Raw genomic sequence first — 72089 nt, 5'->3', positions numbered from 1 at the left:
ATAATACATAAATATATATCATATCATAACTTACATACCTTACATAAATGCATATCATAACATAACTTACAAAGCTTACTTAACTTACGTAATACATAAATATACACTTGAAAATCCCCCTGCCTGAATTAGTTTACACCTATTAGATAATTTATACTTGATATATATTATCTATTTTAGTAAACGCAATTTATTGTTAACTTTAGATTTCAAGAACTACGAAATAGATAGGAGTTGGATGAAATTGTCAAGGGTAAGCAATGCCTATCGAAATGGAGTACAAACTTTTCTAAATTTTGCATTTCAAAATGCAAGCCAAGAGAATATGATTCTTTGCCCGTGTAAGAAGTGTGGCAACATCAATTGGCATTTTCGTGAAGTTGTCTACAAACATCTAATTGTTGACGGCTTTATTCGGGGGTATAAAAAATAGATTTTCCATGGAGAGTGTACATCTAGTGGAACTTCTTCAACGATTAATCCGACTTATTCTGATACTACTTACCATCAGTATGTTAGACAAGATGACATGGAAGGTATGTTGCGGAATGCATTTAATATGCATAGTCATGGTGAACAATCGTTTCCACCTGACTTTATTGCATCTGATGATTGTAATATTGGTGGAAATATTTTTTGCGAAACAGGAACAAGTGCACCTAATGAGGAGTCAAATGAAGAAGCGGCGAAGTTTTAAAATTTACTTAATGAAATGAACGAAGAACTTTACGAGGGATCAAAATATTCGAAATTGTCCTTCTGCATTCGTCTATTTCACTTAAAATGTTTGGGAGGGTGGACCGGAAACTCTTTTACAATGTTGCTAGAGTTTCTGAGAGAGATGTTTCCGTTTGCAAAAATCCCCTAGTCTTGTCAAGATATGAAGAGACTAATAAAAGATTTGGGCCTTGGGTATGATTAAATTCATAGTTACCCAAATGATTGCATGTTGTACTGGGGTGATCAGAAAAACCAACAGTCCTGTCATGTTTGCGGTAAATCTCGTTGGATGGATAGAAATACAGAAGATGTGAATGCGGATGAAGGTGGGGCAGAGTTAAGAAAGAAGCCAGTCAAGGTTTTGCGATATTTTCCCCTAATACCAAGACTTCAAAGGCTTTTCATGTCGTCAAAGACAGCCGATTCTATGAGGTGGCATAATGATGAACGAACCGATGACGGATTATTAAGGCATCCTACTGATTCTTCAGCTTGGAAATCGTTTGACAGTAAATTTCCAAGCTTTGCAAGCGATCCTCAGAATGTGAGGCTTGGGCTAGCAGCTGACGGCTTTAATCCTTTTAAAATCATGAGTACTTCCTACAGTACTTGGCCTGTAGTGCTTGTTTCTTACAATTTGCCTCCATGGATTTGTATGAAACAAGTTTCTTTTATATTATCTATGATTATCCCTAGAGAAAAAGGTCCCGGAAATGATATTGACATCTATTTACAGCCACTTATTAAAGAGTTAAAACAGTTATGGTCGGGTGTTGAGACATATGATGTATTGAGAAAGGAGAACTTTAATTTACGTGTAGCTTTATTGTGGATAATTAATGATTTCCCTGCTTTTGCTAATTTATCGGGTTGGAGTACTAAAGGACGTTATGCTTGTCCTTGTTGTGCTGCGCAAACTTGTTCGAAATGGTTGTATAATGGAAAGAAGTTCTCTTACATGGGCCATCGTCGGTGGTTAGATGGAAATCATAAATTTAGATTTTAGAGGACTCTATTTGACGGTACTGAAGAGTACAGAGGAGCTCCTGAGCAGACCATTGGATCTGAAATCTTGTTTATGTTAAAAGATATCAATTTTAGTTATGGGAAAATGAATCAACCACCTAACACGCAAACAAAGAGAAGATCGAGGGATGAATATGATGAAGAGGATGATCCTAATGAGGCGAACTTGTGGAAAAAAATGAGTATTTTTTTAGTTGCCTTATTGGGAGCATAACATTTTACGCCACAATCTTGATGTCATGCATATTGAGAAGAATGTCCGCAAGAACATAATTGGGACAATTTTGAATGTCGATGGAAAATCAAAAGACAATCTTCAGAATCGACTTGATTTAGTTGACATGAGAATTCGGCATGATCTTCATCCTCAAGTACTTCTGAATGGGAAATATCAGTTGCCGCCTTCTATTTTTTCAATGTCAAAGGAAGAGAAAGAAGTGTTCTGTATGGTGTTGAAGAATATAAAGGTCTCAGATGCGTATGCGTCAAATATATCTCGATCTGTGAGTCTTAAAGATCGAAGATTATATTCATTAAAATCACATGATTACCACATCTTAATGCAAGATTTACTCCCAATTGCTTTACAATGTTGTATGTCAAAAAATGTAACGTCCTGTATAATTGAACTATCCAATATAATGAAAGCTATTTGTGACAAAGTTTTGGATGTTGAAGAACTTGAGAAAGTACAGGATCGAGCCGCTTTGACTTTATGCAATTTGGAGAAGATCTTTCCACCTTCCTTCTTCACTGTTATAGTGTACTTGGTAATCCATCTCCCTCACGAAGCAATACTTGGTGGACCGATTTTTTATCGATGGATGTATCCTATAAAAAGGTGCTAATTTATTTCTCAAGTATTCATTCATTCACCTCTATACATTTAGTTACAACTTTTGATAAATATTGTATATCGTGTTTAGGTTCTTAAGCAAATTGAAGTCGTATTGTCGCAATAAGCGTTATCCAGAAGGATCAATTGCTGAAGGCTACTTGGTAGAGGAGTGCATGACCTTCTGTTCTAGATATTTAGAAGATGTTGAAACACAATTGAATAGACCAAGTAGAAATGCTGGGCTCAGTGATCATAACTTTGCCGAAACTTATTTATTCCAAAGTTATGGAGAACCAATCGACAAAGTTGAAATTGCAGAATTAGATGATATATCGTGGATACAAGCACATCGATATGTACTTTTTCACCACGATTCAATTGAACCGTTACGCAAGTAAGTTCTAAAATTTCCTCACATATTCGTTGTTTTGATTTGTTTATCTTCTAACCAATTAAACTTGTTTTTAACATAGTGAGTACAAACAAATTTTGAGATCCCGTGCACGCTCTCGAAGATTACAACATCGAGAGGTTAATAATTTATTCACAGAATCTTTTCATAAATGGTTAAGCCAAACGGTATGTAACTGAAGTTAATAAGTTACATATAATCGTGAAATTTAGTTAATCAAATAAGAATGTTTTTACATAATACATTTATAATTACTCAATTTACTTTCGATTCAATTGGTTTGGAGTGGGAAGGACATCAATGACGAAGTTAAATGGCTTTTCTAAGGTCTGAACAAAATAATAAATAAAAAGATATAGTGCCTTCCTCATCAATAGATACAGATTTCATACAAAATATTGCGAGAGAATGAGGAGAACTCAAAATTATGGAATTGTTGTTAATTCTTCAATTACAAGTTATGCTAATGCTAGGGACAGTAATCCGGTTGAGGGTAATGTGGAGTATTACGGACTTATTACCGACATTATTGAGTTGGATTACTATGGCAGATGGAAAGTTGTCTTATTTCGGTGTGATTGGGTTGATATTAGTACTGCTCGCGGAATTAAAAAAGATCAATTTGGTTTTACAATGGTTAATTTCTCTCGCTTGATCCACACTGGACAACAATTGATGGACGAGCCATATGTATTTTCCTCTCAAGTGAAACAAGTTTTTTATTCGAAAGATCCAACTGATGAGGATTGATATGTTGTACTCCGGAACACCCCTAGAGACTTGTTTGACATGGGTAATGGAAGTAGAGATGACATCGTCGAAAGATCAGAAACATTACCTTTTCCAGAACAAAACATAGATGAAAATATCCCTAGTACTAGTACACAACATCAATGGGTTCGACATGATGTGGATGAAAATATTTACGAATAATGATGTAGTAAGATTTTACGATTTTTTAATTATATGTAATATTATAATTTTGATCTTGGTCATGTTATATAATTTAACTATTTTATATGTACTATTATTGTTGTAATTTGTTACTAAAACTTCAACTATTTTATGTGTATTGCAGGAAAAATGCGTAGAAGAAGATTACGAGATTTAAGTATTGTCCAGAATACTCTAAATTTGAAAGAAGCAAATATTGAACAGCAGGCAGTTGTTGGATCTTCGAATGTGCCGGAGACACTTGACGAGCCTGGAGAATTTCAAAGTAATGTTAAGTTCATTTTACATGTGTTGAATTTTATTATTGATTTATTTGTCAATTTTAATATAATAATAATATATCATTTTTCAGTTGAAAGTGGTGAGACGTGCTGAGGTCGAGGACGTACGCTGCTTAAATATTTATACGACTTAAATCCTGTCGAGCGTGTCAAAGTAAGTAGAAACAGTCATGGTCAGCCTGTTGGATCTGAAGCTCGACTTTTAGCAGGCTATTTTGGCATTTTAGCACGAAATGCCAATATGTTGCCCATCAACTATGAATCATGGCATCACATGCCTGATAGCAACAAAAATCAGGCTCTCGATAATATTAAGGTAACAAAACGTGAATGTAATTTATAATACTTTGGTTTAAGTTTCATTTATATTTACATTCTAAACTTGTGTTTTTTTAGGAGAGATTTGCTTTAGAGGTCTCCGATGACTATATCAAGAAGGCATTGGGTAAAAAATGGAGAGACCATAAAAGCACTTTGAAAAAATAATATTTTAAGAAAGACATAAGCCTCGAGGAAAAATTGTGAAATGTCCCGCCGGGAATGCTGAGGTACCAATGGGAAAATGCGGTTAGATTCTAGAATTCAAAGAAATGAGAGGTATTACGTTCTTTCAAACTCTTATATATAGTGTTTACTATATACGTAATAACAATTTCATTATGTAGGACCATAAGCGAGTTAAAACAAGCAGCAGGTAAAAACAAAAATTCACTCACACGGCAGGGTCGAGAAGTTTTGCTTCTGTAGCTGAGGCCAAAGTATTATAAATTTATTAATTCTGTCAAATATTAATGACTTTCTATTATTAAATAATATTTTTACTACTATATTGTAGGAAGTCTCGTCTGGTCAAAAAGTTGGATGCCTTCAGCTTTTTGAGATTACGGATAAGAAAAAATATGGATCTCCTATAACATCCGAAGCTGGAGAAATTATGGTATATTTACTTAATAAAATTTCATTTATTATAAATATTTATAATGTTTAATTATAATGGTTTAATTCGTCGTTAGTAGTTTTAAATAATGTTAAGTTATGTTGCATTCTTTTTTATTATATATTTCGTTTCTCACTCTTTGATTGATTTATTAGGAGAAACTAAAGGGGAAGAAGGTGGAGTATGAAGCAATTGCTTCGACTGATAGTTCTGTTCACCTTGAGAACATTGATAACAGAATTATCACTGAATTTTTGGGTCCTGAAAGGTATGGTCGTGTTCGATTTCAAGGATCTGGTGTTACCCCGACCCAAGATTTTGGATCCGGCTCCTAGCAATACATGCCTTCCGAGAGTCAAACTCAAGCTGAAGTTCAAAGGTTAAGAGACTAGATTGCTTAGATGCAAGCGAACATGGTTGAGCAAATTACCGAGGTTCAAAGAAAATATGAAAAACTCCAGCAAAAACTTAGAGCGGAGGCAGCAGCGAGGGAGGCAGAGGCAGCAGCGATGGCAACAGAGCAGAGCAGAGCAGAACAAAAAGTACGATGAACTCTAGCTGCAGCTTCAGCATATGATGCAGATGTTTCAGCAGTCGCAAAAGCCAACATCTTAGACATTAGTTTTCTCGTTGTAATAATATTTTTAACATTGTCACATTTAACATTATTGTAAGAATATTATGAGTATTACTTTATTTATTAATTATATATATCTTTCGTTAAATTTGAATTATCATTTAGATTTAATGTTTTTGGTTGTATTTTTTATGCTAAATTTACTGTTTTTGGTTACATTTCATGCTATATTTGTTGTTTTTGGTTGGATTTAATGCAGGAAGGATTGAATATTGGTGAAAAATATGCATTTCAAATCTGTCAAAATTAGCAACGTTTGTGAAAAAAACGCCGCTAAAAGCCATGAATTTTAGCGGCGCTTTCCTCACAAACGCCGCTAAAAGCCATGACCTTTAGCGGTGCTTTTCCAACAAACGCTGCTAAAAGTCATGCTTTATCGGCCCTTTTCTCACAATGCCGCAAATTTTTGCGGCGTTCCCTATAGCGGCATTTTTTGCGGCACTTGTAAAATCGCCTCAAATAAACGCCACTAAAGGCTAAAAAAAGCGTCGCTAAAAGTCTATTTTCTTGTAGTGTTTACTATATAGTGATTCATAAAAAGTTGTAATAATATCCATTAAACTCAAGTTAAATCGTTTATGAATTGTCAATTTAATAATATATCTAAAGGTTATTGCATCCACCACAAAAGAATATTATATCTTTTCATAATCAATGCCAAGACTTAGTGAAAAAAATTCATATTTTTATTCCGCTTTTGCAAACTACTTTAATTGCACCTTTACTGGCTTTATACCTTTAGATATTTGGACTACTGGTCCAAAAACTCCACAAATTTAATTGTACTTGACTTGTGTCTTTCTATTTTGATCAATTTATTCTATATCTATATTTCTCAATAGATTTATTCAGGATCTTCCTTTTATTTCGTTATAATAATACTGCATGCAAAATCATTGTCAACCACTTTTATTATTCGATTCCACATTTTCTCGAATTGACATAACTTATCGAGATCTCTTAAGTTAATTATTTTAAAATTCAGTTTCAAGTACGTGAATCTCTTCTGAAGTTTTACTTATTAGTTATGTCTTGGGTCTTTTTTGGAGCACCCGCCTCCACTATATGACCATCTAGAAAAATTTTCATCTTTGGAATCGATCAATCTATTATTTATTCTAACTGATTGTCCTACTAAGACTTTGATTCAAATTAAAATATTAGATGGTATATAACACTTGGTTATTCTCATTAAGGTTGTAAATACATCTAACAGTTAACTTGTAATAAGTTATTCTTATTGAACTTCTGGTTCAATTACTCTTCCCCCTAACTCATTACAAGTTATTGTTTCTCTCCCCCTAATGTTGGGAAAATTAACAACTCATGTCACAATTAAATCTCGAATTAATTGCTTAAAAATATTATAAGGAAACTCATATAAATATACACTCTCAATCGCTTATGACCTGTGCGTTGTGGTGGAGCAGTTGAAATATATATCGCACATACAAAAATTGTAAGATGGGAAATATTTGGCTCTTGACCAAAAATCAATTGTAATGGGGAGTATTTATAATTTATTGGCTTGATGCGTACAACATGTTAATCAATACAAGCATGAATCTCATGCTGAAATAGAAAGTTTTGTTCTCAAAAGTAATAGTTTAGCTATTAGTTGGAGGCATTTGATAAACAATTCAGCTAAATCATTTTGTCTGTGAACATGAGCTACAAGATGTTCAACTTTTATTCCAATTAACATGCAATAATCATTAAAAAGTTGGGATGTAAACTCACCAACATTGGCAAGATGAATTGTTTTAATCGCATGATTTGAAATTAATCATTTAAACAAGCAATCTCGCAAATGACAGGTTGCGAGTTGATAATGCATGTGATTATTTTGTAGATCCATCTACAAAAATCATATAATATCAAAACCATCCACATGGTGGATGAATGGACCCATATTCATTTTAGAAATGCAAAACATTAAATCTCAACTTTAGCTAGTGAGTTTCTAATAATCAATTTTCATTGAGAACAAACAACAAATGAGAATTCTTTAAATTAAAGAATCTTCTAGTTCTTTAATTGAATGTCCATATGAATTCTCAATTAATTTTCGCATCATTTATGATCCAGGATGGTCTAACTGGCCACGCCAAGCAGTAAACGCATTTGTATTAGTAAACTTCTAGCATGTGTTTCAATTGTACTAAATTGTAACAAATTGATAATTTTATTATCATTCATTTTAATTTGTATCCACATATAAGTACTATTGTGACATTTACTACTGGAAGTGTCTAAATCAATGTGAAGTCTATAATGTCACCAAGTCAATAAATATAATTTCCAAATAATTATATGCAATATTCGCTTCAGGGAATATGCCAAAATCTTCAAATGCCCAAAACTCTATTAATAGCAAACTTTGAGAGTGAATCTTATTTTCCATGTGTATAACAGGTACATAACCAATGACTTTTCATACATAAGTTTTCTCTGTTGCAAGTTCTCACCAGTAATATTTTACCACGTAATTTTAATTGAAAACTTATTCTGAATATTGTAGAGTTATATTCGCAGTTTTTAAAAAATACTTGCAACTTTAGATACATCCAACCATAATAAGCTTTAGATAGAATAATCATATTCTATTACTCATGAGTATATCTTTCACAATCAAATATTTTGTTTTCAACCCTTTAATAGGGATGATGACAAAAGAATATCATAAAGATTATAAATTAATAACTCAATCCCCTTTTTTATTCATATGAAATATAATATTTTCCTCATTCACAATCTCAATATGAGATCTATTATAAATAACTTTTAAAAGTAATGCACTAACCATCACAAATTTTGTACTTTTTAGATAGTGATATATTAGCTCTTCTGGAGCTTTCAACTAATTTTATACTATCAAATATTTGAATAATATTTGTTTGTTTCAATACCAAATAAGATAAATATTTTCTATCTATAATGATAGAATTCATTCCTACATTTTCATATTCTTCCTCAAAGAATATTAACAGAAACAAAATATTTGGGCATACGCTACATATGTGGCCAATAATATTTCATATCACATATTGATAACATAAGTTATCTTTACCCTTTAAAGAGTTATCTTGAGAATTCTCGTTATTCTCTTATTTATTACTATGTTCCTACTTTTAGTGCTCCATTAGTATATCTTTTATTTTCTTTATGTTTACATTCACTTCGGAGAATGCAACAAATCTAGTAGGACGAACTTATAAACATCCCAATAGATTCTTTATTTCATAATCACCATCACAAACATGCGTGGATTTTAAATCATAATCTATCTATTCATGTTGTCATGATTAGTCTCAAATTATAATAAATAATAAATAAAACATAGTAAAATATACCTGAAGATCTTTAACATTATCGTCATCACTAGAAGGTATGAGATAGTTCGAAAAAATTCTTAATTTCATATAGATAATGGTATCAAATCTTTCACCATCCTTAAGAGCAAAAAGTAAAATAAGTTAATCAAAACAATAATAACATATAATGAAAGAATAATAATGAAAAATAATAATCAGATATGACACATTAAATAAAAGAAACTTCTTGTAAAAACTTTGCATCTTGCCATCAAAGAAATTGAAAATCATGGAGGATAAATTTGATCGTTGATAAAAAAGAACTATCACTTTAAGCAAGATCGTGCTGATAACGTGTTATAAAATAAAGAGAGATAGGGAGAATAAAGAACAAAGAAAAATATGAGAGCAACAGAGAATGAACTTTATTGATCAAAAGGGATAATTACAATGCTTCATCAGAGTCTCTATTTATAGGTATAAGAAGTATAAAACAAGTAGAGATCTAATTCCAATAACTATTAGAATTTAAAGAACTTTATCTTGATCATGATAGACATCCACTTAATAACATATTCATAACACATATTAAATATTTGCATTAATAATTACTGGAAATCGCGTGTTTATTTTCTTGATATGGTTTGTTAAGAATAACATAAAATAAATGATCTGTTAAGAATAACATAAAATAAATGATCTTGAAATTAATTAATCATACTCTATTAACAGCTAGGTGCTGGCAGAAAAAGTAAAATTATATTTTGGTCCCTTAAAATTTTAAAAGTTATAAAAACGTAAAATTGTATTTTTACGTGTTCAATTTCGCCCAGTCTATTAACAATCACTATTGAATATGACAACATCAGCACTTAAACTAATTAATCATTATTAATATTAAATGTTTTTATTATTTTTCATGATGATATTGTAAGAAAATATTTTATGTTAATTTTAGTTTTTTTATTTAAAAATTATATGGAAAGACAAAAAAATATAACTAGTTATTTAATAAAAATATGTTAATTATTTTCTGGTATATTTTTTATGATTAATTATTTTAACAATTTATTCGTTGTATTAATATTAAAGAAATCATTAAAAAATAAATAATAATTTAAAAATAGAAGTGGAGGGTGGATAACATTTTCTTTTTTCTTTTTTTTTTTTTTTGTTTTCTGCGTGAAAAAGAAAGTAAACAGGCTTACATATCGCAGCGCTTCTCCAATATAGTACTTAGATGTTGGGTGATACACTCAACCTCGACCAGCAAAGGCATAACCGAAGCTGGAGGCTCACCAAACATACTTATCTCATTAAGACCTGCAGAACCATTTCTAGACAGTAATCAGCAACTTTGTTGTGCTCTCCCAATCATCTGTATTAGCAGTGAATTTAATTATTAAATTAATTTCTAATTGATTATGGGTTTGATTAAAAATTAGGGTTAATGTATAAAAATTAAATATATAATGGTTATAATCTCTAAATTATACATATGTAATTTTTCTAGTGTCCTATCTTTAGAAAAAATAGAGTTATTTTCTTTGAATTACTTGTGTGTTAATTTGAAATATTAAAATTATAGAATCTAAAAATTTCAAGAAATCAATGGATTGAGGTATGCTTCTGCATTTAATCTTATCTTCAATTTATTATTGATGATTTGACATGACAGATCTTGGTTTATAATTTATTAAGTTTTATATAATATATTATCTTACATTAGAGTTTGGTTATGTTAAAATGTGTATTGTAATATATTAAATTACACATAATTATTGATACTATATTTTTCATTATAGCCTATAATATAATAATAGTTATATATGTACTAATAATTTTAGTCATAATTATATTCTATATTATTAGAGTATCATCTATTATAGTTAATTATTAAAATCAACTAAACCGACCGACCAATTTTAGCCAATCCGAACAAATTGATTGGTAAATTCATTTTTTATTTTTGACGAGTTAATAATTATATCTATGCATTAATAATTTTAAAATATATTATTATATTATGTAATACTATATCACATACTATAATTATTTACAAATTATAAATAGAGATAAGAGAAATTTCAAACTATTAATCAATCAAATAATAATACATAATATATTAATTATTATATTAATATTTATTATTATATTGATTGAAATATGCTCTAGTCCCTATACTTTTTTGTACATTTGAAAGTTAGTTTTACTACTATATTATATAATGCTATATCATATTGCATAACATATAATATATTAATAGTTTACATATATGCATTAATGATTAAACATCATAATATTATGTAATATTATATCTTTTATTATAATATATAATGTAATAATAGTTATATATGTATTAAAGTTTTAGTAATAGTTACATACTGTATTATGTAATAGTATAGCATCTATTATAGTTACCAATTAAAACTAACCTAACCGATCAAATCGAGCCAATTCAAGCAAATCGGTTTATAATTTTGATTTTGAACCAATTAATAGTTTTAAAAAATTAAGAATTCATCAAAAATTTCATCCAAACCTAAATTTCGATGACAAAATCCAAATTCGAATGAGTTTATTTTTTATTTTAAAACTTAGATTTCAATTTCTTTCTCACCTCAATTCAAACCCTTATATTATTTTTAAAAATATATATATTCCCGTTCTTTCTAGATATTTTACATAAAATAAATAATGTTAGTGAACCTCTAAAAAAAATGTAAATAAGCCATGAAACTAAAATACTAGGAAGAAACTAAGTAGAAAAAAGACTATTAAAATAAAAGTTATCTAATAATTAAAAAGTGCATTAAAAGATAAGAAAGCATCATGATGGAAGTGAGAGAGTGTATTTTTTTTAACTTTAAATTTAATTCTATTCTTTTAATTTAAAAGTGTCATGTGCCATAAAATGATTAGTTATGACATTCTTTTTACGGTTGGGGTAATTTAGGTAACAAAGTATAATTTAAGTATCACTTGTGACAAAAAACTTTTTGATATTGTTGATGCATGTGATCAACAAGGAGGAGATACAAGGAGGGAATGGTGGAGCTGATGAAGGTCGGTTCACCCTATTTGGGCGAAGAGTCGAAAAATACTGAGAGTGAAGGCGACAGTGGTGAGGACAGACTGAGAGCAAGGTAGTAGAGTGTAGATTAGAATGTTAGAGAGTCAATCCCTTCTTCATCGTCTTGAGAGCTATTTACATGCGAGGTCCATGTTAGATAGCATTAACATGGCAGGTTCACTATCAGGCCATCATCATGGGTCACATAAAGAGGATATTTGCAATGAGATGCGTTCTGCCATTTCTTCTGAATCATGGTATGGAGTGATTGGACCCACATGGGGTTTGGTGGTCAAAAGAATCACGTTCTCAACAACAAATCAAATGCCTGGAGGAACAAGAAGTGGCATCCTTTTGAGGAATGGGTGGCTAGCTTCTTTGAACAACTACTCCCTAATTGGACAGATGACCAAATCGAGAGGTAGAGCTTTTGACAACTACTTGGTATGTATTCTGTAACAAGTGAAAGAAGTTTCTTAGACAGTATATTATGTTGCCAGGTGCCTTAAGTTGGTGGGGTATAATAGATACCAAATTTTTAAAAAAAAATAGACATAATTTAAGTCCTATTTGTAATTTAAGCCATAAATTTTAAGTATTTTTATTTCTTTTAATAATATAAATCTTTTTATTATTTTCAAGAATAATGGAACTATATTTTTAAAATCAAAATAAATAATATTTCATATCCATCAATTCATCTGAAAATTAAAAATTTAATTCATCTTCTGAAAAGTCAAAGTCAAATCATATGTCCTGGAAAGAACGATAACAACAGAAAAGGCCCATGTGCTTTGTCGTATCCCATCTATATGACCTCAAAACGAAGCAACACATGATCTTCAGCCCCATGGCCTTATACTTTCAATCCTACATTTATAACTTCATTTCTCACTAATGGGATCAACTTAACAATTGAATTTGATTTTAAACTTTTAAGCCCACTAATCCCTTATTTTTGTTGAATTTTGACAAATATTCAAAGATTTATTATTCTCTATCTTCAATATTTTATTTAAATCTACTTACATGAATGAAAAAAAAAATCGTATATACTATTTTAACTTATATAAAGTAAAGATTAAATTTTTTAACAAACACTCGTTTAATAAAGATTATAATTTTCATCCCTATACTGTTTTATAAATTTTTTGCTATAATTTTTTAAAAGAAAAATATAGAAAAGAGTTTGCAAGCCATTATTCATAAGATTTGAGCAAGTAATGAGAGTACTCTTATTATATTCAATTTAATGGTATACTTATAATAGTTATTTAAATATATCATATATGTATAATTATAAATAATTAAACTCAAATTCAATTATCGAATGGGTTTTCAAATATACCATAACAGTTTTCTTTAAACATTTATGTTTGTTTATTGATGTTTTTGAGCATTTTTTATTTTAATTTTATATAAAAGTATTCACTAAAAATTATAGTTTTAAGGTCCAATTATGGGTTAGCAGAATTATTTTAGGTAATATTAATAACAAAATATGTTTTGTGTTATGGATTAAGCTGGAACGAGGATAAAATGAGAATTTGGGAAGTGTCGTATTTTGTGCTTCGAGATGCTCTTAAGTACAAAAATCAATAAATGATGTATTGCCATGATGAAAGTAAAAACCCTAAGTTAATAGAGAAAGAAGAGGTGAAGATAAAGGAGAGAGCGCCTAAATGGGAAGTACTTTTGTGTTTTTATGGAGTTTTTTTTTTTAAATAATAAAAAAGTTAATTGCAAAAATGCTATAGGTTATATTAAAAAATATTATTTTAATGAAAATTAATAAATTAATAAATATTTTAATGTAAAAAGGGGTGAAATCAACTTGTTAGGGCGATGCACATTTTTTCTCTCCCAGATTTTTAGTTTTTTTTTTGAGGGGGTTGTGGTATAATTTTGAATTTCATACCTGTATCATACCACAACCCCTCAAATTAAAAAAAAACTAAAAATAAAAAGGAGAAAAAGGATGTCGACAATTTGACATCATCCCTTTTTATATTAAAATATTATTATTTTTAAATTTATTGATTTTTATTAAAATATTATTTTTTATAGTTGGCACCGCTCGACACATTGGCGGTACCCAATTTTATTATAGAAAACATACTGTTCTCGTAATTAACCTTTTTTTTGTATTATTTAGATAAAAAAAACTCGCATTTATGCTTTATGCTTGTTCTAAGACTATAAGGAGGATTGTCTAACTATTTATTATTGGTATTTGTCATTCTAAAGAGGAAAATAGTATATAGTTCAAGGGCCAATTAAATAAGCCATAAAACCAACCCAATAAATGTAATATAATATATTTAAATATTTTTTTACTTAGATATTGTGATTTTTTATATTATTTATTATAATATGTATTTTGAAAATTTAATTTCAAAATATGGTTTTTAGGGCTACCTCAACACATATAGAAGTCGAGTTCAAGGAGGTTTATTGTGCCATAGTTTCTTGTGCATAGTTGGAATCATGATAATTATTTTAAAATGATTACAACACACTAACACTCTTTGGTGTATAGTTATTGTAAAACTATTTAAAATTCTAAAATTGTAACCATGTAATTTAATTATCTAATGGATAAAGATGATATTTAAACAAAACTCAACATTGTTATATGTGTATCTTGTATATGATTTATAAGCATGGAATAGTAATATGTTTCAATTGTGAAGGAACTAACCTTGTGAGATTTTTTATTTGCATAGGCTATCAACGAACACATATTCTTGATTGTATAATTGTATGGTCAATATTTAAGTTACATTAAACTCGATAAGTTAATTTTCGAATGAACTTACTAAGCAAACTTACTAAGCACCGTGTTGCTTATGTTCATTTTGTTTGGTTTCTTGTAGATTATCAGAAGTTGTTGTTAGTTGGAAGTCAAGTCGGAGCTCACACTATCCATTCAATGAATTGGTAGATTTTTTTATCATTTTGTGATAGGTTATAAGTGGCATGCAAATAAGTATTTTGGTTACAAGTGTGTAAGTATAAGTTTGTATTTGAAATGGCATGTAATGTTAAGCTCTAGTTGTGTTATGTTTTGAGATGAATTGGAAACTATATTTAGATCATGTGGTGAACTTTGCTTATTGATGTTTTGGTATTTGATGGTGATTATATGGAAATGTTTATAGTATGAGAATGGTGATATGAATGGTGATGAATGTTAGCTTGCAAATGTTTGAATTGAGGTGTCAATTGTGGCATATTGGTTAGGCACTTAGGATGAATGAGATAAGTTTCGTTTTAAGTATGTTTTGATGATTTTTGAACAAGTTTGAGTGATGGCACTATGTTTCTTGTGATTTAAGTGAGCCTAGGGCACTTTACTTGTTTGATAAGGTTCTTTTAGGTGCACACGAGCTGATACACAGCTTGACACATAGTTGTGTACCATACATAGTGATAGGTTGAGGCCATATGGAGTTATGGGACATGGTTGTGTTGTTCAACTGTGTGCAAGGGCTAAAACTGTATAGGTGGAGTCACACGATCGTGTCTTCAGATCGTGTAATAGACTGTGGTCGTGTGGGGACTAAATTGTAAAACTATGCAAATTTTCACATGACCGTGTGGTTGGGCCATGTAACTCACTGATGTTGGGTATATCTATTGACACCTAATCACACAGACCACACCCTTATTTTGTATTTTTGCTTTCTTTTACTGAAGTGTTTCAAATGAGTCCCTATTTCGTTTTAAATTATTTTAAAGCTTTTGTAAGTTTGATTTAACCCCGATAATATATGAATAACATGTTTTTGATTATAAGTTTGATGAATACTGATCGTTTTGAGGAATTTTACATTAATATAGCATGGTTCTGTTCGATTATGTGTGGTAGCATCCTGTAACCCTAATCCGACAATAGAGACGGGTAAAGAGTGTTACAATTGTTACCCAAATAAAAAAAAAATCACCTAACTTCTTTGTTTACACTTAGTTGATCCTGTCGTCCCCAAAATAGTAGAAACTGATGCTTTTAAGATAAGGTATGGTGAGATTTTGAAACTAATCAATGGAAGAAATGAACAAATATTCCAGTTTAAATCTAGACATTGGAATCCAACTCAGTAAAATTATAGTACAATCAAAAAAGAAATTTTACCAATTAGAAAATTTTAAAGTGATTTATTAAGTAAAAAATTTCTTTTACGAGCTGATTGCAAATCATCAAAAGAAGTTTTACAAAAAGATGTTATTGCTTCAAAATAAATTTTTGCAAGATGGAAAGAAATTTTAAGTATATTTGATTTTGAAATTGAATATATCAAAGGAGAAACTAATTCTTTACCTGATTTCCTCACCAGAGAATTCCTTAAAAAAAATTGCCCCCCAAACTCAGAGACAAAGGAAAAGGAAAAATAGAAGAACCTTTTTTTTTACAAAAGAAGTAGCATCTTCATGGACTGCTACACAAAATCCTCACAATATTTTTTAAACAAATATTTTGAAAAAAAATTTGTGATGGAGGAATAATTTTATGAAAAAACTCATCATATTGTTATCAAAGAACTTTTTCAAAGGATGACATTTGAAGCCATTAGATTCCCAAAAACCCCAACAATATTATGAAAACATACTGGTTCAAACTGGATCATTATCGTTCAAACATTACATAGACCCAAGGATCTATATATGGAAATCCCATAGTTAATTCGAAATTTCAAAACGAAATGGTGGGAAAAATTTAATGATGAAAAATATGATTCTAAGTATGTGGATGATTTCTTCAACAAAAACTCAAGATTATGCAAGTTTGCTGCCTTAGATCAAATTGTTGCAAAATTCTTTCAAGCCAAATCAAATGCCAACGTATTGTTGGCTCTAACAGTCCTAAAGTTCATACTATGTGTTTTAGGATTTGTTTCTTCTTCTAAATTTAACTTTCTAAAGGTTGTATCGGTACTTCCTATTTTAAAGGAAGGTCGTGGGGTCATTCTGGGTGGCCTATTAAATATTAATTCAACTAAGCCATCTTGATGTCGAGAAATTTCACTTAAAGAAGTGTTTCTAATTGGGGTTAGTGCAATAGGGGCTAAGCACCTTCTAGTTTTCATTTGGTAAGGAGATTGATTTCATGTCATTGCATTGTTCTTGGGATGTCATGTTTTGGGTGGCCTATTGAATAATAATTCAATTGAGCCATCTTGGTGTGGAGAAATTTCACTTAAAAAAGTGTTTTTTATTGAGGTTAGTGTAACAGGGTCTATAGCACCTCTAGTTTTCATTTGGTAGGGAGATTGATTTCATGTCATTGTATTGCTCTTGGGATTATGGTATGAGATCTTGAGGTGTCTGTTTCTATTAAAAGAGTTTCTCCTTATGGGCTTTGGAGTAAAGCCTTGATGTTGACTATGGAATACATAGCTTTGAGATGAAGTCAATAGATTAAAGTTAGTACTTCGGATCCAAGGTGCATTTTGTAATTATAAGTATGTATTTGAAGGGTTAATGATTTTAAAATGTTTTTATCAGTTAATGAAACTATAAAATTTAGGCAACAATTAAAATGTATTAGGCCAATATATAGGCTTGTTTCTATTGTTCTTAGTGAAGAGTCATTAAACGTAATGTGTCTTTGGTTTTTTAAGATAATTAAAATTGAGGTAATTTTGGTGGCTTAAACATTAAGTGGTTTGACACTGACTTGAAGTAATGCAAAATGGATCTATTTATAATTTTGTTCTTTAAGCTTATTAATGACGACTCTATTAATAATTGGATAGTTTCATATTCTTTTTGGATAGTTTCATATTCTTTTTGGATAGTTGAACTTTTTTCTTTTGTTTTTATAACATAACTACAAAAGACATTTAAAGTTTCAAAAGTTTTTTTCTTATAAATTTGGTTTGTTGGAACTCTTGGAAGAGTTCAATTATCAAATCTTTAGGAAACATTTTCATAATGTTCTTCGTGTTCATTAACAGTATTATTTGAGGTTTGGTCAAACTCTTGAGATTGGTTGGAAGTAAAACTTGCAAAAGAATTGGTTCTTCTAAATAAAGGAAACATCTCTTTGTTTTTGTATTTCCTACGGGAGTTCTACTAATAGAATTTCTGGATTACTAAAATTGCTTACAGTGACATTTTTTCCTTAACATGCCTAATCCATGGCTAACCGGATTGTGTATCAATACTAAAAAAATAATAATATATTAATAAAGACAATTAAACCAGAATTCGGAAATAATGGAAACAAATTTAAAAATTTTCAAAGCTTAGATTTACTTGTCCCTCCTTAGTTCCGATACTAGACGAGTCTTGAGGATATGAGGATAGGATGGCAGTGTATGGAAATAATAATTTGAAAATTAAATTTTTGATTGACCACCAGCAAATGATTTATTCTTCAATATTGAGGCCAAAAAAATATAATAAGATGATGGAAAAAAGTTGAAGAAAACCTTGAAATTAAGCCTAAAATGGAGGAAACTCTTGAATTAATATTGATGCTCAATCCCTAGCATGGAGATCGCCTGAACATAATGATCATAAGCAGGATCAATATCCATATATATATAATTTATGGTTCTTTGACCTCCAGCAAATGATTTATTCTTCAACATTGAGGCGAAAAACAATCTAATAAGAAGATGGAAAAAAGTTGAAGAAAACCTTAAAATTAAGCCTAGAATGGAGGAAACTCATGAGATTATCATTGATGCTCAACCTCCAGCATGGAGACCGCCTGAATATTATGATCATAAGCGGGATCGGTACACACTGTTTATGCCTTCATACAAAGATAGCCAATGTTATGGGTTGCCTATGGGATAGCTCGTGGAGCTAAGGCCTAGAACCAACCCTAAGTACTTCAGAAAAGTTGATCTGGTTGTCTCCTTGAATTTTATAATTTTTATTTTTATTTTTTTACAAATTTATTTTTTATAATTTTTAGTAATTTTTAATAATTTTTACAAATTGTTAAACTTTTGTACTCATCTTGAATGAATATGGACAACAATTTGTCCAGATTCAAACTAGGTTCATTATATGTATATATTTTTATTAATTTTAAAATATTTTTTATGATTTAAATTTTTTTTTTTAAATGCTGACATGACATGGTCAATGCACTTAACGATCAAATAAGTTAACTAACAGTTTCCGTTAACGAAATGACATAATTAATTGTTTTTCTCATCATTGAGGGCTCAATAGGATGAAATTTTAAGGGCTTAATTGATTTTTTATTTTTTATTAATGACTATTTTTACTATTAAGCCTTAGATAAATTAATAACTTAACTCCCTACAAATAACTAAATTTAATTTAATTTAAAAATAAATACTAATAATATTATTAAAAAAAGTTAAGTATTTTCAATTTTGATATTCTTTTGCAATCACCTGATTAATCAAAATTGATTCTTGTTTGTTAATTTCTATCATTTTTGTTTTATTTTTTATATAATCACATAGCAATTAGTAATATACTAATAAATTATTTTTAATGCTAATTTAGTAATATAATATGTAATAAAGAGGTTTTTTTTTTCAATTAAATTTTTTTTCGAAATTTGTATATTAAATTATAGATTAATGAAACCATACACATTTGAAATGTATTTACTAAATGACAGAATTTGATCTCTCGAGTAAATTAGACATCCATTCGACCAATGAAATTACAATAAATCACAATCATAAAACAATATATATTATTATAAGCACATTTATATCTTTTGTTAAAATTATTTCTTTAAAAAATTTCCACCTTTATTCATTATAAAAATTAAATTTATAATAATTTTATAAATAAATAAAATTTCAAATTAACATCAATAAATTTTATTTTTTTGAATTGAATTCAGATTGGGCTTTATTAAAATAAATCAATAATACATAACTTAAAACATAATCTAAATAGGAAAGCAAATGTGAAAGGGCCCAGAGATAAATTTTTGACCCATGAAACAAAAATAAAAAGACGGGTGCATAACCCAACAGCTATTTTCAATCAAAGGAAAAGAGGCCCGAAAATTCAAAAACAAGATAAAGAAAAATCAAAAGTCTCTGGAGCCATATTAATGGTACCTTTATTTTGCCCAATCAGAAAGAGATCTGGTCACCATCCTGTCTATACTCGTCTACTTTTTCTTCTGCTGGACGTTTCCAGATTCCCAATGGAGGCATATTCACCTAACCCTTTGGATTTTCACATTTCAGCCTCTTCCTTCTTTCGCATCTTTCATTTTGTTTTTAGTCTGGTTCTCTCTCTTTTTCCCTTTCATTCAGATGCTCAGCATACTCAGGGACATTTTCAATCAGGTAAATCTCATCCTTTTTCTTCAGTGTTTCCGTTGCAAGAATATGTGCTAGGCTATTCGCTGTTCGTGGAATATGTTCAAACCAACATATTTTAGTTTTAGCCAGTAACTGTTGAATATCGTGAATATATGCCCTGACCATTGATTTGTCTTTACTTCTTACCTTGCATTTATTTATTATTGATAATGCGTCACCTTCAATAATGAGTTTTGGCCATTGCATGTCGATGCCAATTTGGGTTGCTGTCCTACAAGCGATTGCTTCTGCAGCAAAAGCTGATACGACTTGTTGGTGGATCTCTGAATATGATAAGAGAACTGTACCTTCACTATCTTTGGCTACGATCCACACTGCCGATTGACAAAGATTTCCATCATATGCTGCGTTGAAGTTTATCTTCTCGAACTGACCAGGTGGATGTTTCCATCTTTTAACTTCCGCAAGAATTTTTGGTATTTTCTCTTCAATCCCATTTAGTTCTAAAATATAATTGTTAATGAAATTTGCTATCTCTTTTCCAGATCTGCTCGCCTTCTCATGTATTCTCTTGTTTCTTTCTCCCCAAATTGCCCATAGAGCACAACAAAAAATCCTACACTGGGATGGAGTAGTCTGTTCGAAAACCCAGGTGAGCCACTGTAGAAACTCCATATGTGATACTTTAAGGAAGTCCGAAAATGATAATTCTTCCCATACTGATTTTGAAACAGGACACTCACGGAATAGGTGGTTCATGGTTTCTGCTTCTTTTCCACATCGAGGGCAGATTGTATTGTTAGATAGCTTTCTATAATGTATATTAACCCGTATAAGTAGATAATTCCACGATATTTTCCAAGCTGTAATTTTGATCTTAGAAGGTAGACTAAATAGCCAAAGTTTTTTGTAAAATTTCCTATAGTCGGATTGTAAAGCATAAGCTCTAGGATCTATTTCAATGCCCTGTAATAGTTTTTAGGCACTATGTACTGTGAATTCTCCCGAGGACTCCTCACTCCAGGCCAGAATATCGTCATGGGGTTCTTTTGCTAGCAGAATGCACAGAATCTTCGCAGCTACATCCTCCGAAAAGATAGAAACTATCAACTCTTTTTTCCATTTTCTGCTACTATCATCAATTAATTCGGCAACTTTAAAATCACTCAAATTATTAATGTAAGATAATAATATGGGATTATTCAAATCTGGTATCCAAACGTCATTCAAAACTGAAATTTCTGAACCTCTATCTACTTTCCAGCAAACACAATTTGCTAAAATGCCTTTAGTTGCCCATATTCTTTTCCATGTAAATGAACTATTATTTCCCAGATGCGAATTTAAAAAATTCTCATTCGGAAAATATTTTGCTTTTAATGCGCAGCAATTAACGAGTTGGGATTGTTTAGGATTCTCCAACCTTGTTTAGCTAATAAAGACATGTTAAATTTAGCCATACTCCTAAAGCCCATTCCTCCCTCATCTTTAGGTAAACATATATGTTGCTACTGACACCAATGAATTCCTTTCTTTCCAGATGCTTTTTGCCACCAGAAATTAGCATGATCCTTTCAAGTTCTCCACAAAGGGAATTAGGTAGGAGAAAATAGGACATAGCGTAGGTAGGTACTGCCTGAAGTACTGATTTAATGAATGCTTCTTTGCCGTCTTGTGATAATAATCTAGTACTCCAGCCACTGATTCTGAGGTGAACCTTTTCTTTAAGATTTTGAAAAGACTCTTTTTTACGTCTGCCAACCACATTAGGAAGACTTAAGTACTTTTCCATATCTGTTGAATGCCTTACCCTAAGATTGCTGATATTTCACCTTTGCTTTCATTAAAATTAACACATTGGCCAGAACATTCTTCGTATTCCTTTACAATTCTTTTTAGCAGCCTCGCTTCCTTGTTTGTTGCTTTCCCGAACAGTGAACAGTATACAATCATCTGCAAAGAGTAAATGTGAAATCGTTGGTCCTCTCTTGCTTGCCTTTACTTCATTTATCAGGCCCTCTTTCATAGCCAATCTCATTAATGTCGAAAGTCCCTCATTACATAATAGGAAAAGAAAAGGGCTAAGAGGACCACCCGATCTCAAACCTTTAGTAGCTTGAAAAGTTCTTCCTCTTTTTCCATTGATGTTAACTGCATAGGGCGTTGTGGTAATACATTTCAAAATTAATTCCACCCATTTTTTTGCAAAACCCATCTGCATATACTTCCTTAAGAAAACCCCACTCAACCTTATCGTAGGCTATGGTCATGTCAAGTTTGACTGCTATATATCCTTTTTTCCTGTATGCTTTTGTCGAAACGTGTGTAGAATTTCATAAGCTAGTAAAACATTATCAGAAATTAGCCTTCCCAAGACAAAAGCACTTTGAGCCATATCAATACATCTCCCAATTACTGCTTGAAATTTATTGGCAATTGTCTTTGCCACAATTTTGTAGAGAATCGTACACAAGCTAATAGGTCTGAAGTTGGCTAAATTGGTAGGGTTTTGAGTTTTTGGAATCAGTACAATATCTGTTAAATTTAGAGAGCCAAAATTTTTATCATTGTTTAGAATTCCCAGACAGAAAGTAATGACTTCTTTACCTACAATGTGCCAATATCGTTGAAAAAATAATGCTAGAAATCAATCAGGTCCTGGTGCTTTAGTTGGCCCCATTCCTTTTAAAGCTGAAAACACTTCTTCTTCTGTATAAATTGATAATAATACAGCATTGATGTCTGGCGAAATGCTCTCCTTAATGCCTGATAAGAGATGAGATAGATCCCCAACTCCATTTGACATAAATAACTTCTGAAAATATAAAGTAGCAGTTTCATTGATCTTACTTGCTTCAGTAGCCTCTCCTCCTTCGTCTAGCTCTAACCTAGATATTATATTTATTTTTCTGCGAAACGAGGCGTACTTATGAAAAAAGGTTGAATTCTTATCCCTTACTTTAAGCCAGTTCGCCCTTGCCCTCTGTTCCTAGTAAATTTCACCTCTGTCAATTTCCATGTTCAGATAGACCTTAGTGTCAATAATCTTCGCTATCGTATCATCGTCTCTTTCTTTTGCCATCAACATATCAAGTCCTTAGTCAACTTTTTCTTTAACCCTTCACTCCCTTTTTTAATTGACCCTACCCATTCCTTTAGGTTTGCCTGTAGCTTTTCCAGTTTTTTCCAAAATTGTGCCTATATTTGATTCCCAAGATGTCTTAATTTCTTTCTCAAGAGATTCCTCCGTGGTCCACCACACCTCGAAATTAAATTGTGGGTTTCCAGCATAGATGTTTCCACTTTTTGTATTTAGAAGAAGTGGACAATGGTCGGACATCGAATGGGTTAAATGATGAATGTTTCCTGTTGGAAAAAGAATCTTTCATTTCTCATTTGCAACTCCTCTGTCAAGTCTTTTCTTAATATTTGTTTCTGCAAAGTTTCCTCTTTTCCATGTAAACCAAACCCCCGAATATCCTATATCTTCTAATTGACATTCTTCTAGAGTCTCATGGAAGGCCTTCATTTTTCTTTCTTCTCTTGGTATCCCTTCACTTTTCTCAAAAGAATATATTATTTCATTGAAATCCCCACTTACTAACCATGGATGGCTTTGGTCTTCTCCCAATTTCTGTAGCAGATTCCAAGAATCATTGTAATTATTAACATAAGGTGAACCATGAAAGCCTGTAAATCTCCATTCTTCATTAGTATTATTCTCTTTAACCATTACATCAATGTGGTTCTTAGAGAAACTTCTTAAAGTAACTATGATATCTTCTTTCCATGCTAAACATAAACCTCTACACGAGTCTTTTGCTTCAAAATCAATCCTATTTAGAAAACCACAACACCTTCTAGACTTTTCCATGCATTGCTTATCAATTTTTGTCTCTATTAAGAATACCATATGGGGATTATGCTGCTTTAAGAAATACCGCAGCCTTCTAATCGCCCGTGGACTCCCAAACCCACGGACATTCCAACTTATGTTTTTTATTGCGTCCGGTCAGCTTGCCTTTTGGTAGCCGCGGATCCCATAAATTGTAGAACATCACTTTGCTCCATAGTTTCAATCACTGCTTCTAGTAAAGATTCACCACAAACCTTTTTTCCTTCTTTTTCAGCCTTTTTGTACCATTTTCATATGCTTCTTCTTTACAACAATTCTCAATTTCGTCTTCCAGGGATTTCCTCTTTCTTGTACTACAATTATCCTTTCTTTTCATCATCGTTTGTACTGGAGCTATTCTTTTCCAACTTGCCTTCTTAACTAAATTTGGATTATGAACCTGTTTGTTTTTGCTGTCATTCATTTGTACATCTTCCATAAGTGTAGATACTTCCTCCTTTTTCTTCATCTTTTCCTCCACGTCATTCAATTCTAGTTTTTTTAGCAGCATCCTGTTCGTACTGTTTCCCTCTTCAGTTATTTTTCCTTTAAGTGCCAGTACCTCTGAACCTCTTATATAAGAGCATTAAGCCCTCCCCTTTTTTTAGAAAGCATTAAATTTTTTACTCTCCTTCCCAATTAAATTTGATTTTGCTTTTAAAGCCAACGTGTATGGTGGATCGTCTCTGATTTTATTTTTTTCTACAGGATTTAGCTTAAGGCAGTCTGTAAGACAGTGCCCCATTCTTCCACATCCAAAGCAAAACATCGATAACTTTTCATACTTAAAAGAAAGCCACGATTTATTCATATTATCAATTGAGACAAAAATACCTCATCTGAGGGGTTTTTGCACATCAAGATTTATTCTAAGACGACATAAGTCTCCATTAATTTCAGATTTGAGCACCCCCCAAAAGTAACACCAATGGCATGCAGTAGATCTTTTTTATCGAATTCTGGTAAACACAAACCTATCTTTATCCAATACGATGAAGACTTAAGCCGAATTTGGGCTGTTTATGTCGGCTGAGATATTCTGCTAAATAAAATTAGGCTTTTTCGAAACAGCCATGGCCTCCCCTCCATAATCATCTCTAGATCTTCTTCTAAATCAAACACGATCAAAAATAAATTCTGCCCTGCCATCTGAATCTCAAACTTCTTCTTTGTCTTCCATATGCTTTTCATTTGAGCCCTAAAACTTTCTGGGTTGTAAAGCTTCTCTGTCCAAATTGTACAAATTGGAGTTGGTTTCTCACTTGGAACAACCATTGACCATTTGACAGATAATTGTACGAGTTCCCTGCTAGGAGGGAAATCTCATCCCTCTCTTCTCGACCGTTACCACCGCTTTCTGCCATCCCAAGCCGCAGCAGTTACTACTTTCTCTAAGACTCTAAGCAAAGCATTCTTGGCACCATTACAATTAAAAATATTATGTAGACTTTAACGTCAGTAATTTTAAATGCATCTATTAAATAATAAAATTAAAAATTAAAAAGAATTTATATAGTACTAAATTTACTTGTGATTAATCTACAAATAAACTCCGTTAATTAATTGAATGCATCATTTGAAAAATTAAAAATAAAAATATGCACAACATTTTAAAATTGAACCATTATAATAAGCATGTTTTGAATTAAGACACCATATAAATATAACACAAAAGGAAACATTTTAAAAGAAATTAAATTATGATATTAAATAATAGAAATTAGTACATCACATAAACACAAAAAAATAATTAAAAAATGAAAAACACTACAAACATGAAAAGGATAAATTTTATATGAATTCTTTTTAAAGTTTAACTTGATGTAAATATATGAAAATTTCAAAGTATATCATAATAATAAATTTTTAATATCCCAATGAAATTAAAAAAAAAAACAAATCAATTTCATTTTTTTCTCTTTCCTTCTATTTCCATTTATTTCCCTCTCTTTTTTCCAGTCTTTTTCCTTTCCCTTTCCCTTTCCCTTCTTTCTCTTCCATCCATTTTCCATCCATCCCCACCAAAGTTGTTTGAATAAGATCGAAATAACCAGTTAAATATAGAATCAGTTAGATATTGATTTGGATAAGAACATTGAATTAGTTAATTCAGACAAAAAATTAGTTGAATTAATTTTTTTTAATAATGTTCTTATTTTTATAAATTTTTAATTATATATTTAATCGAAACAATTAGACCCATTAAAATTATCAAACCAGTTAAATCAACAAACCGATAACTTAATCGGTTCGATATCAATCTAATTCTGAAAATCTTGATTTCCACACAACAACATTGAAAAGCAAATAAATAAAAAGCAAAAGCACATGTTCTTAAAAGAGCCAATAACATCTACATAATTTGAGTGTATTCCCTTTATATATGTTTAACAACCAATAATTTTTAAAATCTACGTGTATTATTATAGTTTTTAAAATTTTCGTATTATCATATATTTATATAAGATTGTATGAAACTATAATCTATAATTCCACGTTATCTCTACTCCTTTTCGATAGGAGAATGACAAATCATATTTTTCTTCTTGAATTTTAGCATTTTTAGTTGAATTTGAATTTAAAAATTAAGAAAAAAAATCTAATTTATTATTCTCCTATAGGGAAGGAATAAGGATAGAGATGACTAGAATCATAGTTTCATTCATACAATTCCTTATCTATTTATATTGAAGTGAAAAAGTTAAAAAAAATTATAAATAATTTCGTATTTTATATGGGTGGAATATTTTTTTTTGACAATATCTTCATTCATGAATGACTTTGTAGAAAAAGAAGATAAAAGAAGATTGAAGAAAAGAAAAAGAAAATTTAAGTTGGGATGGAATATATATGGAAAAGAAATTAAAGTTAGCAAGTAAATATATAAATATACATACACATTCAACTTTGCAATTATATTATTTTCTTTCCCTCAAAGAAAATCATCACATCACCATTCCTCTCAAAGTTTCTATTCCCTGTCATGGGAGGCCTTGGCCTATAAATTAGGGGCCTTCCCATTTATTTTAAGCAACCCAAGTTTGAAGGTCTCATTAAAAAGACAGAATCAAATCAAACTGATTTTCATTGATTAGATTTCCTTCCAAAAATCCTGTTATTGTCTCTATATATAATCAACCTTTGTTTTCTCTCTTACTACGCAAAAACAGCACCCTTTTCGTTCATTATCAATGGCTCCAAGCTTAAGCAAAGTTAGTGTTTCAGGCCTTGGTGATGGCCATAACCAGTATCTCCTTTCCCTTGAAGGCTCAAACTTCATTGCCAATGGTCATGTTTTTCTCTCAGATGTCCCTCAAAACATCATAGTAACTCCTTCCCCTTATGGTTCATCCACTGACAAAACAATACCAAGTAGTGTTGGATCCTTTGTCGGATTTGAAGCTGTTGAATCCAACAGCCGCCATGTTGTCCCCATTGGAAAGCTCAATAACATCAAGTTCATGAGCATTTTCAGGTTCAAAGTTTGGTGGACGACTTATTGGGTTGGTTCCAATGGAAAAGACCTTGAAAACGAAACTCAAATGGTTATTCTTGAGAAATCAGCTTCTGGAAGGCCTTATATTCTTCTCCTTCCCCTCCTCGAAGGCCCTTTCAGGGCCTCCCTTCAGCCTGGAACCAACGACAACATCGATATTTGTGTCGAAAGCGGGTCGACGAAGGTCACCTCGGCCAGATTCCAGAGCGTTCTTTATGTTCATGTAGGTGAAGATCCATTCAACTTGGTCAAGGAAGCCATGGAAGTGATGAGGGTTCACCTTGGAACCTTCCAGCTGTTAGATGAAAAGACCCCACCAGGGATCTTGGACAAATTTGGATGGTGCACTTGGGATGCATTTTACCTTACTGTGCACCCTCAAGGTGTTTGGGAAGGTGTCAAGGGCCTAGCCGAAGGAGGATGCCCACCGGGGATGGTGTTGATCGATGATGGATGGCAATCCATCAGCCATGATGAGGATCCTATCACTAAAGAAGGCATGAATTGTACTGTTGCCGGTGAGCAAATGCCATGCAGATTATTGAAGTTTCAAGAGAATTACAAGTTTAGAGACTATGAAAGTCCTAAAACTTTAGCCACTGGTGAACCAAATAAGGGCATGAGTGCCTTCATTAAAGATCTTAAGGATGGATTCAACACTGTGGAGTTTGTTTATGTATGGCATGCTTTATGTGGATATTGGGGTGGTTTAAGGCCTAATGTACCCGGATTACCGGAATCCGAGATTATCAAGCCAGAACTGTCGCCTGGATTGAAGAACACGATGGAAGATCTCGCTGTTGATAAGATTGTTAACACCGGCATCGGATTGGTACCGCCGGAAAAGGCTGATCAACTTTATGAAGGAATTCATTCGCACTTGAAAAATGTTGGTATTGATGGAGTCAAGGTGGATGTTATCCATGTAAGCTATTAATCCCTATGCTTTTTTTTTTCGAGTTTTAGGATATAAACATGAATGCTCATTGGGTTCTTTTTGGTAATAGTTTCTGGAAATGTTGTGTGAAAACTATGGTGGAAGAGTTGATCTTGCCAAAGCTTATTACAGAGCACTAACAGATTCAATAAGGAAGCATTTCAATGGCAATGGTGTTATTGCTAGCATGGAACACTGCAATGATTTCATGTTTCTTGGAACAGAAGCCATTTGCCTTGGCCGTGTTGGTATGCTATTTTATCTATTAAAAGTTTCTATATATATATATGATGATGATGATGTGAAATATATTTTCAATTATGGTTTTGGTCCTGTCTGACAGGTGATGATTTTTGGTGTACTGATCCATCTGGTGACCCTAATGGCACATTTTGGCTCCAAGGCTGTCACATGGTTCATTGTGCCTACAACAGTTTGTGGATGGGCAACTTTATCCACCCTGATTGGGACATGTTCCAATCAACTCACCCTTGTGCCGAGTTCCATGCCGCTTCTCGGGCAATCTCTGGTGGTCCGATTTACATCAGTGATACTGTTGGAAACCACAACTTCCCTTTGCTCAAACGACTTGTATTGCCCGACGGTTCGATCCTCCGATGCCAATACTATGCACTTCCAACCAAGGATTGCCTCTTTGAAGATCCTCTCCATGATGGCAAGACCATGCTCAAAATCTGGAACTTAAACAAGGTTAGTCATTGTACAAGGTTCATTTTATAATGCTTTTTCCAATTATTCCCGAAATATCTAACATTTTCGACTACGGATTTAAACAGTTTAATGGTGTGATTGGGGCATTCAAATGCCAAGGTGGTGGATGGTGCCCTGAAACCAGAAGAAACCATTGTGCATCTCAGTTTTCTCACATGGTGACAGCTAAAACCAACCCCAAAGACATTGAATGGAACAATGGCAAAAACCCATTCTGTATTGAACATGTTCAAGTTTTTGCACTCTACTTGTCTCAATCCAAGAAACTGGTCCTCAAAAAACCAGATGAAAACATTGAAATCTCATTGCGACCATTCGATTTCGAGCTTGTGATCGTCTCACCAGTGACTGTCTTGGCTGGAAAACCAGTTCATTTTGCTCCTATTGGACTAGTGAACATGTTGAATGCTGGTGGTGCAATACTTACATTAACATATGCTGAATTAAAGAGGTCAGCGAAGATGGAAGTGAAAGGAAGTGGTGAAATGAGAGTGTTTGCCTCAGAGGAACCAAAAGCTTGCAATATTAATGGAAATGATGTTGGGTTTTTGTATGAAGAACAAATGGTCAGTGTTCAAGTTCCTTGGGTTGGTCCTTCAGGTTTATCTACAATAGAATATCTGTTTTAAGTAGCTTCATTGTTCATGGATTATGGTAGGAAATTTTGAGTTTTAAGTTATAAGAATATAATTGTTGAAATGTAAGTTTTCATGATTCAAGAGTTGGAGCTAGAGTCGAATATATATTTAAGGAATGATAAAATCATAGTCATGCAAATCAGAATACAAGACTCAAACAAAACTGCTTCAGACATTTTGAGATGAGAAAGCACAGTGATTAAGAACCGAAAGCTAATTTACTTGAACCATAATAATCCAGAGATGTTTCTTTCATAATCATATATAGCTACAGCAAAGATTGATCAACTTGCTCTTCATTTCTGGGTTTTAGAATAAAGGTCCCAAAGAAACAAAATTATTTCAATTACTGCGAGAAGCCGTTTGAAGAAAGATTTGAAACGTGTACCCAACATTTTAGCTCTAAGCCTGAGCCGTTCGAGGAAATGGTACAATTGATCCTTTTTTTTCGCATGCAGCCCAGAATTTTTGTCGTATGAAATCAGGCCATAGAGATGGTACAGCCTATTGATGAACAGGTTCAGGCAAAGCCACATCGTGATCAGGCGTTTAGAATTCACGAACTAACCATCGCACACAACTGTGCACGACAACAGGTAGATGACACGAAAGGAAAAGGCAAGCAGATTGTATCCCAATCCAATTTTGATTCATGTTCTTCTAACTCAAAGAGGAAACGTGTAACACAAGATGATATTGATGAGCGAGCCACCGGTGCAGCGATTCATGCTTGCATCCCAAACTTAAGTGTCAAAATAGAATGCCGAAAAGAGGTAAAAAATAGAACACAGATTTTTACATGAAAACATTCTTAGGAAAAAAATTAAGGATAGAGAAGAAAAAAGGTTGAAATACCTTATTTAAATCAATATCAAACAAAGAAAGTAAACTTCTATATGAGATTCTTCTTGTACAGTCTATATCGTATTGCTGAGGCCTCGACCCCCGCACCTCCGATTGCGACCCCAGTCCAATATATTGTTTATTGGGAATTCATGATGAGTAACTTTTATCCTTGTGGATCCTTTATCTTGTCACTTGTATTTCATTTTAATAAGAATTTGGGTCACAATTGTAACACTAAGCATGCATGATCCTGATGTACCCTCTTTGTCTAATTTCCAGTAGAACATCCAGCTAACAACAATGACATACACTATATATTGTGAGCTTTATACCAACAATAACGACGATCAACCACCATCCACCTCCGCTCAAGAGCTCGGGCAGGCTGGCCCACAACAACCTGTCAAGGATGAATGAAAGCACTTTGTTGGAATATCCACGACATGAGTCAGGCTCGGATATTCTCCGAATGTATGAAGCTGACCCGAATCTATAGCTTAGATCTATGCTTTTTGTTGGAAAACCAGACTAGTTTTGAAAAATCAAGGCTTTTGCCAGTAAACTATGTTTTGACAATTGTGATTATGTAGATAGTATTAGGAAAGGAGGGGGCTTAGCAGTAATTTGGGGCTTTCTGTAAACCTTCATATCGAAATAAAACAGAAGCATCAGATCTTTGCTTATATCGTTGACTCTAATAATAATTTCTGGCTATCACTACTCTACGGGAATCTGTCATTATCATTGAGGGCAAAAGTAAGGGAGTCGATTTTCCGTTGTACTTGAGGTATTGGATGCATGGATACTGTTGGGAGACTTCAATCAGGTACTATACCTGGCTGACAAGATTTCCTTTCGGAACCAGGACATACCCAGCGCCACAACTGTCCAACATAACCTTGATGGAGGTGGTTTAATTGAAATCTCACATAAATGGAAACAATTAACGTGGACTAGTAACCGTGATGGCAATGAAGCTGCTTCGGAATGACATGGTTGGGGCTTCGCTAATCATGAAGCTATACGTCGTCTAGAAAATTTAGCCTTGTTAAACTTGCTTATCACAATCTCTGACCACGGCCCAATGATATTCTTGTCTAAATTTAAGTTGTCGTTTGGTCGACGGCCATACCGATTCGAAATTACGTGGAACACTCATTCCCAATGTTGAACCGTTATTCAGCAAGCGTGGAACTCCCGAATCAATGGCTCCCGGCCTTCGCAATGCAAAAATTAAACTTACGCAATCTCAAATATGACGATTGAACAAATCAGTTTTTGGCAATCTACGTACTAAACGAGCTCAGCTGGAAATGGAACTACATCAATTACACGACAACCCCAACACATTGCACCAGCTCCAGCGGCACAAACAAATCAGATCAGAGCTTCTGCGGCTTGATGAATAACACATTAACTGGGCACAGAAAGCGAGAACTGACTGGATCCTATCTGGAGACCGCAATACAAAGTTCTTCCATGCAATGCAATGACAACAAAGCGTCGATCCATCAACCATATCCTGAGGCTATTCAAAGAACATCGACAGTGGATTGAGGACCAAAATTAATCACGGTGCTTGGCATTCAGATACTTGTTTAACATCTACGACCAACCACTTCTCTCTTCACCTGATGAACTTTGTCACTTCCTTCAGTCTCTATCTCTACCCTCCATTCCATCTACACTGCAAGCACTTAGCAAAAGACGAAATTACGAAAGCTGTATTTCAGATTCACCCATCTAAAGCTCTTGGAGTTGATGGAAAATCCAGATTTTTCTACCAACAGTACTGAGATTGTAGCCCCTTACTATCCAAGCAACTCGGGATTCTTACTCAGAGAATTCAATAAAACCCTCATAGCTCTCGTACCTAAACGTCAACAACAACGATGCTTCAATGACTATCGGTCTATCAGCCTCTGCAATGTCATATACAAGATATGTTCCAAAGTATTAGTTAATCGCTTTACCAAAATGCTTTCATTTAGGACCGGAATTATAATTAAAAAATTATAAATTTTCATATTTTTATTAGATTTTCTTATATTTTATGTTTTTTTACTTTTTTAAAATTATTGTTAAACAAAAATCTAAAAAGACGAAAATATTTTAGCTGTAATCCAGAGACAAATTAATTATTAATCGTTCCGTTAATGTGCTCCATCATTATTTGGTTAAGGGTAACCCATGATTAAAATGTAATCATTCAATAATCTGAATAATCATAATCAAACTTGAGTGACCAAAATATATCTTTAATCTTATTTTAATAATCATTTGTGTGATTTAACCATCATAAAAAAATATAAATACAACATAAACTTATTAAATACATCAAAATTTTAAATAATAAATACAAAACATGTATTTATTAAAAAAAATACAATACACATGTTAACGGCTATGCTTTCAGAAAAACATGAGTGAGCCAAACTTGATTTAATTTAAAAAAAAATTAAAAAAGAAATCAAATTTAGAGTTAACCGAATCAAGTTATTTGAGTTATTCGATTTTTTTCGAGTCAAAATAATTCGAATAATAGATTGATATAAATACCCATTTAATTCTATTAATTTTGTAAATAAGTAAATTGGTATCTCCCAACAAAAATTACAAAAAATTTTAACATTTCAAAATATTTATATAAACCCCAAAATTTATATATTTTAAAAAAATTAAATAATTCTAAATAATATACAAAGAAAGATAAAAATTTTCTAAAAAAATAATTTTGAGATTTAAGTTTATCATACTAAAGTATTTTTTTTCTTATTTTGCTTTGAAATTTTTTTCAAATATATATAATTTCAAAGTTACGTGCTCTAACATAAAATGAGCTATACTGTAACAAGATTTTGACATATATAATTTTTTAATTTAACTCGAACAATTTACTCGATTCGATTCGATTTGATTTAAATTTCATTTCATTTCACTCTAAATTCAAATCGAGATGTAATGATAAAATATGACTATTTAACTGAATTAACTAAATTTTTTTTACTTGATTCAACTTGATTCGATCAAATGCAAACCCCTACTGAAAAATAAAATAAATGGGGCTAAGTGCAAAAATACATAAAACTATGGGGGCATAAAACGAGAATACCCTTTTCTTAACTTCGTCCTCAAATAAGTTTTCTCCCATATCTTCTTCCTCATAATCTCCCTTCCTCGGGACAACCTCCGAATTAAAATTACCCCCTCGATTATAACTTTATTACGATCATGCCCTTCCCTGCCTTCATTTCTCTCCGGCTTAGTATTTTTTCTTTCTTCCCGAAATAACCCTCCATCGTATTCTAATTTACCTTCTCTCATTTGCAAGTCGGGTCGGATTGAATCCAGAATTAAATGATAGCTCCGAACGCATTGGTCCTTCCATCCTTCTAGAATATTCTGTAAGTTCTTTTATATATATATATTTGCCTGCAAAACCTAGATGATTAATTTTTTTTCTTTAATTATGTGAATTTTGTTTAGCTGATTGGATTTACACGGGATTTCTTTAATTCGAGCTCAATTTTTAATATATTTGTAATACTTTTCGGATTAGGGTTTTTTCCTCTATTTTTTCCTTGGTTTTCGACTAAAATTGTTATAAGGTTTTCGTCTTTTTCAGCTTTAATGTAGTTTAAGTGAAAAAAAAATTGTTGTTATGAACTTGTTTTCGGTAGTTTAATAACGAGAAATCAGAATTTATGGTCAAACAACAAAGAATGAGTTATCTAAAAATTTTGCGTAAATTCGATAAGTTTGAAGCATTTTGGAGTGAAAAAAGTTCCGTTGAGGTATTCAATTATTTCCTGTAACCTTTAGTTATGATATGAGTTTTAAGGATCATGAAAACCATATGAACGTCCTATAGTGTTTTTATCATAGGCATTTGGTTTAGCCTGTATATTCTTTGGTATTTATGTTAGTATGGGTTTTATGCCTTTCAATGAAGGTTTTATTGAGCATATGGTCTTCGTTTTAGATGTACTGATTTTAATTATAGTGACAAAGCTGTGTATCTGTTCGATTTGTGTCTAATTTTTGTAGATGGATTAGAATTGGAGACATCTAATGTTGGATATGAGCCTATGGATAAAGCTACAGAGATATAGTTTTTCTTGCTTTGAACGTAATATTACTTAATGGTCTCTTGGGGTACAAAATATTGTAGAAATATCAAGGGCGCAAAGGCGCACTTTATCTGCTAAAAGTAGATTAGTCTGCTTAAGGAACAAATGCAATATCAAGCAAAGCAATAGATTAATAAGTTGATGGAGTTTTGTTTATGGATATAATATCTGTACCTGTCTGTCTTCATATTGAACCTGCATTTGGTGCAATGCATGTTTGATTGCATACATAGTCTCTTTAGCTTTACCACATAATCTCTTGCTATGGATATCTATGGTTCTAATAGTTGTATTATACTTAATGTTCTGTTGTCTGTGATGCTATGGATCACTACATTTTATTTGTCTTGAATGTTATTTTTTACCACTGGCATTCTGTTGACATAAATGTCCTTAAAATATGCAACTTAATTTGCTTTTTCCGTAGAGTGTTTTCTTCTATACTGTTTATTGTTGCCAGTACCATAGTATGTACTCTAATGCTTTCCCTTGTTTTTAGGTTTTACTTCAAATTTCTTGTCAAGGTGTTTGACTTTGCATGCTGTAAAAATACACAGATTTATCATTTATTTCAAGACGATCCATGGAGCTGAAAGTCTTATCGCCTAAGCCCGGTGGTACTTCTGCTCCTGATTGCATAAGTGATCCGGAGGAGAAAGAAGTCAGTGATGAGGAAGATGATGATCGCAACCATAAGCATCGTAGGAGGGATACATGTTCTCAATCATTAGAGAGAGATTCTACAGATCCTGTATTTACAAGGCCATACAGAAAGCGCAATAAACCTTTAGAAAATGGGCATAATGAATCTCAAGCAGCTGAAACCTGCAAAAATTCTAACAGTTTGCTTCTAGAAAAAGACTTGAAATCTAAGTTTGACAGAAGATACCCTGGATTAGCATCACTTCCTCGAGGACATTTGGATCTGAACCAGAGAATTAGGTCTAACCAAACATTCAGTGGAGATTCTGGTCCTGGTCGGGGAAGAGGAAGGGATAACTCTTCTTGGAATCACCGTGATTCAAGGTTCAACTCTGTTGATATTGCTTATCAATTGGTTCAGCCAGGATCTGTTGCTCCAAGTCTCTTTGCCGGAAGGGGATTGCCTAATCTTTCAAACACACAAGCCCCATCACGGAGTGCCTTTGGCATTATGCCAGGAATACCAAATGGCAGCCTTGATACACTCCACTCTATTGGTTTACAAGGGGTGCTTAGGCCACCAATGAATTCTTCATTAAATATGGTCATTCCTCGCCAACGCTGTAGAGACTTTGAGGAGCGGGGATTTTGTCTAAGAGGAGACATGTGTCCAATGGAGCATGGTGTCAATCGTATTGTTGTTGAAGATGTTCAGGTTTGCATCTTGCTAATGTCTACTTTGATTTTGAGTTGTGGTGTCTTATGCAGTCCTCCACGAGCCTTTACAAAATTTATATAATTTTTTTTATAAAAAAATGTGATGTGGAAATGTAATTTCACTAAGGACCAGCCAGGGACTATGTGTTAAGCATGTCCTTTATGTTAAATGATTCCTTTTTTAACCCCTTTTAAATGCTTGTTGGCAATGTCTTTGCATTAACTGCTGCATTACCACCAGAGGCAGCGCCGTAACCTGAGCCTTGCTGTTACGGTTTAATCTATATATTCTAATTCTGCAAAATATTGTCATGTTTACACTGTTCTGAAATCTAAATTACCTTGGTAGTAAAGTTCCTTCCTCAGCCTTAATTATTTATTTTCACCTTGAAGTATTTAGCAGTCTGTGTATTTGAGTCAACGCTAATTTCTTTTCTGATTTGCAGAGTCTGTCACAGTTTAACCTTCCTGTTTCAGTTCCAAGTGCACAAATATTGGCAACATCAGCTGGACCTGGGCCGCTACCTTCTGTTTTTCCTCCTTCAACCACATTGGTGAACGGCAAGGGTATACATAGCAAAAGTAGCAAGTCTGGAATGACTGAGGATGCTACAGGTTTGAATTGTGCATATACTGCTACTACTAGTGCAGGTGGAGATTTGTATGATCCTGATCAACCCTTGTGGAATAATAACGGCCCAGAAGCATCGGCAGCACTCACAGGACAGTGTTCACCCAAGATTAATGAAATGGAACCATTGCGAAATGATGATATCTCTGATCTTCATCATGGCATGTTATGTGAGAGTGCTGATAATGAATTGCCAATTAGAAGCAGCAGGTCACAGGGCATGAATTTATCAGTTTGGGGTAGAATCGGTAGCTCCAGAAGTAGAATAGAAGCAAAAGATAAAATTGATCATTTACCCTCAGACCATCTTGAGAATGAAACCAAGAAGGAACAAGAACCATTTCCTAGCTCACAGGACACTTCCTGTCAAGTTAAGCGGATCTGCAGTGAGGACGATGGCTCCAAAGTTATGGATTTGTCATTGAAGTCACAGATTTATTCGCATAGTCGCAGAAAACCTACTCAAAAGGCACTCCGTACACTGTTTGTCAATGGGATTCCCCAGAAATGCAACAAAAGAGAGGCTCTTCTGTCTCATTTTCGTAAATTTGGAGAGGTTGTTGACATTTATATTCCACAAAATAGCGAACGGGCATTCATCCAGTTTTCAAGGAGGGAAGAGGCAGAAGCTGCTCTTAAGGCACCTGATGCTGTAATGGGTAACCGCTTTATTAAGCTCTGGTGGGCTAATAGGGATAGCATACCTGATGATGGCGTGAACAGTGGCATGCCAGTTACTCCAAGTGGTCTAACAGCTTCTGGTGTTCCACCTCAACCTGTTGCTAATAAAGGAAAGGATAATCTTCAATGTATTGCTCAGAAGAGTAGTGTTGTCCATGGCACTGATGTGCCTTCTTTGAAATCCCCTAAATCTGTTAGTACGAATGGTCCCCAGGCTCCACCTCTGTTGCAGAAAAAGTTAGAGTCTCTGGAGCAAATGAAAGAGGAACTACGCAAGAAGCAGGAAATGCTGGAGCAGAAGCGGAATGACTTCCGGCGCCAGTTGAACAAACTTGAGAAACAAGTACTGTGAACTTTCTTTACTTTCCTAAATATGCACTTGTGTAATTTTACATGTCAAAAAGACTGTTATTTGTAGCAATCAGGTTTGGAAGTTGCATGTTTTCATGATATTTTTGAATGAGATAGTATGTGATGTGAAAACCTCATTGTTGGCTCTTTGCCTATTGCACATTTTCAAACATGCATGCCTTTTGTTTTCCAATGGTTTGATTACCTGCACATGCTGATGAGTTGAGAGAATGATGAAACAGAAAATGAGGGTTTTAAAGTGTGAACGTTGTTATTATCCCTATATTTTAGGCAGGTTTAACATTTGATTCTATTTCAACCTTTTGCAGTCAAGTATTGTCAAGGGTGATCCACTGTCTGAGCCAGCGGCTAAGAGGCACAAGGTAGGAAGTGCACCTGATCCTGCAAAAGCTTTGATTCCTAGTTCCTCTGAACCCAGTGCTTCTGCAGCAAAAACATGCACTAAAGAGATGACAGATAAAAACAAATCAATGGAAAATGTTGTTTCTCGAAGTCCAAAATCAAGTACCACCATGGCATTGCAGGAATCTATGGGCTCAAAGCAGCAGTACTGTAAGCCTCGTCAGTCTGCACCCATGAGGCATCCATTCCTGATGAATAAATACAGATTGGACAACCGACCTACTGCTTTTAGAGTTATTCCGCCATTGCCTTCTGGTTTTGCAGATGTAAGTCTTCCTCTCTCCTTTTCCTCATCTGAGAAAAATTGTATTTAATTCATCGTTTATGGGGAAAGAAGCACATTTCACAAACAACTGGCCTTTGATAATGAATAGAGAGCTTTATGTTCTTGCACAACACAATATGAGTATAATCTTTGTGTGCTGTTTGAAGAAATCTCTTAATATTTTGTTGCCTTGGGCATATTGTAGCCATCTTGCTTCAGTTTTTCATTTTTCTTGAAATATCTGTCAGACACATTCAAATATGGGTATAGGAATAAATCCTATCAATAATACCTATGTCAGACTCATATCTGTATCTCAGCTTTTATGCTTTTTGTTGTTGGCAATGAGAGGTAGCTGATCTGATTGTCAATCAGGTTGATGTTTTGAAGGAGCACTTCTTACAATATGGAGATCTTTTCTCTGTGGAGCTACAAGATGTGGAAAATGAAGATAATGATGATATCGGATCTGAGGCATTGAAGAAATGCTCAGCTCTTATAACATACAGCACACGCCAATTGGCAGAAAGGGCTTATGTAAATGGTAAATGCTGGCAAGGCAACAATTTGCAGTTTAAATGGTTGATATATAACACTAACCCTAGTAGCAAAGAAACTTCATCTTCCGCACCAAAGCAGACTTTAGAAGCCGATGTCACAAAAGAAGAAAAAACATCACACGGCGTTGCCCAAGAAGTTGTTGGTTCAGGCAATGGGGAATCCGAGAATTCGGATAGAGAGAGTTTCGTTGAGCATATGGAATTGGCTGAAGTTTCAGAGCAGAGTCCATCCCCAACATCTAGCATGAAAGAGTCACCAAAAGGCGACACGAGTTGAGGATGGGGGCTTGTTTTACGGATTTGTACAGTGAGGTAAATAAATTCTTCCAATTTGAAACTCTAATTTTCATGAGTCCTTTATTCTCAATAACTGAAATTTCTATTTTTTTTTTATTTAAAATTTTTGCTGTTTTATCTTTGTTTCATGGTTGGGATATATGTAAAAAATGGAAATTTCTAAATCATTCATTTGCCATGGTAAGGTTTAACAGTTACTTGGGATGGCAAATTGTATGGTCTTTTTAGATTAGTTAAATGTAGGACGAAATGCCCTTTATATTTAACTTAAAATTTGAATGAAAAATCATTCCCATTTCTGTTTTACATTGGCTTGCACTTCTACTCTATTTTTCCTTTTCTTTACCCTGCATTCTTTGCGGATTTAAGCTATGGTCGGATTTTATTTTAGAAATTTATTAATATTATATAAATATTTTTTAATTGACAAATAGTAATTCAAGTCAAAACTTTGGATCTGCGTAGTTATGATGAGATTAAGATTAATGATAAAAATGTGTTTAAGTTCAAATGCAAAAGAATGAACATTAAAGATAGTAAATAAGAAAATATAAATTAATTATAATTAAAAGATAACATTATATTTATATTTCATATGATGATACATTAATTATTAAAATGGAGGGGTAATGAAGAGAATTGCATTATGAGTGGGAGGTCAAGCAGTAGTTGGAAAGAGATGGTCTAGTGTGGTGGAAAAGGTTTTCCAAATAGCCTTCTCACTGGGAGTTACTAAGATCTTCTTATGGGCTCCTGCTAATATTTAACGGCAAAAGAAAAAAAGTGATAGGATAATTTACTAGTATTTACTAAATTATTTAACAATTTATCAAAATTTCTAAAATAAATTTATGTCTACAGTCCATCAACTCAACATTTTTATATATCAAAATTTTTAGGAATTTACTAATATTTCTAAACATTTACTATGAATTTATCAAAATTTGTAAGGTAAACTTTTTGGTAGGCCAAAGTGTTGTGTTGATCAAGCCTGGGCACCAAGGGAAATCTTTAGAAACATTGTTAAATCCTTTAGAAATTTTGGTAAAGCCTTAGGAATATTGGCAAAAATCTTAGAAATATTGATAAATCCTTACAAGTATTAAAATTTTGGTTAAGGCCTAGAAATCTTGATAAATACCAATATGCCAAAATGTTGAGTTGATTGAATTTGGGACATTAAGAAAATCTTTAGAATTTTTGGAAAAAAACACACTTAGAGTGAGTTTGAGTAAAGAATTTTAAAATTTTTGAGTTTTTAAAAATGCTCATATTTTAAATACTAGGATCTGTAATAGATTTGTTTGGATAAATAATCGAACCACCTATTTAGGTGGAATTTGAAAAATGAATTTGAGCTATTAAAATTCCTTCTTGAATTTACTAACAAATTTAAAATTCTCCAATATGTTTTGCCAAACAAGTAAATTCATTTTTAGAATTTTGAAAATCTTAGATACAAATGAAATCTCTCTTACAAATTCCTCACCCAAACACACCTTTAGAATTTTTGGTAAAACCTTGAAAATTTTGATATATCCTTAAGAAATTCTGTAAATATTTAGATGTGTTGGTACTTAAAATTTTTAATAAATAGATGATACTTAAACTTTTTTTTTTTGGACTTAATTAGTATTTGAACTTAATTTTTTGTTACACTTTGATATCTCTGTTGTAACTCTATAAGAAAGTGATGTTGCGACACTATCACTCAAGAATACGACATATAACACTCATATCATGACACATGATAAATGGTTATTTAGATTCAATCGAACTTAGATGATAATTTGTCCAAAATCATTCAACACATGTCTTTTAGTAATTTTATATATATATTTTTATTTTTATGTAATATCAGGTTTTATATTATTATTAGTTTGAAATTAAAAATATAAAAAAACTATAACCACATAAAAAAATTATAAAAAATTATTTCATGTTGAAAATGCACCTGAACAATCGATTGTCCAGATTTAGATGACTTGGATGACAGTTTGTAAAGATCATTCCGGATGTGTGTGTGTTTTTTACTACTTTTATATATTTTTAATTTTTTATAAATTTATGTTATTATTAGTTTGGAATTAAAATAAAAAATATAAAAAAATTATAAATTTATACATTTATAAAAGGAATTATAAAAATTATTTCTCGTTCACAAAGAACACGGACAAGTAAAGTCCTAAATTTAGATGATTCTGAATATTATTTTATTTAAAATTCCATTTCGAATGTGCTTTTTAGTAATTTTATAATTTTTCACTTGTGATTATTTATATATTATTATGTCATGATTTTTTAAGTATTTGATTTTATATATTTTAATATTTGTACAATCAATTTTTTTTATATAAAAAATAAATGATATATAAACTTACTAAAAAGAAGACACATTCGAAATGAACACGATCAAATTATTGTTTAGATTCATTTTGGACATGAAATAATTTTTATAATATATTTTTTTAGGAAAAACTATATTTTATTTATTTTTAATATAAAAATATGATATTTTATAAAAAATTAAAAAATGTATAAAATTACTTAATAGTACATTTAAAAAGTTGGAAGTTGTCGTCCAGGTTCCTTTGAATCTGGACAATCATTTGTCCACATTCAATCTTAATATTAAATAATTCTATAATTTCTTTTTGTAATGCTTGACGCATGCTATTGTAAAGTGTACGACAAAATCCAAGTTCAAGCATGGTTAAATAAAAAAATTTAAATAAAATTTATAAATTTAAGGTTAGAATATGTATTAATTTTATTTTTTTATCTAAATTTAATTCAAGCAAAATGAACCTGTCAGATATAAATTTCATTGACCGATAGAACTCAATATTTTACATTGAGTGGTTATAGTTCACAAATTTGATCCACCGGAATAAGGTTGAATTATTGTCCATAAAAAATTCCAAGGTGGGAATAGATATGGCATGGTTGCTTTGAAAGAGATGTTATCGAATATCTAATTGGGTGTTTTTGGTTTTTTACAGTAATGTATTGGAGTTTCAAAAGAGAACTATATGGTGGAGGGGTCGGCTCAACTCAATTGTGGAAATTATTGGGATGAAGATTCGAATACTTTTAGTGCGTTATTTTGGATTTCTAGTGGAAAAGATAAACGCAACTTCTTAATGCTTATCCTATGCTGGGAGACTCCATCTATTTTGTTTAGTATGCACAACTTTTGGTGTCTCCCTCTAAAGTTACTAAAAATGTGAACAAACTGTGTAATTCCTTTTTATTGGAAAGGGCATGGTGTCAAAGTTATGCTATCCTAAGGCGGAAGGTGATTTCCATCTAAAGAACCTTCCAGTCTAGAACAGATGTTTGTGGCTTATCCTAAGCAAGCTTGGTTCTCTTTGGGTGGCTTGGTCTGAACTATATGTTTTCATTTGGCAAGTGGAAGAAGCTTTTAAAGTTTAGGGATGTTAAGTTGAATGTAGAGAATCTAGGAAGGAACTAGATGGAAGCTCGACAAAACTTCAGGGCATTGGCATTGAGTGGTCTGAGAAGTCCTACAATTTTCAAAACATGCATTCATCATACAAGATAGGTTGTCTACAAAAATCAATTTCTTGAATTAGGGTGGACAAATTGATATTTTATGTTGTTTGTGTGACATTGAGGATGAGTCTGGGGAACATTCATTTGCTTCTTTGTTTTCTAATTAGTAATGTAAGGCGTAAGGTCCAACGGCGTACCTATTATAGCTAACTCCGTCGATTTATTTATTTTTTATAATTAATTGAAATGATCGTTTATCCAAAAAAAATTAAATTAAATATTACCATCGAATTTTAAATTAATTAAATTATTAGTTAGATATTTGTTAAATATGTAAATTTTGTGTACTGAATATATTTGGATATGTTAACTATAGAAATTGTTTTTACATAAATAACCTGCTGTCATCCTACGAATACATACTGGATTTCGGCTACGTGAAAGATTAACAAAATTAATTAAAAATAATGAAAAAAGATGAGAGTAAAGTTATACAGGAAATCAAATTAAGCTTTGATCTGAAATTGATTTTATGGGTGTTTGCTTAATATCCTCAGCCTCCAATTTTACCTTACATAATGAACAACCATGTTTGCAAGTCTAAGTTGCTTCTCCAAAGGCAGATAATGTTTCAGACAAACACATGCATGATGCATAACAAGCAATAGAATCTGAGCCATTCCCTTTTCACTCTCATCGATACCTTCTGAACTTGGTGATCTATTATCACCACTCTTTGATGATAATTTCGTAGCCCAACTGTAAATCCTTTCTGTTGACGACAAAAGATAAGAAGTACAGCTTTCTGCAACCACTTCCCAGTTTGGATCCGACAATAGAGATGTAAGGGTAACTGGTATATCGTTCAGAACATATGACCGATCCGCAATGAGGAGGGGCATATATTTGCAGCAAGAACCAGATAGAAGACCAATAAACTGCATTGCCTGTGGATCCATGGATGCAGACTTGAATTAGTTCAATTATGAAGAAGGCAGCATAATGATAAATTTAACTCTCAACGTTTATATTTTCTATCAATTAGTTCAATAGGTGATATCAAAATTTCAGCTCCTCCTTTCTACCCATTAGCCTAAAAATTAATGTTTTAAACACCATTTTCGTTAAAAAAAGCGATATGACTCTTTTTTGAAAGGTTAAGGGCCAAATGTAGCTCCAAAAAAAAAAAAGTAAAGGCCAAATTGATAGAAAATGTAAACGATGAGGACTACATTTATCATTATGCCAAAATAAAATATACATAGAAACACTAAAGAGCTGAATTAACACAGGTCTTAAGTTGGGTAACTAGTAAGAGCCAATAAGAGAAGAAATGCTATAGTGCTTACTTGCAAACTACTAAAGGTACGATCATTGATCTCCCAGGTTTGACAAAGCAAGCGAGTAGCTGTTGCGTACAACACTCTGAATATGAAATAAGCATATACTGGAACAAGTTAAAAGAAGATTCTTCATAGGTCATAGCAGCAGAACATTATGACTCATCAAAAAACAGCTATGAAGCACAAAATTAGAGTTCAATTCTTCAGGAAGCAATCAAATGAGTGTTTGAAAGTCCTTGATTAAAATTTGGATCTTATCCTTCCCAGGATACAACTTCTCAAGCATACAAACAAATACCTCTTAAGGACAACTAATAACAATAAAAAAAAGTTGGAAAGAGGATGCAGTTTCCATGCAATTAATAATATCATGTAACAATGTGTTCTAAACATGGCGTACTAATATGACCCTCAAGTCATTGCAAAAAAAACTTATAATGTAATCTTAGGACTTTAAATATTCAAATAAAGTTATTATTTTTTATCCTAGTTTTGAATTGTTTTAAATTATTGTTTTATCTTATTTCTGTTTTAAATGTAACTGTCCATCTTTAACTCTATAAATAGATGTTTCAATCAATAAATCAACTGGAGCTATTTCATAAGCCTCCTTTACTTCAATATGGTATCCGAGCGTTTCGTCCAACTACATGGTTTTCGATCTTTAGCCTATATGCCTTTTTTTAACCTTTTGCTCAAACAAGCATATTCTTGGATCTTGATATGGCTCCAATTATTTACCTTTTTAGCTGAAACAAAGCCAACTCTTAAAAACCATAGCCAACCAATCGATTTTCTTTACTGCTAGCCAATTATCGGCTTCTATCTATCCGTTCAAAGTGGCAAGATTCGTGCCTGATTATTTCAGTAGTCGGTTGAGGGGCCTTGTTTAATGGATGTCAAACCGCAACTTGGATTCAGTTCTACGCTACTGTAACTCACAACAAGAGTTCGTCATTACAACGTCCTCAATTGGAAACACCAACTTTTGTTATCATCAACTGTTCGCGCTTTTTTCATCATCATCAATCCAAGATTGTTGCTCTACTGACCATCAATCTTGTGAGAGCATAATAACGTAATCTTAGGATTTTTTGTCACCATCAATTCAAGAGTGCTGCTTTCATGACTGTCATTCTTGCGGGGCATAATAATGTAATCTTAGGATTTGAAATATTCAAATAAAGTTCTTATTATCTTTTATCCTAGTTTAGAATTGTTTTAAATTATTGTTTTATCTTATTTCTATTTTAAATGTGATTGTCTATCTTTACCTCTATAAATAGAGGTTACTATCAATAAATCAAGTGAAGCCATTTCATAAGCCTCCCTTTACTTCAATAAAAACAACACAAGATAGATGAAAGAGTGAGAAAAAAGTTATCTAAGGAGTACCTACGGTTTTGCATCCTTGTGCAGCATTGGCAGGATAGTTTGAACTACAAGCGGAATCATCCCAGTCTGTGATGCAAGTGATGGAAGCATTCCCAAAAGCTTAGGCTGCAAAATTTTATTATGAAAAAGAGAAACAAATGGAAGGAATCATAGATGAAGAGGCTTAATAGCACAAAACAAGAGTTGAGACAATGTTTAGGGAAGTGATAGGAACTCTCACCAACATACTCTGGTAGACAACATCTTTTCTGGTGAATATGTTATTATAAAAAAGAATGCTTAGCAACAAAGAAACACCTAGTTTTGGATCCATATTGCCAATGGAAGCTAAAGCATCTATAGCAGTACTTCCAAGTGATGGATGCATCACCAAAACTGCAGCAATTGCTCCAAATAGCAAGGGCATTTCTACAAGGAAAAATGATACAAAGATGAGGTAAAGATTTTATCCTCTAAAACAAATACATTGGGTACTTCATACTTTCATTGGTACAAACCAAAGACAATGACTATTTATTAGCATTTTACCTGTTAGAAGAATTTCTTGAGATCGTGGGACAGGAAGACCTGATTTTCTTCTCTCAACAATCCATAGAGCAAGCTCTTTTAGTTGATAAGCCCAAGATCTTGGTCTGCCATGCATTTCTTGGACATCAGTTCCACAAACAGAAGAGAAACTTAGAAAGAAAGAACTGGACAATGAATTTCGATCCTGTAAAACAGAACATAAACAGTGTGATTCTTCGATCACCACTTTTTGCTTTAAATACAAACAACATTATTTTGATAAAGTATCTTCCTTCTCAAAATAATCGTAAAAGCAAATAAATAAGTGATTTCAGTAATTGGTGATTATGATCTTCAACACTGTGACAAATATTAATATTTAATTGAGAAAATAGACCCCAAACAAAAACAGTAGTTCTTATATCCAACATGATCGCCAAAAAAGAAAAATACAGAACCTTAAACTTTAGACAGCAAGAACACACCTCAAACCATAGATGCTGCAAAAGCCTGTAAGCTATCAGTTCAGGTCTGCTAATAGATGGATAGCCGACCTTCTTGGCTAGGTTAATCTTTGGCATTGTCAATAATTTTACTAAAAGCCTTTCTAAAAGGACAAGCAAATCATTTGCAGCTCCTTTAACTGATTTAGAGGGGGACGATATGAGGCTGATGACGGGAAAAATAACTAAAAGCTCTTCACTAAGGAAATATTCAGCTCCATTAACAGCATACTCTACAAAAGTGACCGCAAGAGAATATTGTAAGAAATATAGGGTCTTGGAATTCAACCCAAACAAAATAATGATAAAGGATCATCAATCATCATTCATCCACTCCAGAAATATTCACACTGTCCACATGCACAAATTAGAGAGAGGGCCTACATGTTGATTTACAGCAGCACAAACCAGAAAACTAAACCAATGGTCAGTATCAACAAAAAACAGCAAACTATTATAAACCAATGGTCTAAATTAAATAGAGACTTCCAAGATGGTTTAGAAAACTAAACATTTACATATAAAAGTATTAATATTTTACACACTTCTTTGACAAGGATTCATAAAAAATAAAATTAAGTCAGAAACTTAGAAATCAAGGTTAGACTACAATAAAAATTCAGTATACAGCAAAAAAATTCTGAAGATACAATTTAAAGGGCATCAAGAGAATAGAATATACATAGAAATGCTGAAAATACCGATTTTGCTTTTCCACTTCAAAAGAAATTGAAGGAATTTTAATATTGAGAGCTGTTGATGTTCAAGATCGGATTCGATGAGCAAAACAGATAAGGATAATATTACTGATGCTAGTTCCGGCATATAATGCAGTGCAAGATCTTTCTGGGCTACCAACATGTGTTTTAATAGCTCAACTATAGGCTCAATCTCATCAGACTGCTTGCAAGGAGACATATAGAGTGAAAGCACATTCTCTATTAGTTCCACCCCACATAGTTGAGCTTCTGTAATCAACTGTTAACATGGACCAAGAACAAACAATATGGAATGATAAGAAGGCAACAAAGGCATGAATGAAAATCATAAGAAAGTCCAGACTATGAAAAATTTTAAGTCAAAACAAAATGGTCTAAGTGAAAACTGAAGTTTCTAGAACGTACCACTCCTTTTCCAACCAATTGCTTCAAAACCACAGTAAACGAGTCAACCAAACATTCAACCACATAGCAAAAATTCCTGGTTACCTGAAAGTTCACAAGATTATAGAACCTAAATACCTAATAAAACTGCACCTTCAAAGATACCACAAGTTCCAAACAAAAAAGAACAATAAGTTAAGAAATTAGAAGAAGCTTACCTCCAAGCTTTTGAGAGGGAAATATTTCAGGCAATGTATAAGTGCTCTGAAAATTGGCAATGCCTGGTTAGGAATTGAACAGCAAAACGATGCCATTGACGTAATCAACTGTCTAGCAAACAAAAACAATGAAGAATCCGAGGCATTCATTCTTAAAATCGAAAAAATCAGAAAATGTCTCAAGAACTCGCAGACTTCCGCCATTCCCAATCCCTTGTTTTTTGCCATAAATAACAAAACTTGATTCACAAGCTCCCGTTCAACCTCTCTCCGACTGGAAAGAATCTAAAATTTTTCAAATGAATGAATAATTAAAAATTATAACGCAATGATGATTGCTATGAAGATAACTCAATTTTAACTTAATTCAAACCTTGACAAACGGGTGATCTTCATGGGACTCGGGTTTCCAAGACCCGTTACTACGTTCGTACCCGACACAAACGAGAAACCCCAAAGATTTCACGAAGAGAGGAACGAATTTGGGATCGGATCCTTCCAATGCTGATTGGAGCTCCAACAAGGCCCGAGAGAGGTCCATGTTGGAGTTCAAAACGAGGCGGCAAACCTCGCGAACTGATTGGTCGACCACGGCGGGAGAAGAGGACTGGAGGCATTGAGAGATAGCTTGTGCTCCGGGCTCCGAATCGGGCCCGAGGCGAACCGGAGCGGTTTGGAGCTTGGAGAAGATGGAGATTACTGCGAATTTTTGGAGGGAAGGTTGAGGGAGGCGGGTTTTCTCGAGTAATGAAGTGTAAGAGTCCATTTTTTCGTTTGCTGCAGAGATAAAAACTCGTTGCCGGCTTTAATATTGGAACATGAGATAGTCCTCCTTAGTTTTATAAAGGCTTAATAAGCAAATCAGTCCTTAAATTATACCTTTATTTTCATTTTGGTATCTAAGCTTTCTATTAAAAATTAAAAATTAAAAATTTGTCTCATTTTACTTCTCAAGGGTATGGTCCAACATCCTACTTGTTATGTTCTTATTAGTCAATATTGACTTTTTGAAATAAAGTGAGATAAGTTAATAGCTAATTGTCTATTTGTTTGGTGTAAAAATATTTAGGAAAAATATATTAATTTTTTGAAAAAAATTGATATTTTCTAATATTTGTATGAATCTGTCTGAAATACTTCTTATTATTTGGTAAATTTTTCTGAAATTATTTTATAAAAGTTGTTTTCAATAAAACAAATACAATATTAACAAGAATTTTTTTTTCATGATTGATTTGTTAAAGTAGGTTTAGCATAATCATACATAATGCGTAGAGCAGGATTCTGATTTACTGGATCAGCAGCAATCGCAGGAGGTAGCGAATTTTCCTGATTTTCAGCCATCTCCTCGATTGTGGTGTGACTGTCGTCCTCTTGCTCTTCCTCTATGTATCTTAGGCTTCACCTTATTTCTCTTCGGTTTCTGCGAGCTGTGCGATCGATCTCACTATCAAAAAGTAATGGTCCTGACAGGTTTTTATAGTAGTTGGCGTACAATAACTGCCCAAGTGTTAAGTATTGGTGTATTAAGTTTTTTTGTGTTCTATGTACACCATAGGCATATTATGTTCAACCTGTGGAACTACTTCTGAAAAGTTTGTTATTAAATTGAGTCTTAAGAGTAAGACTTCTATGTACTCATTATGTTTAAGACTTCTATGTACTCATTATGTTTTGGAATTCACTAAGTTCGTATGAACTTACTTTGTTATCTCTTCCTTCTCAGGCTTGTTGATTGAAGGAACGAACTCTGTTGAAGGGACTACGCCAGAGCACTGTTGATATTGTGAGCCATCTGTTTCAGTCTTGTATCATGTATGACCTTTGGGGTGGCGTGTAATTACTGTTTTGAAACCAACTTGTATAATGGTCTTCTAGTTTTATTAAGATGTTTTATGAGAATATTATTGTATTTAAATACTTGGATTTAAGTTATTATATTTCAATTCATGAAATTATCTTTTTAAACATATATGACAAAGTAATTGAATGTTGTTTTAAACTATGTACATTGGAACCTTTTAAAAATAATAGTTTATTATATGTTTTACAATCGTAAATCTATAAAGTTTTATAAAGCTTCTGTCAAAGGAACGATTTGCTTAAAATTTAATCTAATTTTAAGTTCTACCATATCATACTTGGATTCAATTATTGGGTCGGGTTTGGTCTCAGCCTAGTATTCGAGGAGGCAGGCTACAAATTTTTTAGTGGATTGAGATCGGGGAAAGGAAAGGATGATTGAGGAGTTGGAGCCTAATTCCGACTAATTCTAAACATTTTTAATTTTTATTTTGGATTTATATTTTTAAGACTTATTTTATTTTTGGTTTATTTTTATTTTTATATAGTTTCATTAGGATTTTATTTTATTATATATATTTTGTATGTTTAGTTTTATTTGAATGAATCCCATATTTTTTAAGGCACTACAATTTCGAGTCAAAACCACGAGGTTGAGCCAATCCCACCAATTTTATTAAGTTAATTGGGTAATCTTTTTCCATTATCTTTTATTGCACATTAGGGACAATGTGTCAAATAAAGTGTGGGGGTTGACCTAGGAAAAACAATTAAAATTTTTCTGTTATTTTGTTTTGCTTTTTAGGCTTTTAGTAATTTTTAATTTTTATTTTGTGAGCTTTTTATGTGCTTGAGCTTGTAGAAGTAAAAGTAATTGGTTAGGAGCATGTTGATAGGATTTTGTGAGTAAATTGTAATTTTAGTTTATTAATAATTGATTCTAGATTATCTAATTCTAGACTAGTTAGTTCAATGTATTACACTGTGAATAAATTAAAGATGTCAAGTATACCAAATGATAAATGGTTGTATAAATAGCATGCATGCTACTTGAATTTTAGGTTGTAGAAATTGATAGACTTGGCTGATTTAATCTATGTATGGAATTATCTAGGGACGACCTAAGGCATTGTTTGATAGACCATTTTTTTGCTAAAAAGCTATCCTAAATATATTTTCCCTAGTACTTAATTTGATCCTGAATCCATTTTCTTGATAACTAGAAATGAAAACCTAAGCCTAATAATTAATTTATTTGATCCTTTATTTTCTTGGTCCTTGCACAAATTTAGACGTCCAACCATTGATATTGAGGGATTAGATAGATACATCATGGTAGTTTCAAAAGAAAAAAAATGAGGGAAACTAAAGTATTGTATGGTATAATGAGTATAAGAACTTTGATATTATAGAAAAGGGAAAAAAAGAAGAAGAAGGAATATATAGAGAGAGAGAGAGAGAGAGAGAAAAAAGGCAAAATGCCAATTGAGAAAATCTCAAAGAAGAAAAGAAAAACAAAAATAAAGTGAGTTGGAAAAAAAAGTACGCAGACATTTGTTCAAAAAAAAGTCAAGCCTAAAAATGTACTTTATATAGGCTAGCTAAGTACATCCAAATAAAACTCTAAAGTATACTGAAACTCTAATTAATCTAAACAAGAAATAGTTTGAAACTAAATTTTTCTCTGTGTCAATATATTTGAAGTATGTAAAATTTTAGAAAAAAATATTTAAAGTCGTGGCCTCGAATCCCTTACTAAAACTAGACAATATATTTTCTATTTTTAATACCTCGTTCTCAAAGAAAATTATTTTTGTGTTTATAGTCAAAGAACATTATTTTTCTTAACACACTATATATATACAAGGGTGTAACATATATAGTCATTTTAGAATACTACTAATTGTTCAATCAAATGACTATAATATTACATATTTATTCATCCTTCACCATTGACATTATCAATTATTTTCTAACTATGATGAAAACTATGTCTATCACCTAATTAGGTCAAATAACATTCATATCGTTATTTTCATACTCACAAGATCTTTGATTCATGGCTTCCAAAGTAAATTTCAAAATTTACTACATCTCAAAATTTTATAAAACCATGATATTATAGATCATATTCATGCTAAATATAAAAAAACCATATGTACAATCATAAATATGCACAATAGGATCTCAATTTCAAATATATGATTACCACATTATATATTCTCACTAGAAGATTTCATACCAGAATAGTGATATTATTATATAAGCCAATGATTTCCACTATTCTACATTGAATAGAAAATATAACCATACATATGCATATGGCTTATTTCATTTCTAGTCAAAATTGTAAGAAAAAAATCTGGTTTGAAAACAATTTTCTTCCACAACAAAAAATAAAAAAATTTGAAAACAACCCGATTTGTGATATTTATAGCAATTAACCCGAGATTGAATTTGCACATGTGCTTTTGGATAGACGGATCCTTGCCATTCCCAACTTTCAACCAGACGATGTTCTCCGCTATTCGAATCAAACACAAAACTAGAAATAGTTTTCTTTTCTTTTGGGTGAAAATGAAAATTCCTCTTCTCAAATAGTAATCGACAGAATCTTTATTCTGGAAAATATATTTAATTCTTATAGAATAAAAGTTTCTCTATTTTTGAGCAAAATAATGATATCTGAAAGTTGTTTAAATAGCCCTACCGGTGTCACCTATTTATAGGGAGAGAAGGTAGAACCCTTGTTGAATTGTAGAAGTTTATTTTAACTAGAAAAACGAACTCCTAGTCTAACTAGGAGTATAGGGGGCGGCAACCCTAGTTAATAATACTAGGGTTTTCTATCTCACCTTATTACATAGGGGGCTTTTGAGCATCTTCCATATCGGGTCCAATTACAAGTACTTTTTGTGCTTTTAACTCAATACTTTATAATTTGATCCAACCTAATATTTGTTTTTCTATTCTCGAAATAAACTTTAATATATTCCAATTAAATAATTTTCTAAACCCAATTCAAATTTCATTAAAATCATGATGACTTTACCGTAAAAGAATCTATGAGAAAATATACTTAACATTTCCGTATTCAACGGTTTACTATGACCAAATTATTTATTTCCATTTTTGAACTTCATTTAATTCGAAAAAACATAAATTCATTTATCAAGTCCTTTTCATTTTTCTTTTTCATTTTGGTTTTGGAGAAAACCATATTCATTTCCAAATGATTCCATTTCTCCATTTCCATTTTCATGTTGGAGAAAACCATAATCATTTCCAAATGTTTCCCGTTTCTCCATTTTCACCATTTCTATTCATTTATGTTCTTTTGATTCAACATACAATTCATTTCTAGTTTCAACGAGCTAGTAGAGGGACTGATTGAACATATGCAATTGAGGCTCAAATGATTTATAATTAAGTTTTAGATTTTTTTCCTATTAATTATAAACTCATTCCACTATAGTATCGTGACTGAGCACTTGATGTGTCGCAATTTGTTGTAGTAGATTAAACCTCTTTCTATACCTAATGAGCTTGTTAGAGAAAATTTTAGTCATGTTTTTACTAAGTTTTCATCTTTAGTACTTAGGGAATGAAATGAGTAATTTAGGTGTTTTATATGACCTATTGGACCAAATTAGGCCTAAAGGTAGACTGACATGTTAGGTGAGTGTGCAGGGCATCAATTTAGGGCAGAAAGACAATGGATTGCTCTTGATGTTGCAACACGAAGCTTGGATGTCACAACATAACAACCAGAATACACAAAGGATCAAATTGCCAAGGATGTCACGACACAGCCCTAAACACACGCCCAAAGAAGTAATCTCCCATCAATGTCGCGACACAAGCTTGAGGGTGTTGCGACACCAGCTTGACGTGGCCACTTAAAGAAGCAATGGTGTTTTTGCCCATACAACACAATTTAAAGAAGTTTAGTTTGTCGTTTTAGGTAAAGATGAGTTTGTTAACCTAGGCCTATAAATACCATTGCTCATAATTGTTTAGGGGATTTTGGCCTCCTTTTATTTTTACTTTAATTCTTAGTTTTTAGGTTTTTAGTTTTAGTTTTTTTTTCTCATTAATGTTTTTTTCATGGGATTTATATTGTGAATTAATTAGACTTTATCAATGATTGCACTTCAAGTTTCATTACAATATTTAGGATATTTCTATTCTCTTTATTTGCTTTGCAATATGTTCATATTTCAATTCAAATCTATAATATTTGTTAGATCCATAAGTAAATAAACCCTTGGAAGATTAACAAGTGGATGTAAGATTAGTTGATGAATATGTAGGGTTTCTTAGCGGATTAGTTGGTTAGGAAAGGAAGAAAACCTTAGGCTTAACGACCCTAGGAAGTCATGTATTTAGATATGAACCCGAAATCGATACAGTCTGTCGTGAAAACCTTACCTTGACCTAGTCTAACCTATGACATCGAGAGATATGTAGTGCTTGTCAATTCATTAGGTTAGTGGAAGGTTAAGAGGCCATGCTAGGTTAATGACTAGCTGATTGAACAGAACTCGAAATAAGAGTTAACTATGAACACTGAAGCGAGTTAGCCTTTTGCCTTTAGATATGATAATATTCATAATTTGTTTCAATCAATAGTTTATATTCTTTATTTAAAATTCCTCTTTATCACCACTTTATGAATCATTGTAATATAATTTGGTTAAAGTACTATTTAGACCTGTTAGTGTAGGAATTAATATTAGTTTAATCAAGCCTCCTTTGGGTACGATCCTAAGAGTACTCTCTATACTTTGTTGTACAAAACTATATTACAACTTGACCCGTATACTTGTGGACACTGCCTTAATTTCTATCTTTAGTTACAATATTCCCACTCCCGATGTTAGTACATCAAGAGGTGGCCTAGTTGTTGGCATCATTGTCAGGGAGGTTTCGTCATTAGATGAATTTTAGTTTTTACACTTAATAGGATAATTAGAAATATTCTCTAATTATAGATACAATTTTTAATTTTTATTAATTTATTTAATTTTCTAACTTATTTCTTTTTCTTTTTGGATTTTAGTGTATGACTCAGAGTAAGGGCATACCTATAGAGCCAGCCACTAATCTAGAAAGAATCATACATCATAATAATAGACAACAACAACAATATCACATGTAAAATAATCCACCTGTTGCAGTTGATCTAACACATGATAATCCATTATTTGATGATCCACCAATACGAGACCTACCACCACCACAACACTAATTATCGATAGAGTCGCCCATGGCTCGTGAAGAAAGGACACTACCAACTCTAGATTGTAACACCCATCACCCGTATTCAACTCCGAATAAGGTTTTGGAGCATTACCGTACTTACAATACATATAAACATACTTTTCTCATACATTCATTCATTTTATACAATTATCATTCAAATTCAATCTATTTATCCATTATACGAGCCTACGAGGCCTTAAACATGCTTTGGGAGTGGTTTGGGACTAAATCGATAACTTATGAAAATTTACGAAGCTTAGAAAATTTTCTCAAAACAGGGGACACACGCCCATGTGGCCAGGTCTTGTGTCTCACACGGCCACCAGGCACGCCTGTGTCACAGGCCTTGTGGACATTCAAAATGGGAGCACATGGCCGTGTCCCAGCCTGTGTCTGACCTTGTGTAACTCTCTGACTTGGGTCACATGGCCAACACACACGCCTATGTGGATAGCCTGTGTGCCCTAGAAATGGCCATACACACCCGTGTGTGAGTCCATGTGGAGCATACTGACTTGTTTTCAACATCAACACCAGGGGACACACGGTTGTGTAACATGATTATATGTCACACACGGCTGAGACACACGCTCGTGTCTCTGCCCGTGTGGACAAAAATAGGTCATTTACCAAGCCATTTTACCACCGATTTTGCACATACCTATACAAGATCAATTGGTACCAATTTAAGATATATGCAGCCAAAAGTAATCAACCAATACACAATCCTACTATATCCATTTAAACCAATTCAATACTCAATTCAATGCCATTTACCTATTCAAATACCTATCAATTCAACTTGCCTTACTATACATAATTCACATATATGTTTCATTTAGTTAAACCATTTCAAACAAGCATTATTAATTCAACCTCGTTTACTCAATATAGGTCAATTACCTAACTTAAAACAAAGCCATTTACACATCCTTATACATTAACAAATTCATCATCACAAGCCAACTCAAATGGCCTAATTACATGTTCATCAAACGTACCAAAATGACACAAGCCTATACATGCCATATACCATATTTACACAACTCAAAAGCACCAAATAGATGTTTGATAGTGCGATGAAGCCTCTGAAAATCCATGAATCCGAGCTAGCTTCGTAAAACTATAAAACATCAAAAATTAAACAAAGTAAGCTATAAAGCTTAGTAAGTTTGTATGTAAATATGAAATAATCACAACATTCATTTACATTTTAAAATGGATAACATAATTATCATTTAAAGCATCAAACAATGAACTAACATAAAGTTTATTCGCATCATAACTCATAAGTTCTCAACTTCTTCTAACTCGTTACTTGAATTAGTTTTTCGTACATACCTGTACCGATACTTATCTATTTCTCAATAATTCTCTTATCAAAACACTCCGGCTTATAAATGCTTACAATACAGATACTTCGATTTTTCGATGCCATAGTCCAACTATAGTCTTACACATCCATTGTCAGGCCCTGCCGTGGTCTTACATTCACATGCCATAACCCGATTATGGTCTTATTATCCGATTTGCCACAGCCTGGCTATGGTTTTATTCAGCATCTCGTTTACTTTAACCGTACATTAAATTTAATATCTCCACATTTATCTATTATAATAAATACTATCTCAATTTCATCCATCAAATAAACAGATACACATTTAAGTTCAATTATACGAACTTACCTTGTATACGGAAATAACGGAACGGACCGACTATTCAATTACTTTGCTTTTTCCTCGATCTAAGTCCAAATTCCTCTTTTCTTCATCTATAAATAATAAAAATTAAATTATTTAATTAATTCATTCAATTTAGTCCAAAACATAATTTAAGGCACTTTTACACTTTTTCCCCACATATTTTACGTTTTTTACAATTTAGTCCTTATTTCATAAAATCACAAATTAATGAAAATTCACAATAGACCCATGCTAGACGAATTACCATAATGCCCCTAGCAGCCCATAATTTTCATTTATTTTACATTTTAACCACTAACTTTACGCTTTTCTCAATTTAATCCCTATTTTGCATTTTTACTTAAAATCACTTAACAAAACTTGTCTATCTATCAACAAGCATTCATAATCTATCAAGAAACTTCAAAATACACATGTATTCATCAATGGAATCATTCAAAATCTTTAAAAGGTTAGTAAAATAGTCCCTGGGCTAGCTAGACCTAGTTGCAACGATCTCAAAAACATAGAAATCATTAAAAACCAAGCAAAAACGAACTTACAATTGAGCCTTGAAGTAGCCGAATGATTCAAGCCCTAAAATGGATTTCTTCCTTCTTCACACTTAGCAATCAAGAAGATGAATGGCTTAAAATTTTGTTTTGTTTTAATTAAATTAACCTTTACTTACTAATTACTATTTTAACCTTTGTTATATAACTTAAAAATCATTAAATGGTTGTCCAAAATTGTCCACTCATCTTTCAAATGGTTTAATTACCATTTAAGGCCACCATATTTAAAAACCAAATCTATTTGGCACCTTTAACTAATAGAACAACACTTTTGCATTTTACGCGATTTAGTCCTTTTTCTCAAGTTGAGCAATTAAATGATAAAATTTCTTAACGAAATTTTCACACCAACATGATATCATATTGTAAATATTAAAATAATAAAATAATTATGTTGTAATCAGATTTGTGGTCCCAAAACCATTGTTTTGATTTGACTTAATTACAGCTCTCCCTGCTTAGGGTTTTCATCCCCGAAAATCTTACCAGTGAATAGGTTCGAGTATTATTTTCTCATAGCATCCTCGGGTTCCCACGTAGCTTCTTCAACCCCGTGTCGTTACCATAATACTTTCACTAATGTGATTCTTTTATTTCTCAGCTCTTTGATCTCACGAGTTAAAATTCGAATTAGTTCTTCAACCCCATGAATCTTATTTTCGCTGAGTTCACTCCAGTACAACGGTGCTCGATATTTACGACCATATAGAACTTTGTAAGGTGCTGTCTTTATACTCAATTGGAAGCTATTATTGTAAGCAAATTCAATCAGCAGTAGATATTTCTCCCAGCTACCGTCAAACTTAAGAATGCACCAACGCAACATATCCTTAAGTATCTAAATAACTCGTTCAAATTGACCATCCGTTTGCGGGTGAAACACAATGCTAAAATGTAGCTTTGTACCTAAAGCTTCTTACAATTTCTTCCAAAATCACGAAGTGAATCTCGGATCTCTATCCGAAACAATAGATAAGGGAACACCATGTAATCTCACAATTTTGGAAATATACAACTTAGCTAATTTATCAAGTGAGAAATCTGTATGTACCGATATAAAATGATCTGACTTCGTCAATCTGTCAACAACAACCCAAATCACATCTTTCTTTTTCGAAGATAAGGGCAAACTTGATACGAAATCCATTGTTACTCTATCCCACTTCCACTCAGGAATCATAATAGGCTATAATAAACCTGACGGTACTTGATGCTCAGCTTTGACTTGCTGACAAATCAAACATTTTGAAACAAATTCTAAGATATCTCATTTCATGTCGTGCCACCAATAAAGCTGTTTCAAACCATTATACATTTTCATGCTTCTCGGATGTACTGATAAACAACTACAATGTGCTTCATTTAGAATCTTCGGAACGAGTTCAAAATTTCTTAATACATATATTCTATCACGAAACCTCAAATAGTCATCAAGCCCTATTCAAAACTCTGAATCAGAAATCGACTCACATTGAGCTCGTTTTGCTCGCAATTCATTATCAAATTTTTGAGGCTCACAATTCTGCTGTAGAAATAATGGTCTCGCTTTCAACTTGACTATTATCGAACCGTCGTCAGACAAAGATAATTGTATGTTCAAAGCACGTAAAGCAAATAGGGACTTTCGACTCAAAGCATTAACAACTACTATCGTTTTCCCTGAATGATAATAAATCACTAATTCATAGTCTTTTAGAAATTCTAACCATCTCCGTTATTGCAAATTCAAATCTTTCTGAGTCATCATATATTCCAAGCTTTCGTGAATGGTATAAATATGGCATTTCTCACCAAACAAGAAATGACGCCAAATTTTCAATGCGAACACTATCACGACTAACTCTAGATCTTGCATTGGATAATTCTTTTCGTGTGGCTGTAACTGTCTAGAGGCATAAGCTACAACTTTTCCTTCCTACACCAAAACAAAACCCAGGCCATTTAACGATGCATCAATGAAAACTATGAATTCTTTACCCGACTCAGGCTGAACTAACACTGGTGCCTCTGTTAATAATGCTTTCAACTGCTCGAAGCTTTGCTGACACTTTTCTAACCACCCAAATTTAACATCTTTTTGAAGCAATCGTGTCATCGAAGTTACAATTATCGAGAAGCCTTTCACAAATCGTCTATAATAGCCAGCTAGTCCTAGAAAACTATGGACTTCGGATACATTTCTGGGAGGCTTCCAATCTATAATAGCAGAAATTTTGCTCAAGTCAACTCGGATACCCTTGGCTGAAACTATATGTCCCCGAAAACTAACCTCTTGTAGCCAAAACTCACATTTGTTAAACTTTGCAAACAACTGTTTATCTCTCAAAGTTTGTAACACGATTCTCAAATGCTCGGCATGCTTAGATTCATCATGAGAGTAAATCAGAATATCATCAATAAATACAACCATGAATTTGTCTAAATAAGGTCTGAAAATCTGATTCATCAAATCCATAAAAATGGCAGGAGTATTAGTCAATCCAAAAGGCATAACAAGGAATTCATAATGTACATACCTCATTCTGAATGCTGTCTTCTGCACATCTGAGTCTTTAACTCACAACTGATAATAACCAGATCTCAAATCAATCTTTGAAAACATTGTTACACCTTTCAACTGATCAAATAAATCGTCAATTCTCGGTAGAGGATATTTATTCTTAATTGTCACTTTATTGAGTTGTCGATAGTCTATACACATTCTCATAGAACCATCCTTTTTCTTTACAAACAACACTGGTGCACCCCAGGTCAAGAAACTCAATCTTGCGGATCCTCTATTAGTTAATTCTTGCAATTGAGCTTTCAACTCTTTTAACTCTGTCGGAGCCATTCTGTACGGAGCTATTGATATTGGTGAAGTTCTTAGTACTAAATCAATAGCAAATTGAACCTTTCTGATCGGTGGCAAACCTGGTAACTCTTCTAGAAACACATCTGGATACTCGCAAATAGCTGGTATTGATTCAATCTTTGTTTCTGACACTTTTTTATCAAGTACATATGCAAGATATGCATTGCATCCCTTTTTCACATATTTCAGAGCTAACATCGATGAGATTACAGCTGGTAAACCCTTCAAATCATTTGATTCGATTCAAAGAGTTTCATTATTTTGACATTTCAACTCAATTGTCTTTCGTCTACAATTTATTACTGCATCATGCAACGTCTACCAGTCCATACCCAGAATAACAGCAAACTCATCAAATGGTAACAACATCAAATCAGCCATAAAATAGTAACCCTAAGTCATTAACAGACAATTCTTGCAAACTTTGTCAACCAAGACATATTTTCCTAAGGGGTTCGACACTTTTATAGCAAACTCAATATACTAAGTTCACACATATATATATGAATGAGTTGATCCGGGATCTATCGATCAATTACATCAATGTCATAAAGTGAGAATGTATTGGTAATAACATCTGGAGATGACGCTTCTTTGCGAGCACGAATAGGATAAGTTCTAGCAGGTGCTCTAACCTCTGATCTCTCAATAGCATCTCATGTTGCACCTCTACCACCACTCACATTTCCAACATTACGGGATGGTTTTCCTCTCGCAATCGTGTTGCTTTATCTTGCACTTTGAGATTTATTTTTCTCATCTAACTCAGGGCAATCTCGAATTAAGTGTTCATGCAAACCACATCTAGAACAGGCTTCATCATTCAGTCTACACTCTCCAAAATGTAGTTTTCCCCATCGTCCACATTCAAGTTTTTTCAGTCTAGCATTAACACACTTGCCATTGATACGGCTGGAGTTTTTGAACCCATAAATTGCTTCCCATGATCTCTATTGGAGTACTCCACTGACGCATTTGATCGACTATATGAATCTCAAAATTTCCTTGATGAAGAGTGATAGGGTTTATTCATCGATCTTTTTCTTGGATCTCTAGATTCAGAATCAGCCTTTCTCTTTTCTTTGCCCAATTCTTCAGCTTTACAAGTATGCTCAACTAATACAACAAATTCCTTTAAATCTAATATTCCGACCAGAAGTTTAATATCTTCGTTCAGCCTGTCAACAAACTACTTGTACATTATCTCTTAAGTCCAAACATACTCTCGAGCATATTTACTTAACCATACAAATTCTCTCTCGTACTCGGTTACAGTCATGCAGCCTTGTTTCAGTTCAAAAAACTCTTTATGCTTTTGATCTAGAAACCGTTGACTGGTGTTCTTTTTTCGGAACTCGATTGAAAGAACTCCTAGGTGACTCTCTCTCTCTCGGTACCATAGATATTAATGTATTCCACCACTGGTATGCAGTGTCTCTCAAAAGAGATATAGGACACTTTAAACATTCAGCCGGTGTGTAGGAAAGTTCATCAAACACTCGGATATTATTTTCAAGTCAAAACTCGGCTCTCTCAAGATCATCATCAACATTAGCCCTGAACTCTTCAGCCCCATGCTTAAGAAATTTATCAATTGGTAGCTTATTCAATCGTATTAGATCAATAACTTGAGGAACTACGAGGATTGATTGAGGATTTGGCGTGGTGGAGGTCGTTGAGCAGCCGGATTTGCCCGAACATATTAAGTGAACCGCTCATTCATCATCTGGAAAAAGGCTACTTTAGCCTCACCTCCATGACTATTTGACGCGGGTCAAGATTCGAAAGGCGTTGTCCCTTGAGCGGGAGTTGGCGTATTACTCTCAACATCATCTGCTACAACTTGTTCAAGATCCGCTACTATACAAAAACATAATTTATAATGTTAGGATTCATCACACCATCACAGGTTATATATGACATGTATAGCTAGACTCTCACATACGCTACGTTAGTCCTAGAATCGACTAAACCTTAGGTCTGATACCAATAAATGTAACACCTCTCACTCATATACAATGCCGAAATAAGGTTTCAGAGCATTACTGTACTTACAAAACAGATAAACATACTTTTCTCATACATTCATTCATTTCATTTCATACAATCATCATTCAAATTTAATCTATTTATCCCTTACACAAGCCTACGAGGCCTTAAACATGCTTTGGGAGTGGTTCAGGACTAAACTGATAACTTATTAAACTTTTACGAAGCTTTGAAAAATTTCTCAAAACAGGGGACACATGCCCGTGTGGCCAGGCCGTGTGGGACACGCTCATGTCATAGGCCGTGTGGACATTCGAAATAGGAGCACATTACTGTGTCCCAACCCATGTCTGACCCCATGTAACTCTCTGACTTGGGTCACACGGCTAACAAACATGCCCGTGTGGATAGCCCGTGTGCCTTAAAAATGGCCATACATGCCCATGTATGAGGCCGTGTAGAGCATACTGACTTGTTTTCAAAATCAAAACCAAGGGATACATGGTCGTGTAACATCATCGTGTGTCACACACGACTGAGACACACGCCCGTGGCCCTGCCCGTTTCGACAAAAATAGGCCATTTACCAAGCCATTTTACCACCCATTTTGCACATACCTATACAAGATCAATTGGTACCAATTTAAGGCACGAATATGCAGCCAAAAGTCATCAACCAATACACAATCCTACTATATCCATTTAAACCAATTCAATACTCAATTCAATGCCATTTACCTATTCAAATACCTATCAAGTCAACTTGCCTCACTATACATAATTCACATATATATTTCATTTAGTTAAACCATTCCAAACATGTATTATTAATTCAACCTCATTTACTCAATATAGGTAAATTACCTAACTCAAAACAAAGCCATTTACACATATTTATACATTAACAAATTCATCATCACAAGCCAACTCAAATGGCCTAATTACATGTTCATCAAAATTACCAAAATGACACAAGCCTATAGATGCCATATACCATATTTACACAACTCAAAAGTACCAATTAGATGTCTGATAGTACAATGAAGTCTCTGACGATCCACGAATCAGAGCTAGCTTTTTAAAACTATAAAACATCAAAAATTAAACAAAGTAAGCTCTAAAGCTTAGTAAGTTCGTATGTAAATATGAAATAATCACAACATTCATTAACATTTCAAAATGGATAACATAATTAACATTTAAAGCATCAAACAATGAGCTAACATAAAGCTTATCCATATCATAACTCATAATTTCTCAATTTCTTCTAACTCGTTACTTGAATTAGTTTTCTGTACATACCTGTACCGATACTTATCTATTTCTCAACAATTCTCTTATCAAACCACTCCGGCTTATAAATGCTTACGATACAAATAATTCAATTTTTCGATGCCATAATCCAACTATAGTCTTACACATACATTGCCAAGACCCTGCCATGGTCATACCCTCACATGCCATATCCCAGTCTTATTATCCGATTTGTCATAGTCTAGTTATGGTCTTATTCAGTATCTCATTTACTTTAACCATACATTAAATTTAATATCTCCACATTTATCTATTATAATAAATACTATCTCAATTTCATCCATCAAATAAATAGATACACATTTAAGTTCAATTATACGAACTTACCTCGTATACGAAAATAACGGAACAGGCCGACTAATCAATTACTTTGCTTTTTCCCCGATCTAAGTCTGAATTCCTCTTTTCTTCATTTATAAATAATCAAAATTAACTTATTTAATCAATTATTCATTCAATTTAGTCCAAAACATACTTTAGGGCATTTTTACACTTTTGGCCCTCATATTTCACATTTTTCACAATTTAGTCCTTATTTCATAAAATCACAAATTAATGAAAATTCACAATAGACCCATGCTAGACGAATTACCATAATGCCCTTAGAAGCCCATAATTTTCATTTATTTTACATTTTAACCACTAACTTTACATTTTTCTCAATTTAATCCCTATTTTGCATTTTTACTAAAAATCACTTAACAAAACTTGTATATCTATCAAAAAGCATTCATAGTCTATCAAGAAACTTCAAAATACACATGTATTCATCAATGGAATCATTCAACATCTTTAATATTTTTGCAAAATAGTCCCTGGGCTAGCTAGACCTAGCTACAACGATCTCAAAAACATAGAAATCATTAAAAACCAAGCAAAAACAAACTTACAATTGAGCCTTGAAGTAGCCGAATGATTCAAGCCCTAAAATGGCTTTCTTCCTCCTTCAAATTCGGCAATCAAGAAGATGAATGGCTTAAAATTTTGTTTTTTTAATCAAATTAACCTTTACTTACTAATTACTATTTTAACCTTAGTTATATAACTTAAAAATCATTAAATAGTTGTCCAAAATTGTCCACTCATCTTTCAAATGGTTTAATTATCATTTAAGGCCACCATTTTTAAAAACCAAAGCTATTTGACACCTTTAACTAATAGAACAACACTTTTGCATTTTACGCGATTTAGTCTTTTTTCTCAAATTAAACAATTAAACGATAAAATTTCTTAACGAAATTTTCACACCAACATGATATCATACTGTAAACAATAAAATAGTAATAAAATAATTATTTTAACCTCAGATTTATGGTCTCAAAACTAATATTCTGATTTGACTAGAAATAGGCTGTTACATGGATGCAGTACAAGGCAGCATCACAAGACCAATGATAACTATGAACAATTTTGAAATAAAGAGAAATGATCTAGATGATTCAGAACAATCTTCAGTTTAGTGGGATCTTGAATAGTTTCTCCAACTTTGTAACACTTTTAAATTCAAAGGGGTCACTGATGACGCTATTCACCTTTGATTACTTCTCTTCTCCTTAATCGATAATGCCTTTTATTTGTTAGATTCACAAACACCAGTATCAATTACTACATGGAACGAGCTTGTGGAGAAATTTTTGCACAAATTCTTCCCTATCAGCAAAACTGTTCAACTAAAAATGGATATTACTAACTTCAAACAAATGGAATGAGAGAACTTTTACGAAACTTGGGAATATTTTAAACTGCTCATACAGAGATGCGCTCATCATGGTTTTCCTGAATGGTTAAGGCTATAGATGTTCTACAATGGGTTCGATGGAAAATCAAGGTCAGGACTAGATAGAGCGGCAAGAGGGGCCTTAATGAACCGAATGTATAAGGATGTCTATCAGTTGATAAAGAACATGGCCATGAACTCTTGCCAGTGGTTGAACAAAAGATTTAATTATAGTTCGAGACCACCTATGGCCAAAGTTGTCCATGGGGAAGACAAATACCAACAAATATTGGACAAGCTTAACCGGTTGGAGTTAACATCTACTAGACCTATAATGAATGAATCAATCAGGATGATCGATCAATACCCTAAGAACCAACCCGAGGACGTGAACTACATAGGGAATAGGGGTGGAAATCCTTATTCAAACACTTATAATCCCGAATGGAAAGACTATTCGAACTTAAAATGGGCTAGAAACCATGGATGAGGTAATGCTACTCATAATAGGCAAAATCATACTTACCAACCTCCTTATTTATAAAAAGCTTAGGAGAGGACCAATGTAAATTACCATACTGTATGTGGTCAAAGGCTGGATTGCATAGAGGGGAAAGTGTAGTTAATGAGGACGGAAGTTAGACAAGTGCAGTCTGAGTGCATTCAAACTAAAACTTACATTGGCTAAGTTGGAAGATCAAACGATCCAGTTGATGAGCATAATGGGAGATATCAAAATTAAAATTGGCACTGACATTCCAAGCAACACTGTGAATAACCTTTGAAGAGATGGGAAGGAGCAAGTGAAAGCAATTGTGCTCCGTTTGGGTAAAATACCGAGTAACCCAAATGAACCCATTCAAAAGGAGGAAAAAGAAGATCCAGAATATCTTTTGAAAAATAAACTTTTTAAAGATGGACCTGAAGAAGAGCCTGATATGGTAGTCGGATCGGCAGATGAGTCAAAATTTGAGAAAGGCATGAAACCTGTCCTTATGAGAGTACTTGTAACATCCCGTATTAGGGCCTAGTTGGAACAGTGGTTTCGGGACCACAAATTCGATGTAATAAAATTTATTTTTATTATATTTTTATGGTCTACAATTTCACGCAATGATTTTGTGAAAATTTCGTTCAAAAATTTTGACGTTTGGGCACTCAATTTGGTCAAAAGGACTAAATTGTAAAAAGTGTAAAAGTTGAGTTCTACATGTTAGAGGTGTCTAATTGTTATGAAATTTTAAATGGGAGATCCTTAAATGGAATTATACCATTAGTTAATTGCTGGACAAAAATAGACATGAAATGGGTGTCATAAAATATTTTTAAGTTAGGGGCATTTTGGTAAACTAATGATTAAAAGAATTAAAAAGCCAAAATAGCCAAAATTTGGTCATCTTCTCCGTGTACCAGCCGAAACCCCCATGTAAGCCATGGTTAGGGTTTGGTTCAAGCTCCCAAGCTCATTTGTAAGTGCTCCCGAGCCCGTTTTTAAAGTTCTTTACATTTTTGAAATCCAGTAACATGTTCTAGCTATTTCTACCATTATTTTGAGCTAGGGTTTATGTTTAAAAATTTACCCATGAGTAATATGCATGCATTTTGATGTCTAATGGTATAAAATGAGTGTTGGGTGTTTAATAAACGACTTTTACTAAGCGGTTTTCGATGAAAACATCTCAAAGGACCGTTTTGTAAAAGTTGTAAAATTGATCATAAATGGGTGATTTAGTGGAAATTGGGGGCTGTCATAGTCATGAAAAATGATCAGCATGTCATAAAACATAATAAAATAGGATGAAGTTTAATTTCCGAACATTGGGGCAAAAGTGCAAATATGTAAAAGTTTAAGGGTCAAAATGTAGATTTGTAAAAATATGATTTTTGGACCCCTATGAATAATGTGACTAATTATTAGTATAAATGTGATATTATAGATCAAGGAAAACAAGATTCAGACTTAGAACGAGGTCGAACAAGGTTAAGCGCAAACACAAAATAAATAGTCGTACTCGAAACAGAGGTAAGTTCATATGTCAATGATAATGCAATAATATTATTGTTCATACTTGAACTTAAATTGATGTGTTAACATTGTGTGATGGATATTTATTTAGTTTATATGAAGATTATATATTGTAACAAATGTCAAATTATAACTATATGTAATACCATGTTTATCTTATGGACTAATGTCTAAATAAACATGGAAATGTGTTGAATTGGATGTACATGGCATGAGCAGCTATGCATAATGAGATACTTGATGGAAAGAGAAAAATCTCGGTTGAATAAAAAGGGAAATTCAATAGATAAACCATGGCTTACATGATTTGAGATCCTGCATATGTTGCAGTAAGGATTTAGCCCGGACGGGTAATCCGTGATCTCAAGTATGAAAAGGATCTAGCCCGGACGGGTGTTCCTTAAGTGATCGAGCCTTTCGAAGAATATGTGTACATTAAGGATTTAGCCCGGACGAGTAATCTGATTGGGGTCTGAATTTAGCCTGGATCGGTAATTCAGATCCGTGCTCATTGAGAGTGCTTGTCGTACAAGGGATTTAGCCTGGACTGGTAATCCCGACATCACTCCATGAGTTTATATTACGGGGGATTTAGCCTGGACTGGTAATCTCGCTGTAAGATGTGAGGTTTGCGGGAGTGCGCATATGAAATAATCACTTGTATGAATTGACGGTGAATGGGATATCCATCAAGATTCCGAGAAATTCAACGAGATTAATATGAGAAATGAAATAAAAGGCTTTTGCCATGATACATAATGTATGTTATATGATAATATTATAATGCATGTGAGTTGTCATGTTTAGACGAGTGCAGTGCTAAATGATAGCACAGGGTAAATACTCGAAACCCATGAACACGTACTTGACATGTGAAATGAAATGGACTTATTACGATAGTGCAAATGAATGAATGATATTTATGAGAATAATTTCTATGACAAATTGTGATGGTTATTATCTTGTTGCACTAAGACAGACTTGGTATAGCAGCATTGGTTCGACTTTGAAAATATACTAAAAATTCTGAAAATTGAATTAAAGACTGAATAAAATATTGAATTAAATCTTAATGAGTCTAGTTTCAAATAAAGGAAACGGTGTAAGCAAAAGAGTTCTGTATCATGAGATATTTGAATTCTTGTGAGACAGAGTCGGAGTGATTCCAGACTCCCCTGTCTCAACTTTGGAAAATCACTATAAAATTGTACAGAAATAATTATGAGCTAAAATTTATATGAATGAAATCCTTAATGAGTCTACTTTTAGGAGAAAGAGACAGGAATATTATCCGAGTCTTGTACTAGGAGATAAATAAATTTTAGTGAAGAAAGGTCGAAGCTGTCAAACTACAAAAAAGGGGAGGCTTTGAATAATAAACTGTACTTATTAGCTAGACCAAAAATTCTAAAAATTTTATGATAAGAAGAGATATGAGTCTAGTTTCTAGGAAAATTAACGGATATTAATTTGGAGTTCCGTAGCTCGAGTTATAAATAATTTATCGACTATGACTGATTAGACAGCTTGACTAGAATATGAATAAAAGTATGATTATAGTTGTTTTACCTAAGGATACATGTTATTATAATGCTTATTATTTTCAAATGGACTTACTAAGTGTAAAGCTTACTCCCCCTTTCCATCTTTTTAGTTTTGACAGGTCAGCTCGGGGTTGGAGATCGTCGGAGGCAGCATCACACTGTCGAGCCTTTACCCTTGGAGTATTGACATGTATATGTTAAACGTGTTCAAGTGAGTGGCATGTATAAGAACTTAGTTTTTCTATGATCGATGTCATTGTGGTTAGCCAAATGTATTAGCTTATAATGATTTGTTGTATGTAGCCATGAGATGTGGCTTATAATGATTTTGGCTTGTAAGCCTATTCATCCATGATATATGTAAATGCCTTGTAATGTGGGCATGTGATTATACTTGTTCACTATGTATAAGAAGTATATAACATATGTACATGGTGGATGCCTTAAGACCATTTGAGGTGGTCATGGCTATGGAATAAATGTGTGACATGGTAATAAGTTTTTAATACTCTAAACATGGATGTTTAATTTATAAGTTTGTAAACATAGTATAATGGTATAAGGAGTAGAAAGTGGTGACTTAAGGCTTGTAAAATAGCCTATTAGGGTCCACATGGTTAGACACACTGGTGTGTGCTATGGCCGTGTGTCCCCTACATTTAAAATTTTGAGTTAATATAGGACACGGGTAGGTCACACGGGCGTGTCCCATAGCCATGTCCCAAAGTCAGTATTGAACACGGACAGGCAACATGGACATGTGCCATGGCCGTGTTTAAAAGTCAATGTTGCCCACGGGCTAAGGGTATGGGTGTGCCCCAAGCCACACGGGCGTGGGAATCCACACAGCCCACTTACAAGGGTGTGTGGCGCTCCAAAGCTAGAAATTTATTAAGTTGCCCAAAGTTTACCGAATGTTTTCGATTTTGTCCCGAACCGCCTTAATGTAAGTTATAGGCCTCGATGGCCTGCTTAAGGGATAATAGCATATGTTCTCGAAGTTTTAATTTTGAGTGAAATTCAGTAACCCAGTTTTATATGTTTATGAATGTTTAAGTCTGGTAACACCTTAAGCCCTGTCCCGGTGTTAGATACAGGTGAGGGGTGTTACAGTACCATTCTCATCACGGTTAGAGGATAAATGAAAAAGGGATGAAGCAAAATTTCTAAGTTTCCTAAACTTATTTATATCACTTAATGTTAATTTAACCCTTATCAAGCTAATAGAGAAAATTCCTAAATTGCAAAGTACTTAAAAGAAATAATGACTAGGTATAGGAAAACTAAAAAGGGAGAACAAATTAACAAAGACGCATCCTGTAATGCATAATCACCAGAAAGATACCCTCAAAATTAAAAAATCTGGGTAGTTTCACAATTCCTATAGAGATAGGGGACATACACTTCAGCAAGGCCATATGTGACCTAGGAGCCAGTATTAACTTGATACCCTTATCGACATATAAGAAACTCAGGTTATGGGAACTTAAAAATACTATTATCACACTACAACTAGTTAATAGGTCTTTGGTACAACCAAAAGGTCTGCTTGAAGATGTATTGGTTAAAGTGTGTAATTTCATCATCTCGGTAGATTTTGTAATTCTAGACTTTGAAGAAGATCGTAAAATCCCTATTTTGTTAGGAAAACCCTTCTTAGCCATATCTAGGTCTACCATTGACTTAGAAAATAACAAACTGATAATGAGAATAAATGGTGAGACTGGAATATTTAAATGTGGTAATTTAAAAAATGAAAGATGTGAAGAAAACTTAAGGGATAACTGTTGTGATATATCTGTGAGTTCCCCTAATAAGCTTGATCAAGGGAAGCTATATTTTATGGTAAGTGAAGGTAGAATGAGCAAGCCAAGCGAGCGGGACAAATGGAAAGTTGTAGAGTGGCATGATGGAGTCTAGACAAATGAAGATAGACAAAAAAAAAAACATCCGGACAACGCATAACTAGGCTGGTGGATGAATCCGACAGCCATACGTGAAAAGACTGAGGATTCGACAACCATACAACAAATATTATTTTAATACTTCAACCCTTAAATAAAATCATTGCTACCTTTTGGCATAAAACATGATAATTTAATACAATAATATTTTTAGTTAGCAATTTGATTGAATTAAGGTAGGATTTAACAACACATGGTAATTGAATAAAAGTATAATTCCATGGGTAATAATTGCACTCTTTTATAGTTACAAATAACTATAATTTTCTGAATGTGTTTTGCTAACATATTACAATTATATCGTAATTTCTTATGTCATATTTAATAGTATAAATTATTATTATATAACTACATATTTCATCATTTAAAAAAATATATATTTATTATAAAAAATTATCATTATAATAAAAAATTTAAAACGAGTGATAAAAATTAAATTAAAATAATATCTAATATGTTAATTCGAGAAAGTAATTGACAATATTGTTTGGACTGAACTAGATTGGCCAATCAGACTGGTTGGACTGGGAATTAATCGGGGGTTTGGTCTGAAGAGTGACTTTAAATAGATTAGGTCAAAAACCGATATGAACTGGTTGATCCGACTAAAAAATCGGTTTAATCATGTTTTTTAAATTAATTTTTTAAATTTTTAATAATTTTTTAATCGAATCAGTAGACTGATCGATTAGAGTATCGGTCTGGTTTAAAATCATTGGTAACTGATAATATGATTATTAATAGTAGGGATGATATCGGTTTGATCGGGTTTTTTAAAATTTTTGAACCGTCCATCATAGTTCGATTCGGTTCTTGGTTTTTCCATTTTTTTATTTTTTAGACTTATTGGATAAAATGAGCTTTGTTTTATGACTTTTGATTATTGCTTGACAAAACTTTAAGATCTTTTTCATAAATATTTCTAAAAACAAAAAATTTTAAAGAACTTTTAAATTATTTTCACCATTTTTTGACTTGCATTCCAAAAACAATCCAAATACCTCGGGTCTGGTTGGTTTTAGATTTGATTTTTTTTTGCTTACCCCTAACTAATAAAAATAA

At 32.8% G+C, this 72089-nt stretch overlaps 3 protein-coding genes, 2 long non-coding RNA genes and 1 other non-coding gene across 11 annotated transcripts; 4 read left to right on the top strand and 2 right to left on the bottom strand.

Annotated features, from left to right (window-relative positions):
- Positions 1-4625: 4625 nt before the first annotated feature.
- LOC107890205 (uncharacterized) lies at positions 4626-5906 on the top strand. Of its 3 annotated transcripts, XR_001681878.2 has the most exons (4): positions 4627-4828; positions 4897-4989; positions 5067-5168; positions 5324-5906. It is a non-coding gene; the product is annotated as an uncharacterized lncRNA (long non-coding RNA). The 3 variants fall into 3 exon arrangements; XR_001681877.2 differs by having other exon boundaries at positions 4626-4989; XR_005901580.1 differs by lacking the exon at positions 4897-4989 and having other exon boundaries at positions 4628-4828.
- Positions 5907-20178: 14272 nt separating this feature from the next.
- Positions 20179-21550, top strand: LOC107888660 (uncharacterized). 2 transcript variants are annotated; one of them, XR_001681441.2, is made up of 4 exons: positions 20281-20492; positions 20747-20905; positions 21014-21120; positions 21203-21550. It is a non-coding gene; the product is annotated as an uncharacterized lncRNA (long non-coding RNA). The 2 variants fall into 2 exon arrangements; XR_001681440.2 differs by having other exon boundaries at positions 20179-20905.
- Positions 21551-27310: 5760 nt separating this feature from the next.
- Positions 27311-30247, top strand: LOC107888661 (probable galactinol--sucrose galactosyltransferase 5). Its single transcript, XM_016812829.2, has 4 exons — positions 27311-28784; positions 28867-29044; positions 29140-29507; positions 29594-30247. Exons 1-4 carry the CDS (start codon positions 27555-27557, stop codon positions 30155-30157), a joined length of 2340 nt encoding a protein of 779 aa, XP_016668318.1. The 5' UTR covers positions 27311-27554; the 3' UTR covers positions 30158-30247.
- A 3899-nt stretch (positions 30248-34146) lies between these two features.
- Positions 34147-40015, top strand: LOC107888662 (zinc finger CCCH domain-containing protein 41). Of its 3 annotated transcripts, none has more exons than XM_016812831.2 (5): positions 34147-34416; positions 35700-36499; positions 36948-38156; positions 38494-38853; positions 39228-40015. In XM_016812831.2, exons 2-5 carry the CDS (start codon positions 35726-35728, stop codon positions 39687-39689), a joined length of 2805 nt encoding a protein of 934 aa, XP_016668320.1. In that variant the 5' UTR covers positions 34147-34416; positions 35700-35725; the 3' UTR covers positions 39690-40015. The 3 variants fall into 3 exon arrangements, with proteins under 3 accessions (XP_016668320.1, XP_016668319.1, XP_040933444.1); XM_016812830.2 differs by having other exon boundaries at positions 34151-34416; positions 35642-36499; XM_041077510.1 differs by lacking the exon at positions 34147-34416 and adding an exon at positions 34460-34806.
- Positions 40016-43659: 3644 nt separating this feature from the next.
- LOC107888663 (protein RST1) lies at positions 43660-49091 on the bottom strand. Its single transcript, XM_016812832.2, has 10 exons — positions 48668-49091; positions 48295-48579; positions 48098-48181; positions 47675-47951; positions 46956-47206; positions 46492-46675; positions 46184-46371; positions 45968-46068; positions 44575-44650; positions 43660-44172 (listed from the first exon to the last, which is right to left on the bottom strand). The coding sequence occupies exons 1-10, from the start codon at positions 49058-49060 to the stop codon at positions 43792-43794; spliced, it is 2220 nt and encodes a 739-aa protein (XP_016668321.2). The 5' UTR covers positions 49061-49091; the 3' UTR covers positions 43660-43791.
- A 16352-nt stretch (positions 49092-65443) lies between these two features.
- Positions 65444-65550, bottom strand: LOC121206871 (small nucleolar RNA R71). The gene has a single exon (XR_005902042.1). It is a non-coding gene; the product is annotated as a small nucleolar RNA R71 (small nucleolar RNA).
- Positions 65551-72089: the final 6539 nt, after the last annotated feature.

Source organism: Gossypium hirsutum, chromosome A09 (genome assembly GCF_007990345.1).
Source record: "Gossypium hirsutum isolate 1008001.06 chromosome A09, Gossypium_hirsutum_v2.1, whole genome shotgun sequence".
Classification (NCBI taxonomy): domain Eukaryota; kingdom Viridiplantae; phylum Streptophyta; class Magnoliopsida; order Malvales; family Malvaceae; genus Gossypium; species Gossypium hirsutum.
The sequence above is the reverse complement of the archived record's forward strand: the minus strand, read 5'-3'. Positions and strand labels throughout refer to the sequence as shown.

What these genes read in the sequence shown, in the direction of transcription:
- LOC107888662 (XM_016812831.2), top strand. Translation starts at nt 35,726, where the DNA reads ATGGAGCTGAAAGTCTTATCGCCTAAGCCCGGTGGTACTTCTGCTCCT. An exon ending in TTGTTGTTGAAGATGTTCAG is followed by an intron (nt 36,500 to 36,947) that starts GTTTGCATCTTG and finishes TCTGATTTGCAG; the next exon opens with AGTCTGTCACAGTTTAACCT. An exon ending in TGAACAAACTTGAGAAACAA is followed by an intron (nt 38,157 to 38,493) that starts GTACTGTGAACT and finishes AACCTTTTGCAG; the next exon opens with TCAAGTATTGTCAAGGGTGA.
- LOC107888661 (XM_016812829.2), top strand. Translation starts at nt 27,555, where the DNA reads ATGGCTCCAAGCTTAAGCAAAGTTAGTGTTTCAGGCCTTGGTGATGGC. An exon ending in CATTTGCCTTGGCCGTGTTG is followed by an intron (nt 29,045 to 29,139) that starts GTATGCTATTTT and finishes CCTGTCTGACAG; the next exon opens with GTGATGATTTTTGGTGTACT. An exon ending in AAATCTGGAACTTAAACAAG is followed by an intron (nt 29,508 to 29,593) that starts GTTAGTCATTGT and finishes GGATTTAAACAG; the next exon opens with TTTAATGGTGTGATTGGGGC.
- LOC107888663 (XM_016812832.2), bottom strand. Translation starts at nt 49,060, where the DNA reads ATGGACTCTTACACTTCATTACTCGAGAAAACCCGCCTCCCTCAACCT. An exon ending in AAGATCACCCGTTTGTCAAG is followed by an intron (nt 48,580 to 48,667) that starts GTTTGAATTAAG and finishes GAAAAATTTTAG; the next exon opens with ATTCTTTCCAGTCGGAGAGA. An exon ending in TCAAGAAATTCTTCTAACAG is followed by an intron (nt 46,372 to 46,491) that starts GTAAAATGCTAA and finishes TTTTCCTTGTAG; the next exon opens with AAATGCCCTTGCTATTTGGA.